We start from the raw sequence: 53,042 nt of genomic DNA, 5'->3' as shown, positions 1-53,042 counted from the left end.
TTGATGATTTTCCAACATAGGGTATCCACTCCCTAGTTGATGATATTTTAGACATAGGGTCTCCACTCCCTAGTCTCTTTTCAAACATACGGTCTCCACTCCCTAGTTGATGATTTTCCAACATAGGGTCCCCACTCCCTAGTTGATGATTTTTAGACATAGGGTCTCCACTCCCCAGTTTCTTTTCTAACATAGGGTCTCCACTCCCTAGTTGATGTTTTTAGACATAGGGTCTCTACTCCCTAGTCGCTTTCGCAACATAGGGTTTCCACTCCCTAGTTGATATTATTGTAGACATAGGGTCTCTACTCCCTAGTCGTCTTTTCCAACATAGGGTCTCCACTCCCTAGTTGATTTTATTTTCGACATAGGGTCTCCACTACCTAATCTCTTTTTCCAATATAGGGTCTCCACTCCCTAGTTGATTTGATCTTAAATGCAGGGTACACCATTTCCCGATATCTTTGCCAATATAGGGTATCCCATTCCCTGGCCATATTTTCCCAACATAAGGTACACCAATCCTTAGTTGAGACATCCTTTTGACAATAAAAGAACACAATCCAAAAAAAAAAAATGACATTTTCAGGGTACACCACTCCCGACCTTTTATTGCTTTCAATAAAGAAGTAGTTTAGAATTTTCTTACAATAACTCACGAAATTTTCCTAGTGCAAACTAGGGCAGAAAAATTTCGTTCGATTGTTTGTTTTGGTGTATGAGTAGGTTTTACCTCGAGGCACAGGGTTCGAGATGACCAAAAGAAGAAGTCTCAATTCAGAATAAAAGAAAAAAAAAGTGAATTCAAAATGGAAAAGCAATTGAAAAGATGTGGAATGCTAAGACATTACTGAAGCCACGGGCATTGGAGTCCCATTTTGATTAGAAGAAGCTATAGAACAATGAACTAGAACCTACAACTAGCGAGCATCAAGGTTTAGATCAGAGTCTGCATGAAGAACCAGTTAAGACTCAAGATCAAGTTTCTGAAGACTCATAGATAGGAATCTTGTAACTCATAATTGATAGGCTTGTTTAGTTTCTTTTTTATTTTATTTTGATATAATAGCAGGACCGCGGACCAGAGCCTCGACTGAACCTCACTCGACTCATCAACTCATTATTCCACCATTCTCCTTGAACTACACGTGACCTGATTCCCCTATAACCCGAGATATGTAGGCTGTCCAAAACCCAGTTCGGTGACTTGGGACACCATAAATTATTCCAAATGGCGACTCTGAATGAATAAATAATTTCAATTCGAATAATGTCACTTAAATTGGAAAAACTCCCTATTCCCTATCCCCTCGGGAAAAAGGAGGTGTGACAAGACTTAATTCCCTAATCAATATTTCTCTGAATCTGCTTGTGCTCGTCACTCGTCACTCGTCAATCTCGTCTCTCTCTTGATGATCTTGGACACCAGTTGCACGGGGGTAACACATGTAAAGGACCAATTAAGAGTAATCTAATCACCAGACCAACTAGTTGAAACAAGAAAACTATGCAGTTTGGCCGTTTGGTATTCACAAGACTAGCGCCCGTTTGGCCATAGATTTTGCCAAGTTTTTTTCAAAAATTATTTGGCCAAACCTGTTTGTTTATAGATTTTATCCATATCTTGGCAGATTTTAAAAACAAAAATTTCAAATCCCAAAACTAGCTTTACACCTGTTTTGTCCCAAAAAATTATCGTGTGATTTTTTTAACAATTTTAAAAGTTACCTCAAACTTTAGTATTTTATAAAAAATTCCATCATCTATTATGACCCAACTAATCCACCAGCTAGTTACTATCATTTTTTTGGACTGATGGATCATATAATATTATTGCAATTTGATGAATTATAGTAGTTAGTAATTATGTTATTGACATTTAATAGTAAAATAATAGGTTATGGTTTTAGGATAGTTGTGAGCACCTAATTTTTTATCATAATTGGATTTTTTTACCACTTTTTAGTATGTAAATATTTTTTGATTTTAATCTACAAATTTTAGCTTTTGTTTCACTTTTTAATAGGTTTTTATTTAAGAAAATTAAAAATCACAAAAGAGTTATTTTTTTAGAGTAGTGGCTTTTATTCTCGCAAGGAAAGAAAAGTTTTTCAAAGGAAAAATATGTCTTTTTTTAGCTTAGTTTCTTAAGTTAGAATTTTTAACAATAAATATCGAGTGATTTGTAAGAAAACAAAAAGAAACGGAAGAATGAGTTAACGAAGAGGAAGAAATGAAGAGGTAAATAATTTTTGTCCTTCACATGCCTTTCTTCTTTTTAAATTTTTGTGGGGACTACTTAATTTGGCATTCTGCATTTTGCATTTTGCATTTTTTGCTCTCCATTCATTCACATGGGCACGTCACTTTCATAGGATTCTTTTGCACAGCTCACACACGATTTTGGAGAGGCACAATCACATATCACACAAACTTGCTCACCAAGAATTGGTTCATTATATATTTACTCCACATAACAGGAGCTAAAAAGAAAAAGAAAACGCAGCAACGAAACAAAAAGAAACCAGTTGCCTTCTTCTTCAACCTTGAGCCAAAGAGTTTCAGCCATAAAAACAGCTCTGTTTCTCACGTCAAAAACAGCTCTTTCCCCCCCTTAAAACAGCCCCAAATTCCATGAAAATGCAGCCACTTAAGAGCTGCTAATCTCCACATTTACCAGCCCAGTTTCCACCATTAAACTCACCAAAAACGCAACTCTAAAGCCACCATAATTGCTGCCAAGAAACAGCCATTAAACCCACCTGCAACGACCCCAAACCAGCCGCAAAAATTAGTCCCAAACCCAGCTGAAAACATAGCATGAAAACAGCTCCAAAACACCTCTAGATCACCAAAAAAACGCAGCTCAAAAACCAATCCAAACAGCCTTGAATAATTTCCAGAAAACGCAGCAAAGTCCCGATTTGTTTTTCCTCATTTTGTGTGAGGTTCGAGAGGTCCTGTTCGAGATTTTAAGTCGAGGTCGCCGGCGAGAGGTTCTATCCGACGTCCTGTTTGAATTTGAGGTTCCTTCTTAACTTCCATCTTACTATCGGTGTGGCTCTGTTAATGCCTATTTTGTACGTTAAATTTGTAACTTACTAGTTTTCCTTCGTCTTTGTTCTAGCTTTATGGTATTCTTACTATTTAAATGAGTTTTGAGGGAAGTTTGTTTGTCGATTCGTGAACATTATTCCCAGATCTTACCTTATTTGTTCTTGAAGTAGAAAGCATGATAACTTTGGTTTTTCTTTCATGACTGTCGCTCCTTTTGATACAATTCTCTTTCCCATTATTTTTTGAGAAAAATACATTACCTAGCATCTTTCAAAAAGTATTTAAGAAAATGATATTAATTCTTGTTTATTCCGTATATAGCATATTATTTCACAATATTAGCATATGATAAAGATTTTGTGCACAATTAATGAGTAACACAAATTATGTGATAAGTTTTATCCTTATTTATCTTTTTACATTCTCTCTCTTACTATTTTCTATTCTATTTTAGTTGCTTGATTTTGCATTCAAATCTCTCTCTTTTTCTATTCTAAATTTCTTTCCTTTAATTTAGCATTCAAATATTCTTTGAATATTTGCAGTACTTTGAATATTTATATATATATATATATATATATATACACACATACTATTATAATACCATGTATATATTTAATTATCTACTATTATTCCATTAAAACACAATATATACATACAATGACTGAAGTATAATGACAACAACATACCCAGTATTATCCCATATCGTGGGGATACTCCGTATATTAATATACTAAAAAAACTATTGTAATTTATAAACTATTTAATACTATCATTATATTGTGTAAAACATTTCTTGACATACAATTAAAAATATAACTTTATACCAATAGGATATATGAGTATAATTTTACCATTTAATTTGATATTGTTTGTCAAAAATTTGTGCGAGCGTATTATTCTCCAACAAGTAAGATACATAAAAAAAAAAAATCGAAAATAAATGTACGATATGTTTTCAAAATGTAATAGAGTCTATTAATCTCATATATGCACATATCAACAGAAAATGCATTAATCTCTTCATTATTGTTCGTCAGTAATTTAATTAGGAAGTGTATTCAAAGGAGAATCGGAACCGCTTTGAAATTTTTTAGTAATTGAATGCTTTGGATTTTTTTAAAACGTGATTCTAGGTTCATATTTATAGCTTGTTGCTAAGAATATAATTATTTAGCTGCATGTTTTGTAAAATATCTATTGTTGCTAGGTATCTGAAATTTTTTCTTAAATATTGCCTACTTGTATTTTCCCCCCTTTTATGTTTTCTCATTTGTTTAGATCCAATTTAATAATGAAATTCAACGAAGACTTGGGCATATAATGGAGAGAATTTTACCTAGAATACAACAATCTAAAGAGTTATTTATAAGAAATACAACCACATTTAAAAAAAAATACTTTATATACAATTTATTACAACTTTTAACTTTTTAATTAAATTAGATAAAACTTTTGATATGCCTAAAATATCTCATTACGGAACTTAAAAATAGGGATTATGCCAATTAACACATAATCCCTTAAATTCAAAATAATCTCACAGTTCTCTCTCATCTAATCCGTGTAGACTATTAATTTTCCAATATTATATTTTATATACCATTATTATATGTAAAGAACTATATTACATATATTTTTAATAAATATAATATATTAGTATATTCAAATCAGTAACCATATATTATACTAGTATGTTAATATTCCATTATATAATCAATGTTATATTAAGTATTACATATTTAGTATACAGTGGATATAGTATGACAAATATATATGTGTGCGCGCACGCTGTTATTCCTTTTCTATTATGTATATCAATATTTGACTTTATATATATATATATATATATTACTTCTTCTATACATTAAATTTATATATACAAGAACTAAATATACCTCGAATAATATAATAAATTAATATACTTAAATATGCATATATTAGTATACAATGAATATACTATATAGTATAACAGATTTCATACTTACATTATAATCTATATTGTATAGATTATACAAATATAATATAATAATATAAGATAAATATGATATTACAGATTTCATACATTTATTATATTTGACTCCCATATTATATAGATTACATCTCTCACTCATTTGAATGGTTGCATTTGAATTGAGGTCGATTTGGTTAGGCTTAGTTTTAGGGATGTACAGATATTTTAGGAAAATTTAATTGTATTTGAATTGTAGTCAATTTGCTTAAGTTTAAATTTAGGGAATGTTAAGAATTCTATTAAATTTTGCTAAAATTTTGGAATCTTCATTTAACATAGGTTGAATAATGTCCGTAGAGAGAACCTTTTAACTTGAATATCTATTAATTATATAAAATAATGATAATGATGTTGTATAATATATATTAGTTGCAAATGATGAAATATACTATCTATAAAGTTGTAGTTATGTAAACTTCCCTGTAATGGACCATGAATGGGTATACCTTCTGTTTGGGCTTACTAGCACAAGAAATGAATTAGTGGCCCAGGTAATTTGATTCTTTAAGCCCGCTTCTCAAACAATTAAGAACTACCTATACATGCTCTCAAAAAATTGGTAAAATTAGCCTCCTCAAAAATACTTTATTCATCAAATAATTTCATATCCATAACTCTTAAACCTTCACATTTCATCCCAAATTAGGGAGATAATAATTCTTTGAATATTCGCAGGATGCTTTAGGCGTGTTCTAATCTATTATAGTGATTGTGTACACGTTCGCGTGACATAATTATGATTTTTAAAATAAATCAAAGTACGCGTTCGCGCGACTTTGGCCAAACCATCTTAATAATAATAAAGTGTTATCAATTGTGTACATGTACGCGTGTCATGATTTTAGCACAATAAACATAACGGATATACACACATGTGATCCGTTTCAAAGATAAATCCATAAAACGCCATAATTAAAAGCGATAAAAAGAAAAATACACATAGGTTTTAACAATACGTAATTAAACAGTTAATTAAGCCATGTATGATTAAAGCGACCGTGCTAAAACTACGGAATCCGGAAGTGTCTCACACCTTCTCTCGGGTTAATAGAATTCCTTACCCGATCTTCTATGTTCGCGGATCATAATTCAGAGTCAATTTCCTCGAATTTGGATTTTAAAATAAACTCGTGACTTGGGACACCATAATAATTATTTCAAGTGGCGACTCTCATTAAATAAATAATCCTATTTCGAATAATGTCACTTTAATTAAAAAAACTCCATATTTCTCGGAAAAAATGAGGTGTGACAGTAGTGTGTTATATAGTTCGTCATAAAAATGATAATTTTGTGCCAAACTTATTTATGTTCAAGACTATGGTTTGTGATAATGATAATGAATAACACCGATGAAGGTTCTGCATATACAAGATTAGCAAGTTTTGTTTGTTTGGTATTGTTGGATATTTTTTTATAGTTTTTAGAATTTATGGGTATAATTTACGTTTCATATTTTTTCAGAAAAATGTGAAATATATATTTTTTATCTTCAAAACAAACTTCACCCAAATCAGATTTCTTAAAACAAATTTGGGAATTTGTGGCCAAACGCTAGCTAGGATTGTTCAAAAATTTTCTATTTGGTTTAGCCGACAAACCGCCCGATAATCGTTAATCCGATACCAATTCATCAATTATCTTATTGGATGACTGGCAGATTATTATATTTATAATCCGATAATCGATAAGCCGAAATATAATTATTCGCCTGATTAGCACCCCTAATACAAAACGGATTTTGGCCGAAAGCAAAAATACACCCCGGAGCTTCAAAATTTGGGTCTTCCTCTGCTTTCTTTAGTTTCTTAGCTTCCGTTGGAAAGATTTTTTTTCTTAACCTCATTTTTCAATGTTGTTTTGGTAAAAGAATGACGTACAAGAATTGAGTCATACGAGAGAATAGTGTTACAAGTGACAAGTAACTGAGTTGCACTAGTTGTTATAACCAAAATACGTGCATATATTTCAATTCAAAAATCATCAAGGATGGTTTTTATAAAGCCCCTTAAATTTAAACCTTAGTTATAACTAATTACAGCCCTAATGACGTAATTAAAGTAAAACTGAGATGTGAATGGACCCATAGGAGGGTGGTAAAATGATTAAAATATAATTACAAGTGTATGGTGGAAATGGCAAAAATAGGTGAAAAAATAAATAAAACTCCTTAAGACCTCTCGAGTTAGGCTTTCCTTACTTTTAAAAAATAAAACACCATTGACGCTCTTTAAATGCACGTGTACCATGAATTTGTTCGGCTCAGCCATATAAATGTCACATAAGGTCAGTCAACCGTTAGAGATGTTCAAATCAATAGTTTTAACCAACATGAGGAATCTGGTTTGAATGACCGGAGTCGAGGGGGGTCGAAAACACAATCTCGTGCAATACGAACGTATGTTTGATTATTCCGCCAATATTTTTCAACAAAATATTTTTTGAAAAATATATATAATATTTATTTTTATATTATATACATCTGGCATCAAAGTCCACTATAAATTATGGTGATTTGTATTGCATAAGCATAAGACCACTAAAAATGAAGGTTTACGTTCATCCCTATAATTATTTTTAGGTAATAGTATAAAGAAATACGAAGAAAGAAAATTACAAGTGATTTTCTATAAACATACCAAACACACTTAAAGAATCTTTTGGTAATTTACCTTGGACACTTTCCGCGTGACTCGAGTCAAATAATTAGCAGAACAACACTTCTCTCTCCATTCTCTTTAACTTCTTCCTCCTTTCAGAAGCAGAGGTTGGGGATGGGGACTACGCACTGAGCAGAGCGTGGGGTGGAGGGAGAGAATCGAGACGTAAGCAACTTCTTTTCTTCCACTCTATCTGAATCATCGACCTTCAAATATTTTGTATGAAACTTTTTCTCTTTCTGCACACTGATTAATCGCGTCAATTTTGTTTTTATTGGATGGAAAATTTAATCATTCTCCATAATTTTAAATGAATCGAGATGCATTGCATTGTGTAGCATTCGTAGAAGCAAGAAACTTTTCGCACAATGAATAAATTCATCGCTTTTGAGCAAAGCGTTGATGTTTAAGATTCCGAAGAATGTTTGTTTGCTTGTTTATCTTCGTTGATTGATTTCTTTTTGGATAATATCTTAGTGCATTGCCTTGTCAATTCCAAAACCTGCCTTTAATTTGTGAGTCGACCGTTTTTTTTTTTTTTTTTTTTTGTGTGTGTGTGAAAGTGTATGTACAGTAGCATTGATCGTCATTTGTTAATGTACAGTATAATTTGATAATATGTGTTCTTTCCTTAATGAATGTTAGTTTATTATTGTTCACTATTATTTTTTTCAGGAATTTCTGTAACTTGAGGATTATTTTTCATTTTCTGAGTAATAGTGTGCTCAGCATCTTTTTCCATGGTAATATTTGTATGCAAATATTCAGTAATTTGAGGAAGAATATCGAATTTCTGGAAAGCTGAAATGTCAGTCTCACAATGTGCTTCTTTGCGATTTTCTTCAAAACTTGGAAGTTCAGACTTGAATGTGCCTTTATGCCAAATCTGAATAGTTCTAAAATTTGGTATTCTTAAAGGGATTTTATTGGGCTGTGGGCGATACGAGAAGTGAATTAGGTTGCAGCAGTTTCATATCATTTTCTCGTACCAAAAGGATTTACCAACATTGTTCTTATGGCAATGTGATGACGTTGCGCAGACAAGCTGGAGAGTAAAAAGTAATTCTTTGATCACTTCCGTTAGATCTAAACAATTAATTAGTAGTATTTCTCCATTTTTCTTATTAAAAATCAGTATTTCTCCATATTTACTTTTATTCCTTAGTTCCTTTTCTCCTATCACAGTTATTGGTTCTATTTAGGTTCTGTTATCCACGAAATGTTGGATTCTCTTGTTGTTATACTATCCAATTCCTGCTACTTCCTTTTCTTTGTGGTTTCTGTTACTTCAATATATGTTACACAGACTTTGATTAATATGGGATGTTCTCAATATAGTTGCTTCTTTACTCTTATCGGAGGTTCTTTATTTCATCTTATGCTGGAAGGATGAAGATGGAAGCACCTCCAACAGTTTTGTTTACTGATGATGATAGAAAGAACCTGGAGCAGTTGCTTGATGTCTTTGGACGTGTTGTCTCTCTTGATGACATTGCTGCAGCTTATTGTAAAGCAGGTCGGGATCCAACTATTGCGGGTGATATACTCGGAGATCTGCAAGCTAGCACCTATATAATTACTACCTCTGCATCAGAAGAAAAAATAGAGGATTCCTTGACACTGACTTCTGAATCTCAATTTGAGGAAGTAGGAGATTCTGTGACATTAACTTCTGAATCTGCATCCGAGATTTATGCCAAGAGAGCTGGTCCCAGTTCATCAAAGCAAAAAAAGTTATCAGTGTCTATGGGGACTGTCTCAAGCATGATCCCAAGAGACTATGTGACAAATAGGCCACTCATTCCAGAAACTTCTACGAGAATCAAGCCACTGAAATTAACTGTGGATGATTTTTTTACCCCAGAGATAAGGGATGAGAAAGCTCCATTAGGTGCTGCAGCTATGAGTGAAACCCTGCCAGGCAGTGTTGAGGAGTTCCTCTTCAAAATGCTCGGAGATGGATTCTCTCTTGACATGAGTGTAATTGAAGATGTTGTGGGTGAGCACTTTGCTTAAGTCTATTCTAAGTATTTGTAAGATTACTTGAGAAGTAGCTTTCATATATGGAGTGACGCTAATGTTTACTTTTAATGCCTGAAATTGTGTCATTTCTTTGATTCTTTCTTCACTTCTTTTTGGTAATCTTCCAATAAAACTTGCAACAGTCGGTTAAATGTTTCTTTAAAGTCTACTTTGGGACTTAATTTTGTGAGCTAGAATGCAACATGTGGATGGTCCACGTATTCCGGTTGTGCTTAATATTACCAAACCCCTTCCTGGAAAAGAGTATCTGCTTTATAGGTTGCACTGAGATATCTTTACTTTCCATTCCTTCTATTTCTTCCTTGTAACTGCATCCTAATTCCTATTGAGCTGTCACAATTTCTGGACAATTTGTTTGCTAATCTGATGTTGTTGGAGTTGCAGGCCAGTGCGGCTATGATCTAAATAAGGTTAGTGTGCTCCAATTCCATCACATCTTATACTTTCTATATCTATTTTGAGGCATCAAATGGTAATGTTATATTTGGCTCAATTTTATATTTACATTCAGCATCCGCATGTTTGCACTTAATTCTGTATGCTCTTACTCAGTAATTGGCAACACGGCATAATCGAAATAAGTCTTGAGCATACATGTGAAGGTTGTTCTTCTAAGCATCTGCATATACCATCTAGCCCGTCTATACTCCCACTCCCACATGTTACCTAGGTACTATTGAAAGCAAGTCTTGTGTTTGGTTTGAGTTGTGTCTAAAGTTTGATTGGCTATATGCTTCTCTAGGTTCTCTTTAAGGTTAATCCTGTTTCTGGTTTGGAAGTTTTATAAGCAGTTTTAAGGATTCAAGTGTGTGGTATGAAGTCATTATTTAATTTAAAAATTAATTATGCTCCATTGGATTTACCTAAGTAGCTATTAAACCTCTTTCATGGTTAAAGTAATAACCTCATGTACTTAATTAGAATTAGGGACTAATGAGTGGATTTCTTGCTGACTCTGGTTTACTTTCATGGTGAGAAACCACAATGCATGTGTGGAATCATGCAAAATTGCAGGAGGAATGAGGCCAGGTTGCTGTTAGACTTGTAGAAGCTTAGTTCTCATGCTAAGCAGACAAGACAATGCTCGGCTAGTGCTGTTTATCTTCTGTTTTTGAATAAATTGGCCTGTATTTTTAGTGTCCTGCTTGGGGTGCTTGTATGTTTGCCTTTTCCTGATTTTCAGAAACTATGCATACATACTACATACAGATTGATTTACTTTTCTAGACAGATTTGCTTGTCGCGTTAACCTGCATGTTTCCTTATATAAGACCTCCTTTCCTTTGAATATGCAGAGTATGGATAAGCTGCTAGATTTGTCAGCATCAACTTTGGGAAAGAGTGATGATATTTTAGACATAGGTGTTCAGAAAGTAAGTTTTCTTGTATGTCACTTGGTGTTGCTCCTGTCTGCTGTAAAACTGGATACAGATAATGTCACTTACAAATGACAATAATTTAGTGGTAATGATCTTGAGGCAGTCTGTTTAGCCTTGCTTTCATTCTTCCTGGCCATGGTCTTGTAGGAAAATGAGATTTCTTTTTCACAATAAAACTTGGGAAGGATGGTGCTTTCTCTTCTATTCTCCTCTTCCTCCCCCTTCCCTCTTTCCATTCACTCCTCACCCCAGTTTGTTCTCTCCCCCTGGCTCTCACTCTCACCTGGCCTGAGAAGGGTCCTAATGTGTGTAGTTATACAGATTGTTTTGCTTTGAGAGATGGGTTCCACGTCTATACAAATCTACATGGTAGGTAATCTCTTGACTGAATACCAAAGACCAGGTCATGCGCTAGAATTGATGTGCAAAAATAGATTCAAGTCAAAATTAACTACCCCTTCAGAAAAAAAAATTAGCAATGTATTCCTTTTGGGAGGTAATTTTATAAGGATTTTATTTGTAGACAATAGATTTCTATGAGGTAACTTCTCTAAAATTGGAAATTGTTTTGGATCTGTAGCTTATGCAGTCCGTCTAAACCAAATTGACGTTGCTTCTAGCTGTAAAAAGAGCTTACACGATTAATAATGTTTGACTCACCATATAATTATCTGTATTCCCTTGAAATCTAGGAATTTTATTATTATTGGGCTGCTTAGATGGTCAGACCTGTTTCCCGTCTCTCAAATTAAAGGGAACATATAACCAACCACTCGTCTCCTATCCTTTATTACCTGAGCTACTCCACCTGTAAGAATTTATTTTAATCTTTAGTGATAATTTTATATCAGTTCCAGATGCAATTGAAATTATCCAAGTATTCAAGTGTCAATCACATGAATTTTTTCTTTACTTACTATGCTTTATCTGATCTGATGTAACAGTCTGGGGAGAGTCCAGATTTTGCATCAGTTGCATCGCAAGAGACACCTTCAATGCAAGATCCAACCAGCCGGTACTTTGCCCTCCAGAAACTATCTTCTAGAATTTTTGTGTTCCTTTTTGTTAAATAGATTTCTTAATTTGCAAGGTTTTGTGACTTGGAGGTCATCCTTCTTCTTTTGCTAATGCAGTTCCAAAGCAAAGAATATGACTAAAAATGGGCTCAACTTATCTAAGAAGGAGAAGGTCAGGTATGAGTTTCAGAAGGAAGTTCTACAGACGTTGTTTAATGTGCCTGCAAGACATGATGATGTGGATGACGTGATTCGTCATGTGAGGGAAGTTGAAAAGTCTAGGCGATTAAGTCAGTTTGTAGTGAAACCATTACAGGAGACTGTAGAACGCCAGATTCTTATCAGGACACCACAGAGTGATGCAAAAAGTAAGCACTTCATTTGTTTATTACTTGTGTTGTGCAGATGAAATAAGTGTATATGGTAACATATGGCTTCTTATCAAGGATTTCATATCTTCTTTTGATTGCCTTTTTCTATTGATTTTGTACTCTTTTTTTTGATAAGGTAAATAATTTTATTAACAATTGGGGAGAAACCTCTGTATATAAGCCGTATACCAAAAAGAGAGAACCTGCAAGAAAATATGGTTCTCAACAAAAGAAGCCCAATCCTCTATACAAATAGGGACCTCATGCATACATCCAAAAAAAAGAACAAGAAACAAAAGACGTTTTTGCAATTTTACAAAGTCTGTGTTGTTGGCAATGATTGAGTAGTGTTGCATGATATTCAACCAATCCATGGTTGCACTTTTAGATGGCTTCAAACTGCTAAGTAACTAAGCTTTGTTCTCTCTCTTTTTTTCTTTTGGGTGGGGGGTGGGGTGGGAGGACTTATTTCTTTAATAGAATATCACTAATGAAAGTGTTTCATTCTCTTAGCTATTTTATTTCACTTTGTTACATAAACACCTCATAATTTTCTATTATTAGATGGTGAGGAGAATGAAGAAAGCTACGAAGTTCTCCGAAAAGCTGTAAAGGAGTATTGGCTTACAATGAAAGAGTACTATAAAGCAGTGAGTCACATAACCTCTCTTTTACTGTTTCATGATCAGAATAACATTAAGATACTTGTTATCCAAAAAAAAAAAATCACATTAAGATACTTCATTCTGTGTTGATTGAGGTGAAAAAAAGTTTAGTATGTTAAGTCATGACTGGTATTATAAACTTAAATTTTGTTCCAGGCTGCTGAAGAATTTCAAAAAGGAGATCATGTCAAGGCACGCAGATTCCTGGAAGAGGTATGATGTTTGTTCCTTTATCTAAAGTGACTTTCCTTCGTGCTTACATTTGAAAATGTTAGTGGAAATAACTGGGCTCTCTATGAGACGCTTTACTTAGTGGTATCGGCTGGGTGGATGGTGTGCAGTTACCACCTTAGCTTATTAAGTGGTCAGACTTAAGAGTTCTGTCATCTTCTGTCAAACTATCCAAATATCTACTTGGTTCTTGCTCTATACCTATCAAGGGAGGTTTTAGCTTTTAGTTAGCCGATACCAAAACACAAAGTAAGTTGAGGAGTATAAAATGCCTTTGAAGATAGTGCTGCCAGGTTCAGTTCTTAATATTCCATGACATCTTTCACTTCTAAAATACTCCAACATCACCTATCACGAAAAAAGGCTCTAAATTCGTGCTGGAGTACATGTCCAATATGTGTGAACTCTTCTCTTCCCAAAAGTTGATCTTGCCTTGGTTGATCCACTTGTTTAAATTTTCATTATGGTGTTGTGCTGGCATTTTACTCATAATCTTCTCATGAGACAGGGAAACTTTTTCATGACAAAGGCCCGAGAGACTGATGAACAATCCGCTCAAACGCTTCTTGAAAACAGGTTCGGCAGAGAACCACCTTCCTATCTCTTGCCTTTCTCTACTCGTATATTTTGCTTACAGAGTTTGTATTTACACCAATACCTTGGGTGCAGTTACAACAAAGAAATTGTGACTGTCGATCTTCACGATTTCGAGCCAAAGGAAGCAGTGCGCTGTCTCAAAATTCAGTTGACATCTCTTTGTGGCATCTCCTGTAGGTTATTGTCATTACATGCCTTCTTCAACTTTTTAATATAAGAAATGACATTGATAACTTTCCGTTCACCAGCTATTCAGTATCTCAAAATCGTAGTTGGGATCACCAATGAAGAAGCCAAAGGTCTTCGGAAGCGTGTGGTATGACCTGCTTCTATGTCTTTTTTTTTTTTGTATGTGTGTGCTGATATTTTTGAATATTTTGGTCCATCTCCTTATCAGAAAAGAATAATTTTATCGATCTGCTGCTGTGTTTCTCATGGACGTACATTATCGATGATTGGAATATTATACTTTACAAAAAAAGAGGGTTTCTTAGGACCTAGAAATTGCTTTGTGAAGAACATTGCTGTTTGTGATTCTTCTGTCACTGCCATGTCATGCATGGTGTGGTCCCTTCTAAAAATCTAGATGGTTCAGAATATTTGACCTTGATGTCTAAACAATTCATACCAGATTGGTAATTCTAGAAGATTATAGACCTAAAATATGAGATGTGGGAAGTTTAAATACAAATAAGATGTATGCCAGTTCATCTTTTCACCTTTAAAAATATGAAAGGGAAAGATCACACTTTCATGAGCACAAGTCTTCCATTTACATCTTTCATAAATGTAAATCCTCAATGTTGAAGCAGCGATATCTTCTTCTTTATACTCGCTTGCTGGTAGCGCAACAATGCTGAAATGGTTACTATTTAACTATACAGTGGAGCACCTTCTGGAACTTTACTGAGGTGTCAGTATAGTTAGGTCTAGTTAGTGTAATCATTCATAGCATCAACATAGGAAATTTAATGGTGATATTTAAGTTGTTATTTCTAGGAAATATATGATATGATTATTTCCAATATATATAAGAAAGCGTGTTGTAGAGATTGTTCTAGTCCTGATCTTCTCATTTCCACTATTTTGATCAAGAGTATTTTTATGCATAGGACTTTGGATAAAATAGGATTGCGAAAGGATGCATTTAAAAGGATTCAACCCATGCTGTGGGATTAGAAGGAAATTTTTTATGAATTTTATTCTATCTGATATCTGTTGTTTCATATCCCATATAGTAAATCTGAAGGAATAAATTTTCTTTGTTCTACTTATGTTACATGTCATTTCTTTACCTACTTGAATCAACCTTGGTTAAATATAAGTATGATACTGAGATATTTGAAGCAGATAATCAAACTTTTGGAGAGGGCCTCGATAGCATGGACGGAAGAAGATAATGGCAAAGCAATTGTGATAAAAGCAGATGAAATAGATCCAAGGAAACTGACTTTTGCTAAAAAATCAACTGTCTGAGCCTGAAATACTTCCGCATTTTTTTGCGCAGACGGGAAACAACCTCGTTGAAATTGGTCTTTTAGCCCCTTTTTGCTGGCAGAAAGACTTCAGAGGGATCCTTAAATTTTCTGTTCCTCTTAATTCTCAACCAATAAAGTTCTGCTTTGGCACCGTTTACTCAGACTAATGTTTTGCTCATTGATATCACGAGTATATATATATATATATATATATCATTTCTTTTTACAAGATGCATATCAAAAAATAGTTAGAAATTGTTAATATGCATATATAGACATTCGAAAAATATTTGAAGCCTCCCTTTTTTTATTTCAATATACAAGTCATGCACAATTTTTTTATTTTCCTCGTATACAACTATTTATTTAAACACTTATAAGTATTAGTGTTCAAATTATTTTTTTGGATATGAATGATTAAATTGCTTATTGAGTCCCTTTTTTTATCTACTGTAAATTATGTAGTCAAGTATCTAAAATTAAAGAAAATGTCCAAATACGCCATGTACTAATAGAAGTTACTCATTTTTATATTTTTCAATAAATTCTTTGAGTTTGATATATCATCGTGGAATATGAAGGGCTGCAATGCATAATGAGTTCTCTTTTATCTACTAACTGAAAATTAGGTAATCAAGTAAGATTAAATTAAAAGAGAAAGTCCAAAAATGGCCTTGTTAATCATAATTGAACCAAATAATTACATTTCAAAAAGTAGTAGCAAAAAGTGATAATAAAACATAAGAAATGAAATGCAAAAAAACAGTTAAATTATAAAGATGGAACCTCTATTACATGATCTCACTATACACCCAAAATACCTGGACTAAATACTCTAATGTTGCTTTGCGAAAAATGGGCATATAAATTAGGGACAGCTCAAGCACATATGTGGCCTAAAGCCAAAATTTAATGTGAGACCTAACTTTTTAAAAGAATATTATGATATATATTTTTATTTGAAGTCTATTATTTTTCTATCTTTTGAGATGCAAAGTTGTTAATAATTTTTTTTATAATCGATTTCTCTAATAATTCCTTTTCAATTGATAGTATAGCCAACATATTTAATCTTTCTTGAGACATTGTTGATCTTAGGTAAGATTTTATCAATTATAATTTTGAAAAACTTATTTTCTTTGAGGCAACTATTATAGAAAAATTCTACTTTTGTATTAAAAGTACTAATTATTTTTTTTAAAATACCTATAAACCTATTATTTTTTAGAAAATGGGACCTCCCAAATTTGGGGGGCCTAAGGTACAAGCCTTACTTGTGATAACCTTAGAGCCGATCCTGATACAAATGAAGTCCAATCTTCATACAATCTATACTATGATTTTTCAAACGAGGTTACAAAATTTATTCACCTCTACAGAGTGCAGAAAGTTAATTCCTTGGCCCAATCTCCCAACAGGCTTTTAGAAATGTATGCGCATATGTATTTATTGCTTTTCCTTTGTAAAAGAAAGAAATGATATTTTGATTAGATAATCTATTGATGAATGTATCAAAAAGCAGAGATAGTTGGAAATATTACAAATTATTATGATACAATAAGTCCTCAGTTTTGTGGCTTTAATAGAATCTGTTTGCCAAGAGATTGGAACTTAAGGAAGAGATGCCTTATCTTCAAGGAATATTTTTTATGTATGTGAATATATATATATTGTTGGACTAGGCCCATTTGATAGTGGCTGATTCCTTTTTTAATTTTTACTTTGGGCCAGTAATAGGACCCGACCCAATTTTGTATTTAACTAGGCCTTATTGTTTGTATACACATTATTCATTTTCTTACAATAGATAATAAAAATATCCAAAAGTTTATTTTCTCTCTCTAATGGAAACACTCGACTTCCATTCTTTTGTGCTTTCAATCTGAGAGATGTATCAAATCTAACATGGTATCAGAGCATAGATCCTTCTATGGCACGTTCTTCACTTCCGATCGATCATGTTTTAAATTTCAGAGCTATATTTCGTTCCAGATGATGTTTGACTCGTCTAGGGTTTTCTACTGATTTTTGTTTGATTTCTTAGTCGGATTCTCATATATTCAACATTTGTGATCTCAAATTGTTCGGTTGGTGATGGGATTTGAGGATTTTGTAGTTTTTATCCCGAGCTAGGGTTTCGAAGTCGTCTACTGTCAAGCCGAAGATTCTTCTTTCTCGTTTGTGTTTGAAGGCCGTTTCCTCTTTACCGGTCGCGAAAAGAGCTGGGTAACCTCGTATCATTTCATTCTTCATTGTTGTGAATCGCATGCGTATTTGATCCATAGATGTGTATGTACTGTGTTGGCTAATAGACAATCTGCTTAAAAATGACAAACGATAATAACACCAGTGCTGATGTGACTTCTTCCACTCCCTCACGCCTAATTTTCCATGAAGATGACTACACCCATCCTTGTCACCCTCTATATGTTCATCCATCAGACGTGCTATGAACTTCCTTAGTTTCCAGTCCTTTTGATGGAAATTTCTATGGGAGTTGGAAACGTAATGTCCTAGTTGCTTTGTCTATTCGTAACAAGCTAGATTTTATTATTGGTACTTCTCAGAGACCTCCTGAAGGCTCTCCTCTAGCCAGATAGTGGCAACACTGTAATGACCTTGTGGTCTCTTGGCTGACTAATTTTATGTCCAAAGAAATATCTAGGAGTGTTGAATACTCTGAGTTTGCTAAGGATATTTGGACTGAGTTAGAAGAGAGGCATGGGAAAGCTGATGGTGCTAGTATGTTTGAGCTAAAGAAGGAGCTGACTCATATTTCCCAAGGGTCCATGGACATAACATCATATTTCAACAAATTAAGCAACTATGGGATGAGATTGCATCTTTGTCTACTGGGAGAGTTCGAATGTGTACTTGTGGGGGTAAGGCTGCTGAAGATGAAGAAAAAAAGGTCTACCAGTTCCTTATGAGATTGAATGACACTTATGTCCAAACAAGAAGCAACATCATCATGATGAATCCCTTACCTTCCATTGGTAATGTATATGGGATTTTGCTATCTGATGAGAAGCAGAGACAAGTCTCTACTGGAACTCAATTTGCTTCCAACTTTGCTTCTTTCAGTTCTGGTGTATCCAAGCTTCCTCCCTCTCCCAAAATAAATTTTGAACCTCAAAGGTCTGGTGCCACTTTTAAGGGATCTTTTGAGCCTCACAGGTTTGCTATTGTCTGTAAGTATTGTAAGAAATCTGGACATAGCATTGATAAGTGCTACAAGCTCCATGGCTTTCCTCCAAATTTCAAATCAAATAGATCTCCTCCTCCCAGAAGGTCTGCTGCCTATGCTGAAGTGGATACTTATGGTGCTCCTGCTATGTCAGCTGGTTCTGAAGGTGCATCTGCTCCTGAACACTCCTATCCAGTTCCTGGTCTTACCAAGGATCAATATTCCCAGCTAATGTTACTTATTCAACAATCTCAACTGTCTCCATCAGTATCATCTACTTCCTCAACCAACTACCTTGCTTCTGCCAACTTTGCTGGTCAGTTGTTACCTCCCAAGGGTATGTCTTATGGTGCATGTATGATGACTAAGATATATAGTATAATTTGGGTGATAGACTATGGGGCATCTGACCACATGACCTCCCTTAAATATTTGCTTTTTAATGTTCAAACACTTCCTATACCCTACCTTATTTCTCTCCCTAATGGGTATAAGGTTAAGGTCACTAATATTGGATCCTTAGCCTTGTTCCCTGACTTGGTTCTTTATAATGTGCTCTATGTTCCTAGTTTTCAATATAATCTCATCTTTGTGTACAAATTACTTTCCCATGATGATGATATTGTACAATTTACCACGGCTGCTTGTACCCTATAGGACCCTTCAGTGAGGAAGCCAGTGGTTCTTGGTAGAGTAGATAATGGACTCTACAAACTGTTTCAGAATGCCAAGCCTCCAACATCATCTACTTTACCTCCTTCTAATTCCCTTAATTCTTGTTTGCTTAATTCAGTTTCTGCTCCTATTTATGTACCTGATGATACTGCCATTGTAAATACCAATATTGTTTTGCATAATATGAATAAAGATGATGTTGTTTGGCATTACAGACTTGGCCACATTCCTTTCTCTAAAATGAAGTGCATTTCTGGTCTTAATTGCAAATTGTCTTCCAAACAGTCATTCAATTGTCCAGTTTGTCCTTTAGCTAGGCAGACAAGGTTATCCTTGCCTGATAGTTCTATTCACTCCACCCAGCCCCCTGGCAAGAAACCTATTAAATGTAAATGGGTATACAAGGTTAAACATAGGGCTGATAGAAGTATTAAAAGATATAAAGCTAGGTTGGTAGTTAGGGGGATACTCAAGTTGAGGGTATTGAATTTAATGAAACCTTTTCTCCTATGGTCAAGATGTCTACTGTCAAAACTCTAATTAATGTAGCTGTTAAGCAACACTGGCCTCTCTTTCAACTAGATGTGAATAATGCCTTCTTACATGGGGACCTTGATGAAGAGGTTTTCATGAAGCTGCCACCTGGTCTCATTGTTCCTCATCCTTCCTCTTCTTCTGCTCCTTGGTCTGCAAACTCCAGAAATCTCTTTATGGTTAAAGACAGGTTTCCTGATAATGGTATGCTAAATTGTCTCAAGCCTTATGCTCTAAGGGCTTTTCTCATTCCTTAAATGATTACTCTATCTTTACCAAGGGTTCTGGAGATTCTTTGGTCATCTTGGCTATGTATGTAGATGACATCATCTTGATTGGGTGTGATCTAGCTGAATTGGCTGATTTGAAGTCCTTTCTCATTGGCCAGTTCAAGATTAAGGACTTGGGCTCTCTTAACTACTTCCTTGGCGTTGAGGTTTTATACACTGATTCTGGGGTTATTTTTCATCAAAAAAAGTTCATTCATTCATGATTTGCTGGCTGATTTTCATTCCTCTGATTGCTCTCCTGTCACTTGCCCTCTTGAGTTGAATGTGAAGTTGAAAGATAAGGTTGGAACTCCCTTGCCCAAACCTGAAGAGTACAGGAGTCTAGTGGGCAAGCTGAACTTTTTGACACACACTAGGCCTGACCTTAGTTTTGCTGTCCAGCATTTGAGTCAGTTTATGCAGTCTCCTTGTGTTCTACACATGCAGGCTGCCCTGCACTTGCTGAGATATCTCAAGGGCATATCTGACTTTGGAATCTTTCTCAATAACTCTCCTGACTTGTCCTTGTAGATTTATTATGACAGTGATTGGGCTTCTTGCCCAGACAACCGCATGTCAGCCACTGGTTTTTGTATCTTTTTTGGGGGCAGCTTGGTGGGCTGAAAATCAAAGAAGCAACCTGTTGTCTCCCTCTCCTCCGCTGAAGTTGAGTATCGGTCCATGAGTAAGGCTGTGGCAGAGTTGTCTTGGCTTACCATATTGTTGTCTGATTTTGGAGTTTTTCCTTCTTTACCTGTTCCTTTGTTTTGTGATAAGATACCCAGTTTTCTATGAACACACTAAACATATTGAGTTGGACTGTCATTTTATTTGTGGTAAGCTTGGGGATGGCCTGATTAGTCTTCTTCACACTTTTAGTGCTTCTCAAGTGGCTGATGTTCTTACCAAAGTGTTACCTGGGCATGCTCATCATTTTCATATTCGCAAGCTGAGGGTTGTGTCACCCTCCAGCTTGAAGGGGGCTGTTGGACTAGGCCCATTTGATGGTGGCTGATTCCTTTTTTTATTTTTACTTTGGGCCAGTAATAGGACCCGACCCAATCTTGTATTTAACTAGGCCTTATTGTTTTGTACAGATACATTATTCATTTTCTTACAACAGATAATAAAAATATCCAGAAGTTTCTTTTCTCTCTCTAATGGAAACACTCGACTTCCATTCTTTTGTGCTCTCAATCTGAGAGAAGTATCAAATCTAACTATATATATATATATATATATATATATATATATATATATATATATATATATATATACTACTCTAAGGAACCTATTCATAATGGTTAATTTGATAAATAAATATGTGGCAGCAACACGGTTTGATAAATCAATTTGAAATATCATACTCCAGAATTCTTAAATCAAGAACAAAAGTATTTCATGAAAATCTTCAAGTGTGTAAACAGTTATTCTACTCACATGCCATAATATCCTTCTCCTCCGTATATAGTAAAAGAGGGCAGAGTGCAAGGAGTTTGGACATAAGAATTGTAAAATATCGGGAAAAAGTGAAAAATAAAAAAATCAAGTAAAAATGGTATTTGAAAATTAGAGCTGTGTTTGAACATGAATATAATTTTGGGTTGTTTTTGAATTTTTGTGAGTGATCTGAATTAAAAATTTTGAAAAATAGATTTTTGAAGTTTTTCATATTTTCGAAAAATTTCGAAATTCATCTTCAAGTGAAAATCGAAAATTTCATGGCCAAACACTAATTTCGAAAAAAATAAAAAAAAATCGAAAAAGGAATCTTTTTTACGGCCAAACAGGCCCTTAGTTTTTATTCAATTGTAAAGATAATTATTTCAATTTAAAAACTAAATCAGTAGCACCTGTCTAGCTATCAAATTTCCGAGGAAAGATGTTTACTAAATCAATGTAAACTAACTGAACAAAATCTCCTTTTGACTCTCTGAATAGTTAATTGAGTAAACAAACAACGAAAAAGAGACATCCAACTTGAAACAGAACAGAGAAATTTACTTAAACTTTCTTTTAAAAAGAAGGGAAAAAAGTGCAAGCAATAGAAAATAGAAGACGTAAAGTTTACCTGTTTGCAACACCACAAACAATAGTGACGCCGGCAGCCACCTTCTTAACCGAAATTGAACTGAACACTGACACTTCAAAAAGAAGCAAAAACTGGAAATTCACTACCAATATATTCGTTGCTGGAATGAAAATTCTCTTTTTGAAATAAATTTTAAGGGTAAATTGGAAGCTTAAATTACATTAACTACTAATAAAGATTAAAAAAAGTCGAAAAGGGGATCATAGTAGTTGTGAACACTGTCTCTAATCCATATTGCAGATATTTATTCCAAATAGAATATTTCGTCCCTTTCTTGTATTTTTATTTTGGGTGGGGGATTAATTTTTTCCTAATGATTTGGTAAATATGTGAAAACTTGCTTTTAGATCAATTAGTAGACGCTATCCCCTTTTGCATGAGATGGTTCTTAGAAGTAACTTTTCTGAAGGAACACATCCCTTTATATGGATGGGTTTGGGTAAATTAGATTCTAGTGACGCTTCAAATAGGAGATACTTATAGGGGTTTTCTTATTAAAAAAAATAAATTTATTAAGACAAGGGTAGTTTTGTAATTTGACTTTCAACTAAAGAGCTTTCTGGTTTTAATATATTACTAGTCTTATAGGGCGTGTACCTACGACTTTTTAGAAAATCGTAAGTACTACTGTGAGCACCTAATTTTTGACTATATTTGAATTTTTATCATCTTCTACTATGTAAATATTTTTAGAAATTTAATATATAATTTTTAGCTTTGTTACATTTTTTTAATATAGAGTAAAAATTTAAAATAATTTAAAAGGTCAATTGTTACTATTAGTATTATTTTTATTTTTTTAAAATAAAATAAATTTAAAAAAACCGAAAAAATTAAATATTTTTTAAAATTTTCGGATGAGAATAAAATAATAGGAAAATTAAAAGTATGGAATAAAAAAGTAAAAGTAAAAGTAGGTGAAATTTTTTTTTTAAAAAAAAAAGTAAAAGTAAGTGAAAAATTAAAAAAATAAAAGTAAAAGAATGTGAAAATTTTAAAAATGAAAAGTAAAAGAAAGTTGTAATTAAAAAATAAAATAAAAGGTAGCTGAAGTTTTCTTTTAAAAAGTAAAAGAAAGTAAAAATAATAAATAAATAAAAAAGTAAGGAAAAAGTAAAAATTTAAATATAATAAAAGTAAAAAAGTGAGAAATTTAAAAATAGAAGTAAAGGAAAGTGGGGATTGTTTTTTAAAATAAGAAAAATGGGAAGCGAAATTTTTTTTAAATTAAAAAATAATAAAATAAAATAAAAAATCCAAAAATCTTTTCTATAAATAGAAGAGAAATATGAGGAGAAAAAAAGAGGGAAGGAAGGAGAAAAAAATAGAGAGGAGGGATTTGAGAGAAATGGTTTTGTTTCTTGTACGGTAAAAAAAATTTTATTCGTGTCATTTTTTTTTCGTATTTCTTTCGAAAAAGTCTCTGTTTCTCAACCCAAAGACACCTAAATAGCCCAAAAATAGCCACAAAACAATCCGTTTGAGGTTAAGTTCGAGACTCTCTTGCCCAAGCTTGATCGTTCGAGGTTGTTGTCGTCAAAGTTTCCGGTCAGTTGAGTTTTCCGTTGGTTCCGAGGCGAGGTTCTTTTTTGGCTTCGAGTCGAGTTTTCCTCTTATCTTCTTTTGGATAATCGACTGATTTTCTGTACGCTTGGCTTGGAGTTTTCTGCTAATACAAGGTCTCCTTTTCTTCTTTAACATGCTTCTTAGTTCCATGATATTTGCTATAATTTTATTTGCCTAATGAAAGCTAGATATATTCTTGTTAAAACGTGATTACTAGTATGTCTAAGGCATGTATCTGTTTAAGAATTTCCATGGGTTAGATGTATATTTTTAGTTTTATGAGTTAGGAGTCATGTGTAGAAGTAGGAAGGGTTGTTTCCTTTGTTAAAATTGAGATTAAGCAATTTGAAATTTGTTATAGAGAAATGGAATTGTGTGTGCTAACATAGGCTGAAAATAAAGTGTGGGTTTAGTGAAAATGACTTGGACGTGGGGATTATTTTGAATTTAGAAGGATCTGGGCCAAAATAAGTGGAATCCACGAGTCCAAAACGTTCTTCTCCATTTTTGTGATGCATATTTCTAAATAACAGAATCATACTATTTCTTTCCACAATAATTTTCATAATTCTTAGATCTGTCACTAATAGTCTCAAACTTAGGAAAATAAATAATTGATGAACATCATAGCTTAATTTAGGTGCGATTAATAATTCATCGTGGCATAGTCATGATACGTAACCCCAATTCAAGTGCGTGTTTCACGTGACTTGACCGTAACTTCAAATAATAATAATAATAATAATAAGCATGTTGTAAATTACGGGTGCATTTCACGCAGCGCAGTTTGCAATGTGTACCAAAACGACAAGTGTACGACATCGTAACTTGTTCAAGAAATAACTTCATAAATACTAAAAAGCGGTATAGAAGCGGTAACGCATAAAAGGTTTTAAACATGTAATAATTCAGATAATTAATCCATGTATAATTGTAAAGCGACTGTGCTAAAACCACGGAATCAGGGAGTGCCTCACACTTTCTCCCGGGTTAACAAAATTCCTTACCTGATCTTTTGTGTTCGCACACCATAAATATAGTCAATTTCCTCGATTTAGGATTTTAAAATAAACCGGTGACTTGGGACACCATAACAATTATTCCAAGTGGCGACTCTGATTAATAAATAATCTCATTTCAAACAATGTCACTTTAATTGAAAAAACTCTCATATCCCTCGGAAAAAAGGAGGTGTGACAACTACTCCTATATAATATGTTTGTATTATAAAATCAAAATTATTTTATACTACTTAATATATATAAGATAATATTATTTTATAGATAAAAGGCTTATCTATAAAACCTTCCATGTTAATTTTACTATTTTTTTTTATTTTCTTTCACCGCCAATACTATTCTTATGAAAACCAATTTAGGCATCCTAAGAGTTTTGTCAACTTGAAAAATAATTTTAGTTATATGATAAATTTGATAAATAATTGAATTGGATTTTTAGACTTAATTATTTGGTTTTAACATTAACTAATTTATTTTTTGTTGATTCCAAGTTTTAAATATTTAATTATAACTTTAAAAAGAGATTATAATTATGTTACATCGTTAAAATATGAAAATAATTATATAAGGCAATTAAAATTTAATTTATTTAAAGTACTGAATAATATTTTCTACATAGTTCAAATAAAAAAATCTTAGTTAATTAGATCCTAAATATTAAAATAATTAATATGAAATATATTATAATTATGTTAAATAATTCTAATATAGAAGGATTAAGAAGCTATTGGCTAAGATAGAACACCTAAATATTGGTAAGCAATTCCCATATAATTACTACGTTTGACCCAAAAAATATATAATGATAGGACATTTTATTATAGCATCCATAAGATTTTGTTAATTGCATCCTTCCTTTGGTATCTAGTATTTCATAAAGTTTTCACTAATAAGCATTAAAGTAGTTACCGTAACAATGGTTGCATATGTATAATTTTTAATTTTTACAGCAATTGTAGAATAAGATTGTACTTGTTCCAACGCGTAATGCTTTTTCTCTTTTTCATCCTAGCTTTCGTTAGTAGTCTATAAAAGTAAACTTTGATTTGAGTTTAAATTTCTAACTATTAGAATTTTTATATAATTTAAATAAGGAAGGATTTTGATTACCAAAAATTTAGTTAACTTTAAAATTTAAAATATTAGGAAAATAACTTAAATTACTATTTTGTCCAGTGTAAAATCTGTTTTTAAAGGGTAAAAAAGACGAACGATATTTCGCTAAGGGCCTTCGTACTTTTAATATAGTACTAGTTTCTCTACACGTGCGTTGCACGTGTATGTTCGAGTCATATAATACACGATTTTGTAAAATAATATCGATATTATTAAAGAAAATATTTGAGTAAATAATTATACATGACATAATAAAGTATATGTGAATGATTAATGTTAATATCATATAGTACTTTGTTTGTCTAGGTTAAAATGATTGGATCGTTTGAACTTACGAAGATAACCAATTAATATTTAATTAGATAAATGTGATTTTCAACAAAATCTCCCTATAAAGTAATAATTATATGATATAGTTATATTTTTAAAATTAATAATTACATTATCTTATTTATATAGTATAAAAACTAATATTTTTTATGAAAAATTATATAATTTTAACTTACCTTTTATTTGTAACTATTATCTCTCTTCTCCTACTTCATCCTTCTCCAATAAGTAATTTCTTTGTTACTAATATGAAAATTACATATGAAAACTATGAGAGTAATATAATGATAAGTATAAAGTAATTGTGGTAAAAAATAATTCATAAATTTCTATAAAGAATTACCACAAAATAGTGTCGTCACTAAATTTTTCGCCTCCTCCAAGGATAAGCCATTTGAATTTTTTTAATTCGGAATGTCATTGTCAAATTTCTTTATAAAGGTATTGTTAGTAAAAGTCATTTCGATGTCTCTATGCACTATGTGGTTAGGATTAACACGACTTAATTGACCAATAATAATATTATAGCTCTTATTTGATTCAAAAAAGTTGTTATGTTATTCTCGACAACTTAGCGGAGAATATAAAACAATGGAAAACTCCATTCAGTTGGCAGGATAATTAGTCTTATGAAAAGACGTATATAGAAGGTCATTTTTTTGTTCATATTGAATATGTCGTTATCAAATCATATGTCAATCTTGACGTGCTTTGTAGATGACAATTTTTTAATGAGAGTCATTATATTTTTGGTTACTTTAGTCTAGGATAGCTAAAAAAGGCAAAACGTAGAAGTTTTTTAAGACCTCGAAGTTCTCTATTCCTTTGTTTCAAAGACAGACAATTGGTTATAGTCACAAAAGTAACTTAAGCTAGCCTGGCCTTGAGGATGGTTGTTGGCTTGTCCATTATTAGGTGAAGTAATGTTGTTAGATCCTTCTTTTATTTTATGCATATGCGCGTATTGAAATCCCGTAGTTTTTAGTTCTCTCTTTCTCACACACACATGTATATATGTTCGTTGACTCGATCTTCTATTGGACTACTTTTTGATCATGAGTTGATTCATTTCAAATGTTGAGATCGATCTATTTTTATATATGAATGAAGACTTTCGCTCTGATTCGTCTCTCCCCCTCCAATCCAATCAATTTCTAACTTTTTCGAAAAGAGGTTTATTCCTTCCTTGATGCTATATTATATGCCAAATGTTGGAAAATCGAACAAGTCCTCAATACCATGGAACGTATTCTATTTGTGTATTAAGCGAAAAATGTGACTTGTCACTTAGTCGTGTTGTGGGAAAGGCTTGCCTATGACGCTAAACCCAATTTAACTTCTAGAGGTTTTTCGGGGTGTCGCGTGCGATGCCAAGGCACAAGCCAAGACTGATGTGCCAATGCAATGTTTTCGGGGTGTCGCGTGCGAGGACGCAGCCATGGCACGGCGTCGGATGCTGCGGGACATGGCACGGCGTCGGACGCTGCGGGACATGGCACAGTGTCGGACGTGGCCATGGCACGGCGTCGGACGTGGCCATGGCACGGCGTCGGACGCTGCAGGATAAGGCACGGCGTGGTCGGATGCGACCATGGCACGACGTCGGACGTGGCAGGACGTGGCCATAGCACGGCGTCGGACGTGACAGGACATGGTCACGGCACGACGCAGGACATGGAAGGGAGTGGTCGGACGTGGAGTCACACATTTATGCATATCTTCAATTATTTTCTTCTACTTTTGATGCACATGCAAAACAATTATGCCTTAAGTTTTTAATACGTGGACCTTATTATACACACAAAAATGTATATGTTTGTAATGTTATAATAGAAGTAGGTTAAAACAAATGGTCTTTTTAGTATTAATCATATAAGCTAAGGTATTTTCTTGATTAATATAATGAAACTTTTACGAAATTACTAATAAGGTATTGCCAACGTAATGTTTTCTATGGAAGTCAGTATGTTATTAAAGATATTATTTTTTGTTATATTTCATTCATGGAGTCACATGTTATGGAAAATAAAGCATTGAAATAAAATAAATTTAGTAAAACTTGCAAAGAATCATGAAATATGTGAAAATGATATAATCTCGGAATAAACTAAAATGATACTCACAAGATAAAAGCAAGTCCGCAAAAATAAATATAATATAGAGTGGTGTTCAATAGATTCTCTATGAAATCAACTCACTTTAACATCAGAAGTTAGACCAAATTGGGGAAATATAGTAGAAGATAAATACCATAAACTTTAACTTTCATGAGATAAATTAGTTAAATTTATACCAGAATAATCATTTCTATGAGAAGTTGGCAAAAAGAAGATTTCTTTGATTTCTCTGTTTGTCGATGATGCCCATCCGTTGGCTACTCTATTAAAGCATTAACTCTAAAGGTTGCTAACGATTAAAGAATATTATTGAATGTAACGGTTAGTTATAATACAGTTGAAAGGACACAACTATTCTAAGAAAGAACACTTCAAATTAGTTTTATTCTTTTTATTTGAATATAATTATTAACTAATATTTAAAATGGGTAAAAGATTCCATCATTTTTTTGGATATTTTTATAATTTAACTTAAGGCTTAGGGACTTCCCACTTTTAATATAGTATAAAAGATAGATAGATAAATATAAATAATATATATTAGAAACTATAATTTGCATTCCATGATTGATTGCAAGTACGTTGATCCAGTATTTTATCATACTGAACTAAAAAACGGATAACATCAGTGATAGTTTTAACAATCTTTTGATTCGTTGTAACTTTTTGAATTACGGTATGTTTTGTTGAGGTTTTGTTTTTAAGATGAAATATTCTTAAAATGGGGGTGAATGGGAAATGGAGGGAAAATGAAATTTTGAGTAAAATTTTAAGTTTCCCCCTCTTGACAATGAGACATTGTCCCATATTGGAAGAGGAAGACATTTTTGGTGGGTATATATATAATTGCTCTTCTTGTAGCTCTTAAAGAGTTAAGAAGAAAGCAAGCCTTGCGCCGTCGTCGTCGTCCGGCTTCGGATTTGGTCAAATGATTGATTGATTAATTTTTTGGACCAAATTTATTTGTTAATAGTAAATATTAACGTAAGATTATCCGCATTTGTAACGAATATTTTCCAATCCGTGTATTGACTATTTGGCAACCGCCTAATGCTCTTCCCACCATGAAGTGCTTGCTCCACAAACATGAAGTGCTTGCTCCACAAACATGTAATGCTTGCTCCACCATGGAGGGTGGACGTTTGGTCTTCTTCAACATTTTGCTGCTATATATATGTGCAGCAGATGTTGAAGAAAGACACTCAACACACAACATACAATTCGCTCAAAAAATTGGCTATACATTGCACTCCTTCCTCTCAGCATTTCCATACAATTTTCTGAGTTTCTACTCCTTCGTTCTGCATTGTTTTAACTTCAAACAAAGCAACTTTGTGTTCGCTGAAACACTGGGGTTTGAAGTACCGCTACACCAGTGTGTTATTCGTTCTATCCTGGGAGGAAATAATCCATTACCTTAGGTACTAGGAGGGGATTAAATTCCTTAAGGAAACACTGTGAATTCAGTGGGCTCGAATTTATTATTGTTCATAACGTTAACTTATATTTTGCAAAATTATTATTTACAAATACAACAATATTGGCGGGAATAACATGTTTGAGTCTGACATGAACTCCATCTTGTTGAGCTTAATTTTTGTAATGGGACTTTACCATGTATGCTCGATTCAAGTTTCCAATTTTTAAGACACAAATGATTACAAACTAGTACATATCTCCCTGAAGGTAGTACACATCTTTTCCCCCAAAATTCTCACCAACAAGCTTTGAAAAATATTCTTCAATATCTTACTTTTCATTGTCCCTAACTTTCTATTGTAATCCAATATTGCATGTTACTGCCAAAGCAAACTCTTATCGTTGGGCATTGAAGAAATTGCAGAGTTTGCTTGATCTAATTTGGACTAAAAATTATTTACAACTATAAGATACAAAATCTATCAAAAAGGCTAAAGAGCAAGTTAGAGAAGGAACTAACAAAAACACTCAATTAATTTAGATGACAAGCGATTACACCTGAAATGATAACATTCAAGCTAATGCAGGAGATATCATTCGTTGATCATTGTGTTAGTCTTTGCATCTCATTTTGGTCATTCAAAGTCTCAATAAGAAGAGGAGGGGCGTATTGGGCAGTTCCTTGGTGCTCCTCTGAGTCTTGGCAAAATGAAAGTATTATGGTATCGATTGACATCTCCACAACGGCAAAGAAAAGAGTTGCCACAACGTAGCCAAGACTCCAGCAGACCTGCATTAGAAACACGGATCAAGCTAGATATACTATACTTATTATCTAGGCATTTACAGATTCGCTGCAGCAACATACGTTATGTATCAGTTAGTCTTGCATCAATATCATAAGCAATCATCAAGTGAAATCTTCTAACCACACCTTCCCTGAATTGTATTCTGTACGTTTATAAATATAGATCGTCTTTCTCTCTGTATAGTTCTACACCTTGCATAATTTGAAGTGGTAATTAAATTGCTCAAAGGATCTGAGCACTTTGTTAATTTTTAGTTTTGTAAAATAGATAGTTGCATCTGCTTAAATGGATAATCCATCCAACAGAATTAGACTTACCAGCACCGGGAATATTGGAGATGAGATCTTGTTATGTCCAGACTTGTACTTGTGAGTATCCAACATGAGAAAAGCAAAAAGTGCACTTGCAAGACTGACACACAGCTTCCCAAGAAAGAGAATAACATCGCCAATGACATTCACCTTTCCAATCCGAAGGATGTTGCTGATAATGAGATCAGTTGCAATCTCAGAAGACTTGAAAAAGCTCTTTCCTGTTATAGCTATCTGCAAGGTAACAAGCACTATCATAACTGATGCTGTTACTACAAGTCTAGATCATGTGTACAATGATGTCATGCAGAGGTAGAGCCAGGCTTTGAAGTTACTGGGCTCGGGACTCTAGCCTTTTTATGTTACTGGGTTCTAGAGTAAGAATTTGTACCTATTCAATTCTTAAGACAAATATTCAGTTTGCACTAAAGCTATTCGGTTCGGCCGAAACCGTTACCGAAGCTCTAGCTCCGCCCCTGATGTCATGTTCTCATTAAAAAAAAAGTATGAGTTGGGACTATAAAAGATCAAGGGCTAGCTGGTGGCAGCTAGTCGCCAGAAAAAACAGCCCACAGTAACAATGACGGACATACCATAGAGCAAGAGACCTAATTAAAATTTGAAATCTCATCATAGATTTGAGAGAAACAACAGGCGTTACCCCTTTCTAAAAACAAGCAGTTTAATATCATTCAGGACCTTAGGAATTTAGCACCAAGAATTGTGAAAACAAACAAAGTGTCATGTTTTTTTCAAGCATGCCACACTAGACTTGAGGAACATCCAATGGGATTACAACATTTTTTACTTACCAAGATGTAAGCATTACGATTCACAGATTTAATGATCCAACTAATACACCGCAGGCAACCTTGTGAGGAATTATATACCATTCTTCCAACCCAACTTTCTGGTGCTGAATTAGCAACTTTAAGTTTACGCCGGAGTGCTTCAAGTAGAAACCTGATAGACTCTATAAATGAAACAATCAGTGAACCAAGAGCAACAGATCCAATGCTGTAACGTATAAGCCGCTTCATAGAGGAGAACACTGGGAGAAATGAAATTTCTGGCTGCACTTGCAAAAATAGTAGCTGATCAGTCACAAGAACATACACAAAAAAAATACTCTTGTATTAAATCAGGAACTTTTTTATCTCAACAATATATGAAACAGGCTACTAAAGCTGATTGCATGCGAGTATCAAACGATAAACATGATTAAGAGAGGAAATAGCAGAAATTCAGAATGATTTGGAAAAGATCATCTAATGATAATTGAAAGAAAGTAATATGGACTAGTAAGAGTAAGTTAAACTAAGCAAAAGATGAAATAGTTCTGGAATGTAGAGATGAAATTATTCATGTATATATGTTCAAAAGCATTGCTGGAAAAATAAGAGATCAGGATTTATGACCTACCGATGTTCCGCCTCGAGCCCAATAGTATGTAGCAACAGAGCCTGCAATGACCGTTGCAGAGCTTGCCACAAAAAACTGTGTGGCCCAGTAGCAGCCAAACAAGTGGAAAAGAATTGCAACACCAATATGAGAAGTATACTGGATGCTATATCCGCAGCAACGATCACAGCTCACCCTTTTTGATTTAAGATCATAAGCACAGCAGTTGGTGTTGCAATCATTCTGGACAATCCGTCCAGAACTAAAAAGATGAAGTGCAGCTGAAAACCAAAACATGTAAAAGATTGCTAGGATAGCATATGGAATGATGGGGAAAATTATTAGTGCTTGCACTTCTCCAATGACCTTAGCAGCTACCTGCAATTTAAATGCTCAATCATCATTTTAAGTAAATTTATCTAGAGATAAGAAACTTATACTCAATCCATGAACAGGAAAATAGCAATATGCTATGAAGTCTATCCTTCATTATCTAGGGAATATAAATTAAGATGAACTACTCTTCTAGGTTAACGTCTTGCCTCAGAGAACAGAAGACGTGTTTTCTTAATGTAAATCTTTATTCTTATAGTTATTCTGGTGTTAAGAGAATAAATTTGACTTCATGAAGATACAACTGAAATAAATGCATAGACATACAAAACATGTAATACCAAGAAATAGTCACAAATGCTCCTTACTCTTTTTCTGCAAATAGGAAAATTCTCTCTGCATGAGCATAAACTAAGTAATTATCTATAATATCTAGAATCTACCACATGCTTCTCGTGTTTTTGATAGTCTTTATTTTCCTTTTTTTTTAAAGAAAATTAGATGACGTTTATCTAGGAAAAGGGATTTACAACATTCATTTTGTGTATGTGGGGGTCATCATTTCCATGTAAAAGGGCAGAATAAAATCAGGTCATAAAGGGATAAAATATAGAGAGGAAAAAGAAGAAGAAGATGAAGAAGAAGTTTTAGAAGGTGTTACACTCTGAACACATATAGCACAGTTCTATAAGGCTCAGAAAGGGAGAGAGATGGACTTACCTTCAGGACAGAAGTAGCCATAAGGATACGCCGCACTATAGCGATGGATGACAAGACCGAAATTATCATCACAGCAGTCATGAGAACAGCAGCAGCATGGAGGTGACTTATTTCCTACCAAGTAGATAATCTGATTAAATGCTACACCAAACGAAAAGCAAACTATTACATAGAGAATAATGGTACAATTGAAAAATCAAGTATACCCTTGCAGACACATGATAATACGGATCATGTTCACCAATAATGGGGGAGATAGAGTCGTTCCCAATCCATCCAGCTTGACAGGAAAGAAGGATAATTTTATCAGTTTACTCAATGGAAAAGATATGATGTTAAATTACACAACAAACAATAAAAAGATTGTAGGACTATGACCAAATCTTCACGGATTGGAGGAAAAAAGTAGGACCTATATAAGAAAGAAAGATTATGCTTTATCAAAAAGAAAGAAAGTATTGCATCAGGAAACTGATATATCCTAGATGAATGTGCACAAGAGAAAGCAGCAGCTCTTATACATAAATAGGCATCATGTAGGTCTTTCTACTAGTATTTCTTTTTTGATCAGGGCCTTTTACAATTTCTATTATCTATCAAACACTTAACTTGCAAAACTTCCAGTTTGGACTCATTTGGCTCCTTCAATTAGCTTTAGCTTTTAAGGTCTGTTTTTGGTGCTGTTTTAAGAAAATAAAATTGGAGGGGAATAGAAAAGGGAAGGAAGAAAAAGAAGTTATTCTTCCCATGAACCACTCTTAGTAGTTAGTACAAAGGTGACTTTTCTTTAACCCTGGGGAAAAGAGGGAAGGGATGAAGCGATGGGGTTATGGTGAAGAACAAAAGGCCAGAATGACAAGTCGTAGCTGTCCCAGGAGCCTATTGGACATAGAACTACAAATAGGGGGTATAAAGTTCGTCAGAGAGTACACCATCTCAATTACAAATTGGACGTAGAACTGAAAGTTGACATGAATTACAATTACACTACATAACAACAGAGGACAAGCATTAGGAAAGAGGGCCTAACCTTTCAGGTAGTAGAACATTGTGACTGAAATAATAAGGGCATTAAAGAGGAAGACAGTTATCCAAGGCATTGCAGCCACAAAGTGACGAATCATCAAAAGCCATATCACTGATAGAAACACTGGCAAAATTCCTCCACAAACAATCAACACTCCCCATGACTTGCCAACATCAGCTACATATCTCTGCAAATCAAACTCAAATATGAAATTTGAAATCTTAAATATCAGAATGTGATACGATAGAGACTATAAGATACCACGTTTGATATACTATGTATAACTCGAACATTTTAGCCTTCCATTCTTTTAGTCACCGTTTGACCACTGACCACACATGCGAAAGGAAACACATTTGTTGTCTATGAAAATGAGTTACACTTTTACTGATTGGAAAAAAAAATCCTCAGTTTTTGTGAACCTTTTTACATGCGCTAATGCATCCTGATGCAGTGCAAAGTGAAAACGTCATCTACAGCCAATGAAACGGGCAATTTTACCACTATCACTCCTGAGTGTCCCATTTTTCAAAGGAAAATTTCTAAGAAAATATATTAGCTGAGTACTTTAAAAGCAAAACAAGAGAACAGTAAGTCACTCAACCCTTAATACCAACGACCGAGAGTTAATTACGCCATGGATGGATTTATCAACTGCAATGTCCTCAACAATGTTAACACCGCCCATTTCCTTCCAATGCCGCAAAGACACATTTGATGCACGGGCAATAAGCTGACAGCTCCAATAAACTGGCACAAAAGGTTTGAAGATTGAAAAGTAAATTAAATATCTCAAGACACTCGAAACTTCAACAGGAAATTAAACATCTCAAGTACTTAAATCAATCACAAATACTTAAACAAACAATATGCTTGACATTTCAGGCCACAAATGTCTTCCCCAATTAATTTGGCTCATCTGTCTTCACTTACCATTAACACTTGGAAATATGACAGGGTAACAAGGACCTTGAAGTTGAAGAGAAGTATTTCTTAGGTCCGGAGTAAGGTCTGCAAAATAATCATAATTCCTATCGATCCAGTCATCTACTGACAGGCGAACCTCGCCCTCCGGATAGTCACACACCCAATTTAGAGAATCTTCTGATGGGATAGGACAGTCCATTAAGCAAATGGTCCTGGCATTAGAAATCTTGGCCTGGTTATCTTTTGAACCACTTTCGTAAACTTGATTAGGGTTCAACCAGTATCTGAGTTCCAATTCACGAAGATCTGGATCAGCATGTGTATCACCACAAACATTGCCTTTATAGTCCAGCCCATATGTTAGCCTGCTAAGCAAGATCAGATGCAAGAGAAATACGACAAATGAGTGAATTAGTATATCCGTAGACAAGCCTAAGATATTAGTTTTGCATGGACAGGCTGAAAACACCTCCTCTGGTAGAATGCTATTTGGAGAAAAGAACAGTTCATAGTTGAGCAAGCAGAACACTAAAAGATGATGACATAATTAAGTAGATATAAGTGTGCTTTCTCTAAAAGCTTAATCTTTTAGATGAAATGGTTACACAATTCAATATAGTATCAGAAAACAGTTTAAGATTCGAGTCTCAGCGCCTATTATCAAAAAAAAAATCCACATTTTTGGCCATGAATAAATGAATCAAGCCAACTGTAAGGGGGCATGTTGAAGACACAATTGAGTAAATATAAGTGCGCGTTCTCTAAAAGTTTAAGCATTTAGCTGAAAAGGACACACAATTCACAATTCTGCAATTCCTATTTTCCCCTCTAGGAAGTACATTATCTTGTTTCCAAAAAAGGAGTTTATGTATACCATCTTTAACTGAAAACTTTGGACATAAACCCAGGTTCCTTTAATGACAATCTCAATCACAAAGAGCCAAAAAAGAACAAATCTTGGGCAAGAAAAAGGACATTCTTTTTTCGACTTGTGTCAAAACTTGTTGCATTCTTTTCACCCTTCAAAAACATAACAAAGGTAACATCTGAAACTTGCAGTCAGCACAAAACAACTACAAAGGAGTAACCTTTTCAAAGAAGAGGTGGATTAAAAGGCATATATGAAGCTCATAAAACCCCAGATTAAAGTAACTCAAGATGCAACAAAAAGAAGGGGAAAAAAACATCTTACACTAAACACATTAAACTAACAGATCAAAATGTAAAAGACTTCACAGACACATTTGGGCTATGAAAAAACAGTAAAAAGCAAGCAACTTTATCATTTCTTTTTTATTTTCTTTGTGTTTTACCTCAATGGGTTTCCTTGGTTAAATCCAAAGCTGGAATTGACAATCATAGCAACCCAGAAAGCAATGAAGATAACAAGAAACACAACATCTCTACATTTCCTGTTGTGTTTGATTATACCATCCCCTGTTTGTGTTGTACCATCACTTGAAGGGTACCTCCCTATTACTGCCCCTAAAGGTCCTCTCATTTTCATATATATTTTGCAAATCTAAAGAATGAAGTAGAGAAAAAAAAAAGGGTTTTACAGAAATGGGGTTTTGGATTTGCACACAGATAAAAAGAAGCAAGATGAAAAAGAGTTTGTGGGGGAAGAACAGAAGAAAGAAGCAGAAAAGAAGAGTGTGAAAAGGGACAGGGGTTTATGGGAATATTTTCTGCTAATTAGTCCCACTAAGTTCTGATTAAAAATGTTACTACTTTTTGTGTGATGAAAACTTTTTTAATTAATAGCAAGTGTTAAGACAAAGATTGTATTGGATAATTTTTAAAGGGTAAGAGGACAGAATCTAATGCCACCAGGACCAGGTGAAAGGGGACTGGTTTGGTTTGAGCTTCATTTATTTTTAGACCCTTGTAAGTTAGTATAATACTAGAATTGCCCAAATAAATACTCTATCTATTTAGGAAATACGGAGTTAGATTGCTCAATATTCTTATAATTAGATTGCTTAGCTATCGTTAAAAGTAAATTTTAACTTTAAAAGAAAAAAAGGCTTCATTTCTGGAAACAATATTTCTTTTTTCAGTAAAACAGTCACAATGGTGTAAACAGCATTTTAAATGAAAGAATAATAACATAAAGGGATAAAATGAAGCTATCACGAAACAAGCGAAAGATATAGTAAAAGCTTTCACTTTATCCAAGAATAGATCATTCCAATGTCTTTACACACACGTCGGGAAAAAAGAAAAAAAATAGAAAAGAACATTGACTACAAAATCTCTGACTGGAAATATATATATTGGCGCTAGGTAATAAAAACTGTTAACCTTAGAATGCAATTTTAGAGAACACATTTTATCTTCAGTATTGCCAAGGATATTAAAATAAAACAAGTGTAAGAAGAGCAACCGAAGAGAAGAAACATTCCCCAGTCGCCGTAAAATATGGAGTTTGCAATAGTAGCACAAAAATTAAGTAACAAAGAAACAAAATACTACTGGGGTAATAAAAGCCAATAGGCTCCCCCTCGGCCCTCCTATATATTGTCAAATGGAAAATGACACTATCCAACGTCGGCGCCAGACCCACAAGCCCGACATATCTACGACTTGAGATGTTTGCGAAAAAAGTGTGAGGTATTATGTTACATCAATATTCAAATGGATGGTATAGTTATTTAAAAAGTTAATAAAAAGAATAACTTACTCCGATGCAAGTTCAAGTGTTTCTCTACTTGCAATAAGGAGTCATGTGAATTTGCATTTAGAATACAAAGTAACTCAACATTTTAATTGAAGTACGTATCAAGAAAGTAAAAAGTAATTACATATATTTAAAATTGCAGAATTTCTGGAGTTAAGTTATCAAAGTTATGTTATAAAGTTATTTATCCTTAAAATTGGATAACAATTAAACTTATAATGTAGTTTTAAGGACACGTGATTTCACCTAAGTAAAGCGAATCAGTGTTGAAACGGAATTCAACCCTCGAGCTAGGGTACCCCGAAATGATTGATACCAAAATAATTAAAAATAAAGCAAGTTGATGAACAAGAGAGTGTAAGCTAAAGAGAGAGCATTATATTGGCTTTTTATGCGAGGACGATGCCTCTTACAAATGGTTAATACTCCCCTTTATATAGTTGAGGAATTCTACTTATGGTATAACTCTAATTATATAAGGAAATCTCATGATTAGCTAATTAACCGTTCCGAAATTTCCGCCATGATCTTCGACCAGTCACGGATATTTCGTCTTTCCGTTATTATGTTATCTTCGATCTTGCTCGATGTGTGTCTCATTCAGTCTCGATCGCTGTTGTCCTCGATCTCGACAGGTACCTCGAATCCCGAACTTGGTACCTTGTCCTCGTACCTTGGTCTGATCCGCTACGGGGCCGACCTTCGATGCAACTCCCTGGTCCCGGTCAGATAAAAAAATTGGGTGGACTTGGTTTTAACCGTATACAGATAGTCCCCTCGTTTTTTGGAGTGTAATGACAAGAAACGAATTGAGCCTTCGATTTTTACCTCGGCCTGCCATGACGTCATCGTCGTGACATAAGCGACGGAAGTGACTAAAACGTCCCGTCGGTACAGTTCCCCAAGTCATTAATGAGTGTCAGTTGGTGGTCGGCCACTAGTGCCTTTGAACCGTCGCCGTGAATCCCATAAATAGGCCTCTTTTTACACTCTTTCAAACTTTACCTTCAACCTTTTCTAATCTCCAAAGCTTTTTACATCTTCTAAGTTCTTCATGTGCAAATCTACGATTTTCACTGCTAACCTCTTCTTATAACACCAAATCTTATCATCTCCATATATTTTTAACTTCAAATCCAAATAGAGAAAACGTCAAAAACTGTTCCTCAAAAGGAAAACGCTTCTTCATCGCGGTCGGCCGGCGACAAAATATCGGTGGAGTCGCGCCCTGAGGAGTGTGTTCCCGGGGGGTGCGTCCTCACTTCCGACTTTAAGACCGACAAAACTTCGTCGGTCCCAGGTCGATGCGAGCCAATGTCGAGGTATATATGCTCAATAAGTAAGAGCCTTAAATAGGTGAAGAAAGACTGCAACTAGGAAGGCAAAGAGGTAGTTATACCGACCCCCGGGGAAGACATCACTACCCACGTGAAAGGGTTTCTGAGTGTTTAAACTTACCTTTTCACGTCCGGCCCCCTCGATCCCATTATAGTCGATTTTTGTCGCAAATATCAAATAACCCTAAATCCATCCCTCATTTTGGAGAATTGTTATTCTGTTTCGATTTTTCGTGAGCAAAGTTGAGGGGATGTCTTTCACCCTCGACCACCTCATCAGGTTGTACATCCCCCGCCTTTATCGAGGCGAGTTAATAAAACTTCAGCGTCGGGCTACCAAGGTGTTGTTTTTGAGCATGGATGATGACAAGGACCGAGGCTGGATGGGCCGATTCGTTTGAGTGAGGACTTCCGACCTAATCCCGGCCGAAAAGATGCAATTTCCCGAGAACAATCCCACTGTTAGCTCCTATTTATTATTTTGCTCATTTGCTCCTTCTCATCGATATCCTTTTCCGTGATGTAGCGGTCACTTGGATGCCCGGTGCAATTCCTAACATCGAGAGCTGCGTTCGGGACCTGGCCTCGACCTCTACGTATGCCGAGCGCTCATAGCGCGATTTATCAAAGGGCTGATGGGAGTCCAAGACTCATGGTAATCCCACTTTTTGTGTATTTGATGATTCGATTAAGATGCCATTCTTATACTTATTAATTTTTCTTGTGTACATGCATGGGCAAGGATGCGGTCATGAGGCCCCTATCTGGTGAAGAGAAGACTTCGATCCTGGCACCGAAACCGGCGAAGGACAAAAAGAGGAAAAGACCTCACCCTTCGCGGATCCATAACCTAAGAAGAAGGCGGTTCGTAAGCAAAGAAGAGCATCATCCTTCTGATCGAAGACTATGTTCGGTGTCTAAGGGAGAAAGACGAAGAAGAAGAAGAAGACTCCGGGCTGGTGGCCCAAGTGGGAATGAGCATCGAGGCCCCAAAGGCTACTGAATCGGTGAAGGTTGCAGAGACTCCATCTCGAGATGAGGGGGTCTCGGGGAGGGACTTGGGCGAAGTCCCCGAGTCATCGAGGATTGAAGATGCCTACCACCATAATGAGCTAACGGTAGGTACAGCTGTAGGGGATGGTCTCAAGGCCCCTCGAGATGGAGAGAACACCCCAAGTGATCCACTTGGGGCAATAGAAATTGGAGGTTCCCCGTTGCTCCCCTCATTTTCTGAGGAGATGATTCAAGAGGATCGGGCCTTGAAGACCCCCTCCATCGAAGGAGCCCACGGAAGGAAGGACCCCTTCCGTGATTATCTTACTGGGGTTGAAGATGCTACCGGCCTAAGCGACTTGGAGGTCTCAAGGAAGGACTCGGGCGAAGCATCGAGCCCTTTCAACGAAGTGCAGCAAGCTCTGAATCGGGTAAGCCTTAACTCCCTTTGTTGGTATTACCCTTGTGTTCATTTTTCTCATCCTGTCTAACTTCTTTTCTTTTTTCTACGTAGGCCTCAATGCTTCATCGGGAAGCATTTTCTCAGTCTTGAGCTAAGCTGAGTCGGTACGAGGCCAACATTCAAAGGCTTACCGATGATAGGAATGCCCTCAACCTTCTCGGTGGGCAAAAAGAAGAAAATATCAAGGACCCGCGAGCCGAGTTGGCCACGACTCACAAAGATCAGACCGACCTGATCGAGCAGGTAATAAAAATCTTAGAAGCTCATGGGATCAATTCGGGAACGGTGGCTAACATTTCAATCTCACAGCTATAGGAGAAGATCGAGAGGATCGAGAAATTCTGCGACATGATGAAGGCGGAGACCTTGGGGTGGAAAGAAAGTATTGACCTATTTGCTGCAGAAAAAAGGCTGCTCGAGCCCAATTTTCATCGGTCGAAAGTCAACTTCGAGGCATAAAAGAGAATAGCTCAGCTCAGGCAAAGAAAATAGAGAAGTTCGAGGCTCGGTTGGCTTCTGAACTTGCAAAGGCCAAATCTGAAGCCGAAAAGGCAAAGGCCGAGGCAGAGGCGATTGTGGCCGTCTACCGGGATGATGCTAAAGCCACTCAGGTCCAAGCGAGAGAGGCAGCCGAGATCGCTCAAACTCGAGCACATTGGATTGCTGAACTCACCAAATGCCAATCTCGGAGGGAAACCCTATAGGAGATCCACGCTCGAGGTTTCGATCTTACCGACGAGATAATAAAGGATAGAGAGCATGAAGCCGATGCTGAAGCGTTGGCCTCTTTCGATGATGATGATGATGATGGCAGTAAGAGCGGGTCCGAGAATGGGGAGGACCTCGATAGAGAAGAAGCTGCCTCTGAGGAAAATTAGAAATCTTGGGCTTTTTCTTTTTTGATTTTTTTTGCGGGACCCTGATCGGTCCTTGTAAATATCTTCGTATATATATATATATATATATATATATATATATATATATATATATATATATATATATATATATATATATATATATAAGATTTTTTTTCTTTTCTTTTTGACTTGTCTTTATTCTATTTTTTGTCTTGTAAAAATTCTATTTCATTCATGCCTTCATGCCTTAAGGAGATTTCGCTCATAAGTTTGGGATTAGGCAACTAGACCGAAGTCGGACTAGTGTAGTCTTAATAGAGTGAGTACTTGCTCAAACTCAGAGTAGGGAGACCCTTAGGTTTTAATTGAGTGAGGATGATTTCTCGAACTCATAAATAAAATGGCCCTTTAGGCTCTTGAATTAGGTCGATACAGCCATAGTAAAAAGAATGGTTTTCTCCCCATTTTCGGCTTGAAAAGTTTATTGTTTAATCATATAAAATATGTTGTACCTTAGCATGAAATAAGGGATTTTCTCGAGAGTTCGAACGATTCTGTACCCATTTAGGGTTTTCAAGGGTCGATATTATCGAGACCCTTTGTTTCGTAATGCCTTAGCATAAAATAAAGATTTTGTTCGAGAGTTCGAATGACTTTGTACCCATTAGGGTTTTCGAGGGTCGAAATTGAGACCCTTAGTAATTCAGCCGAAGGTAGCCTTTTTAACCGGTTTATAAAAATATTCGAAGGCCTGTTTTATAATGAAAATCGGACGTCTCCGACCCGTGTTAATTTGGCCATAGCCTTTAGCTTGGGATTCACCTTTTGGGCTTGTTCCCCTGTTATACTTCGAACTTGTTCGAAGTATCAGTCCCCAAGTGGGTTGGCCATGGCTTATAAAATTGAGGGTTGCCTTTTTAAGGTCTTACGATCTCGAGATTTTAGTAATTCGATCATGTCGATTGTTTGGATGGCAGTCCCCGAGTGCGGGGTCAATTGTTCGAACTTTTGTTGTGACCGTCCCTTAAGCCGGTTTCCACAATAGATCACAAGCACGACATTATAAAGTAAAAAATTCTCTAAGGCATGAAATATCTGGCAGGGAAAAATACTTTTTTCAATAGATTAACATGCGTACATATTTTCCATTAGGGATCGAGTAATCTACATGGGCATGGTTCGTTCGACCGTTTGACCCTTACAAAATTTACCTATCGAGACCTTGTCGGCACAAAGTATTTTCCTTGTAACTATCCGAGGGTGATGCCCCCCAGTATTCGAGGTTGATTGTAAATGAGCCTCAGATACTGTTGAATTGCTCTAAGTTAGCACGAACAATGGTTGCCTCGTTAAAAACCTTACCGGAAAAATCCATTTGGGATAAAAATCGGTCTAAGGGAAAAAGAGTGCAATGCGTGCTTTCAGACCTAAAGACTTTGTGTTTGGAGAATCCTTTGATGTCTTCGATTAAACACCTGCAAATGGTTAGTATAAAATATAAATGAAAGTAGAGAAGGTCGTACCTTAGCAGTAATATCGTTTGATGAGTGATATGTTCCAACTGTTTGGTAATTGTTCGTCGTTCATCGTGCCAAGTTTGTAGGATCCCTTTACGATGATGTCAAGGACCTAATATGATTCCTCCCAGTTCGGGCCAAGTTTTCCTTCGTTTGGGTATCGAGTATTGAGGGTGACCTTCCTTAGAACCAAGTCCCCGATTTTAAAGTGTCGAAGATTGGCTCTTCGATTGTAGTACCTTAGATCTATTATTTCTGTGCGGCCATTCGAACGAGGACAGCTTCTCATTTTTCATCTAGCAATTCGAGGCTTGAATTCATAGCCTTGTGATTTGACTCTTCCGTTGCATATCGAAACCTGACGTTGGGTTCCCCGGCTTCAACTGGGATCAGAGCTTCGGTGCTATACACTAAAGAGAACAGTGTTGCCCCCGTACTGGATTTTGGTGCTGTTCGATACGCCCAAAGGACTTCGGGCAAGATTTCTCTCCATTTTCCCTTAGCGTCGTTCAATCTTTTCTTTAGATTTTAAATGATGGTCTTGTTCGTCGATTCGGCATGTCCGTTCCCACTAGGATGATGTGGCGTTGGCAGGATCCTTTTTATTTTGTGATCTTCGAGAAACTTTATCACTTTGCTGCCGACGAATTGCTTTTCATTGTCCTATACGATCTCGGTAAGCATCCCGAATCGGCATATAATGTGGTCCCAGATGAAGTCTATGACTTCTTTCTCTATAATTTTCTCGAAAGTTTGTTCTTCAACCCACTTAGAGAAATAGTCAGTCATAAACAAAATAAATTTAGCTTTACCTAGGGCCGATGGTAGAGGCCGACGATATCGATTCCCATTTCATGAATGGCCATGGGGATAATACTGAGTGGAGTTGCTCTCTGGGTTGGTGAATCATCGGCGCATACCTTTGACATTTGTCGCACTTTCGAACAAACTCTTTTGTATCCTTTTCCATATCGGCCCAATAGTATCCTGCTCTGATGACTTTGTGAACCAATGATTCGGCACCAGAATGATTTCCGCAGGTGTCCTCATGAATTTCTCGTAGGACATAGTCGGTATCTCCTGGCCTCAAACATATTGCCAATGGTCCATCAAACATCCTTCTATATATTGTTCCATCTTTGGCCAATGTGAATCGTGCGGCCTTCATACGTAGAGTCCTCGATTCCTTAGGATCCGATGGAAGCTTCCCGTTATTTAGGTACTCGATATATTTGTTCCTCCAATCCCAGGTCAGACTTGTGGATTTGATTTCGGCGTGGCCTTCTTCGATTGCTGACCTTGAAAGTTGTACGACAGTCCCGAGATAATCGCGTCGTCTTCGACTGATGACCCTAAATTTGCAAGGGCATCAGACTCATTGTTTTGTTCTCAAGGTACATGTTGTAGGGTCCATTCTTTAAACCGATGTAGAGTCACCTGTAATTTGTCCAAGTACCTATGCATTCGATCTTCTCGAACCTCGAAGGTTCTGTTGACTTGGTTTACCACAAGCAGGGAGTCACATTAGGCCTCGATGACCTCTGCTCCCAAACCTTTAGCTATCTCGAGACCTGCAATCATGGTCTCATACTCGGCCTCATTGTTAGTTAACTTGAAAGTTTTGATAGCTTGTCTAATTGTATTACCCGTGGGCGGCTTCAAAATGATGCCTAGCCCGGACCCCTTCACGTTCGAAGCGTCGTCTATAACGAGGGTCCACACCCCCGATGATGTACCCGACTCTAATAATAGTTTCTTTTCAGGGTCGATACTTTCGGGCCGTTCGGGGTCGATACTCGATATCGTACCCATTAATCTCGACAACCCATTTGGCCAATCGACCCGAAAGTTAGGGCTTATGCAAAATATTGTGAAGGGTATAAGTAGTCACCACACAGATTGGGTGACACTGAAAATATGGTTTTAATTTCCTAGAGGCGCTTATTAGGGTAAGCGCTAATTTTTCCAAGTGTGGGTACTGGGTCTCGGCCTCACCTAAAGTTCGACTAACATAGTAAACAGGAAATTGCGTACCTTGCTCTTCTCGAACTAGGACCTCACTTACCGCTATTTCTGAGACTGCTAAGTACAAGTAGAGTTGCTCGTCCGTTTTCAGAGTATGAAGCAGTGGCGGGCTCGAGAGGTACCGCTTTAATTCTTCCAATGCTTGTTGGCATTCCGGGGTCCATGTAAAATTGTTCTTCTTTTTTAGCAGTGAGAAGAACGTGTGACTTCTATCTGAAGACCTCGAGATGAATCAGCCTAGAGTGGCTATGCGCCCTGTTAATCTTTGTACGACCTTAACATTGTCCACGACTGTGATGTCTTTGATTGACTTGATCTTATCGGGGTTGATTTTGATTCCCCTATTTGATACCATAAAGCCGAGGAACTTGCCCGAGCCGACCCCGAATGCACATTTCTCCGGGTTGAGTTTCATGTAGTGCTTCCTTAGTATATCGAAAGTCTCCTGCAAATGTGTCAAATTGTCCTCTGCTCGCATGGACTTAGCTAGCATATCGTCAATATAAACCTCCATGGATTTACCTATTTGTTCTTCGAACATTCGATTTACTAAGCGTTGGTAAGTGGCACCAGCATTTTCTAGTCCAAACGGCATTACATTATAACAATAGGTGTCATACTTAGTGATGAACAAAGTCTTTTCTTGATCCTCCGGGTTCATTTGTATTTGATTGTACCCGGAGTAAGCATCGAAAAAACTAAGGATCTCATGACCGGCTATGGCATCGATCATATGATCGATATTCGACAGAGGAAAAGATTATTTAGGACATGCTTGTTTTAAATCTTTATAGTCTACGCACATTCTAAGTTTATTTCCCTTTTTAGGGACTACGACTACGTTTTCAAACCATTCAGGATATTTTTACTTCCCGAATGGATCCTATTTTGAGAAGTTTGGCTACCTCATCCTTGATGAATGCATGTTTTACCTCGGACTAGGGCCTTCTCTTTTGTTTTATCGGGCGAATATTCGGGTCCAAGCTCAGTCGATGTGTAGTGATCTCTGGTGGGATCCCTGTCATATCTAGGTGGGACCAAGAAAAACAATCCATATTATTGATAAGATATTTAATGAGTTTTTTCCTGAGCTCGGGGGTTAACCCCGTACCCAGGTATACCTTTCGATCGGGTTGATGCTCGATTAGTATGACTTGCTCGAGCTCTTCGACTGTCGATTTGGTGGCGTCAGAATCCTGGGGGATTATGAAGGATCGAGGGATCCAATAGTCACCATCCTCGTCCGTTCCCTGCTTCTACGACTGAGTCGAGGTTGGTGGTTGTGGTTGCTATTTAGCTTCATGTTTTCCTTTAGACTCTGATCCCTTTATTGACGAAAGTGTCGATACCGATATTACTTCGTCGACCGCAGACATCTCTTTGGCAGCATGTTGTTTCCCATACACCGTTTTTACTCCATCCGGTGTTGGGAACTTCAGTATTTGGTGAAGGGTTGAGGGTACCACCCTCATATTGTGAATCCAGGGTCTTCTGAGCAGTGCATTATATCTCATATCACCCTCGATCACATGGAACTTTGTTTCTTGAATAGTTCCGGCTACATTTACTGGTAGGATGATTTCGCCTTTAGTTGTTTCACTCGCCATGTTGAAGCCATTGAGAATTCGAGCTGCGGGTACGATCTGATCTTATAGGCCGAGCTACGGGTACGATCTGATCTTGTAGGCCGAGCTGCTCCACGACCCTCGATTGAATAATATTGGCCGAGCTACCTGGATCAATTAAAACACGTTTTACCTGAATTTTATTCATAAGGATAGATATTACCAAAGCATCATTGTGGGGTTGTGAGATCCCTTCTGCTTCCTCATCATTGAATGATAAAGTGACTTTTGGCACATAGTCTCGAGTTCGTTTTTCCTTGGTGATCGATACTTTAGTGCGTTTGAACACGGGGCCTTGTGGAATATCGATCCCACCAATGATCATGTGAATCACGTGATGTGGTTCTTCTTGCTCATTTTTCATGTTCGCACCCGTGTCTTTGAAATGGTTCTTAGCTCGGTCACTCAAGAATTCTCGAAGGCGACCCTCGTTGAATAGACATGCCATCTCCTCCCTTAGTTGTCTGCAGTCTTCGGTTCTATGACTATGTGTACCATGGTATTTGCATATTTGATGGGGGGTTTTTTGGGATGGATCAGTTTTTAGGGGTCTGGGCCATCTAGTATCTTTGATTCTCCTAATAGCTGACACAACACTTAATGCATCGATGCTGAAGTTGTATTCTGATAACCGTGGTGCTTCTGTGGGATCGGCATGCTTATCGAAGCCACTTTTGCTCATGAGCCCTCGAGAGCTCTGTCCTCGATCGTTCCTTTGATCATTTCGGATGGGATTGTGTCCTAGGCCGTTATTTCTACGATCTGCCTTATATGGTTGATACCGATCTCTATTCGACCGAGGTTCTCTATCGATATCCCTTTGAGTTCTGCCGATGGACATGTTTGGATAAACGGAACCGGAAGGGGTCACCAATTGGTCATCCTCGACCCTGATCTTTGACTGGTACCGATTATGTACATCGGTCCAGGTTACCACTCGATATTCAATTAAATTCTGCTTTAGCTGTCATGATGCCATCGAACTTCGTTCATTCAAACCCTGAGTAAAGGCTTGAACAACCCAATCATCTGTGACCGGTGGTAGTTCCATGCGTTCCATCTGGAACCGAGATACGAATTCCCTCAACATTTTGTTATCTTTTTGTTTCACCTTGAAGATGTCTGACTTCCTAGTTGCAACCTTTATTGCTCCGACATGTGCCTTTACGAAGGAGTCTGCAAGCATGGCGAAGGAATTGATAGAATTAGGCAGCAAATTGTGGTACCATATCATTGCTCCTTTCGACAAGGTTTCTCCAAATTTCTTCAGTAAAACAGATTCAATCTCATCGTCTTCCAAGTCATTCCCTTTTATTGCGCATATATAAGGAGTGAAATGCTCATTTGGGTCGGTGGTCCCATTATACTTAGGAATTTCTAGCATTCGAAATTTTTTCGGAATGGGTATCGGAGCCGCACTTAGAGGGAAAGGCTTCTGTACGAATTTCTTTGAATCCATACCCTTTAGAATCGGCGGTGCCCCCGGTATTTGGTCAAACCGGGAGTTGTATATCTCTACTTTCTTGTCATTTGCCTCGATTTTCTTTTCTCCCGATTCAATCAGCTTAGTGAGCTCTTTGAGCATTTTTATAATGGCCGAGTCAGTCCCCGATTCGTAGGCGTTCGTCCTTTCCGGCACATGCTCGGTCCTATGGACGACTTCTGTTTCGATCCTACTTGGTGTTCGGTGCTGATTTTGTAGTTGTGCTATAACGTCTTGTTGAGCCTATAACATTTCGAATATCAATTGGAGGCTAACTCCACTATCTTCTCCGCTCAGCGTACCTCGACCACCTGATCGAACTTCAATGCGTATGCTACCTTCGGGATCAACGCCCAAATTTTCATTTAGGGTGACATGTGAACTGACATCGACGAGATTTGCAATTGGTGCTCCCTCGAGGTCAGCCTGAGGCGCCTCAATCCCTGGGGCGGCTATATTATCATTTTCCCTGTGAAATTTGAGGCCGTTGTCACCGTGTGTAGGCACTACTTGTGAGTTTGACATATTTATCCTGAAAACAAAGATTCTTACGAGAACAAGTGTAAAGCGGTGTGCGTTATCGGAATCAGTATTAAGCAATCACTATTATCCTTAGCCCCACGGTGGGCGCCAAAATGTTTACCCTTAAAATTGGATAACAATTAAACTTATAATGTGGTTTTAAGGACACGTGATTTCACCTAATACCAATTGATAAATATGAAGATTAATAACAGAAATGGGCTATAAAGTAAAGCAACCAGTGTTGAAACGGAATTCAACCCTCGATCTAGGGTACCCCCGAACTGATTGATACCAAAACAATTAAAAATAAAGCAAGCTGATGAACAAGAGAGTGTAAGCTAAAGAGAAAGTGTTATATTGGCTTTTTTATGCGAGAACGATGCCTCTTACAAATGGTTAATACTCCCCTTTATATAGTAGAGGAATTCTACTTATGATATAACTCTAATTATAGAAGAAAATCCCATGATTAGCTAATTAACCGTTCCTAATTTGATCTGTTCTGATATTTCCGCCATGATCTTCGACCAGTCACGGATATTTTGCCTTTCCGTTATATGTTATCTTCGATCTTGCTCGATGCCTGTCTCATTCGGTCTCGATCGCTGCTGTCCTCGATCTCGACAGGTACCTCGAATCCCAAACTTGGTACCTTGTCCTCGTATCTTATTCTAATCTACTACGGGACCGACTTTCGATGCAACTCCCTAGTCCTGGTAAGATAGAAAAATTTGGTGGGCTCAGTTTTAACCGTATACAAAAGTAACAAGTCATGTATGTTTATAACTGATATATGTCTTGAATTCAACTATTAGAAAATAAATAGATTATTTACTACATTATCCGACAAAATTTTAATATATGTAGTTAATGGAGTAATAGTCTTAATTTCAACGGAAAGGGTCCAAATATTCCCTTCTACTATATGAAATTGAGCACATTTTCCTTTTGTTAATACTTTAACTCAAATATGCCCTTACCGTCATATAGTTAGTCCATATATGCCCTTAGAGTTACACAGTTGGCCCATATATGCCCTTTTCGAAACGGAATCCACCCAAATTAATTAGCTCTTTCGTTAATTGTATTAAAGTGTATTACAAACACTATTTCCTTTTTATTAGTATTTTTTTTCTTTACCTTTCTCTTTTCTTTCTTCTTTTTTCTTTTCTTTTCTTCTCTTTTTTTTTCTTTTTCTTTCTCCCTTATCTGATTTCCTCCATTACTGATGTCTTCTCCATTTTCGTCACCAATTTCACTTGACAAAACTCATGAATTTCAATTACTAAGAAAATTCTCCCATAAGAATTTTTTTATAGATCATATGTTTGCCAATTTTTTAATTTTTACTGAACATATATTTAGTTCTAAAACATTTAACAAAGTAAGATTGAAATAATATTTATGTAACAAAAAACCCGAAAAATCTAACAAAACTGTATAATCCAAACCGATATAATTGGTTTGGTTTGGTTTTGATAAAAACCGAACCAACTCGTTCCATGTACACCCTTAATTTACATAGTTAATAAAAAAATAGAAAATATCGTGAAAAAGATGAAAAAAGACTAACAACTCAAATTTATAAAACTACAAGAACTCTAGGCTTTTAATCATTAAATTATCTTTCTGAAAATAATTTAAATATTTTGGTCTTTTGAGTATTGTTAAAGGTTGAGATATTTTTATTATTTTAAAGTTTAAACCATAATTTTTGAAACAATTTAATTTCGTTTATTTAGAGAGCCAGTGAAATTGGAACTTGATTACCTTATGGGAGAATTTTCGTAGTAATTGGAATTCATGAGTTTTGTCAAGTGAAATTGGTGACGAAAATGGAGAAGACATCAGTAATGGAGGAAACAGATAAGGGAGAAAGAAAAAGGAAAAAAAAAGAGAAGAAAAGAAGAAAAGAAAAAAGAAGAAAGAAAAGAGAAAGGTAAAGAAAAAAGTACTAATAAAAAGAAAATAGTGTTTGCAATACACTTTAATACAATTAACGAAAGAGCTAATTAGTTTGGGTGAATTCCGTTTCGAAAAGGGCATATATGGGTCAACTGTGTAACTCTAAGAGCATATATGGACCAACTATGTGACGGTAAGGGCATATTTGAGCTAAAGTATTAACGAAAGACAAATATGCTCAATTTCTTTTAATACAAGGGCATATTTAGACCTTTGCCCTACTTTCAAATAAAAATTATGAATATAATCATTCAGATATAACATGATCTAAATTTAAACGAATCTACATGGCACGCATGACGCAACCAAAATTTCAACTTGTGGGTAAAAAAAGAAAGAAGCAAAGTATACTCATAAACCTCATTGTTTAGAATATCAAATACTCCTGCCGTTCACTTTTAGTTGTTAAATATTCTAAAAATAAATTTTCATTTTTACTTGTCACTTTTCGCATATCAAAAGAAAAATAATTTATTTTTCATATTTTGCTCTTAGCATTAATTACTCATTCAAAATTATTTTTTAAATTTACTAAGACTATACACCAATTAATATGGATATCATGGTAAATTATGCACTCTATTCATTATTTCGTAAGGGGTGTGCAAAGTCAATAGTTGACAAGTAAAAGTGAACGGATGTAGTATATTTTTGTTCGTTTACAGAGCTAATTTAAGTAGCAGCATATCTATGTAAGAAAAAGAAACTTAAACTTTTGTCATTAATACAACATTATTAATATTAGAGCATGCTTTGTCTGCGCCATAGCGTTGGCATTCACACAGTGAAAACAAGAGGTTCATTTTAAAATTTGAATGGCCTAATAGAGATCTTAAAGCTAGTGTTATTCCTTCACTCAAACAACATGTCCACAAATTTAATTTCGGTCTTAGGATGTCCAGTCAGCAACATTCAACCTTATGTATATTTGCCTTGTTGCAAATAATATGATCTGACATTGGAAAACCACGCAAGTATTATTCATATCAACAAGACCTAAACTCTTCACTTGTAAATAGTCGGGCATCAATATTTTCATTTCTTTCTTAACAAAAACAATTTTACTGTTATAAGAAAAACTAAAATATGGTGAATGTCTACTCTTCTCCATTATCTATATAACTCACACTATTCTAATACTGATGGAGTTATGATTGTAACTTCACGATCTTTCTCTCAAATGCTTAATGACATATTTCTTCATTTTTCATGCCTATATAAATGCCGGGTTAATTTCATTGTTAGTCATTGAACTATCTTTCAATTTCAGTAAAGTCATTTAACTATTTTTTGTCACTTAAAAAGTAACTAAACTTTATCATTGTCACTTAAAAATTATTTTGCCTCAAACCCCTACCATAAATATGACATGGCATTAAATTTTTGATAAAAATCTAAAAATAAATGCCACATAAGCTAATATGGGTCATACCCATTTTAGATCCATTTATCCTTTAATGTGATTTGACCCTTAATCCAAATAAGTTTCGATAAAAAATAAAATAAATTCCACATTAGTTTAAAATGATTATCCTATATTACAAAGTTTTGCCTTTTCTGTAAATAATACATATTCATAATTATTCTATACTAAAATAATCTTATGTAACAGAAAAGGCAAAACTTTGTAGTATAGGATAATCATTTTAAACTAATGTGGAACTTAATATTTTTTTTTATCAAAACCCATTTGGATTATGGATCTAAAATGGGTATGACCCATATTAGCTTATGTAGCATTTATTTTTGGATTTTTATCATAAAACTTAATGCCATGTCATATTTATGGTAGGAGTTTGAGGCAAAATGATTTTTAAGTGACAATGATAAATTTTAGTTACTTTTAAGTGACAAAAAATAGTTAAACGACTTTACTGAAATTGAAAGATAGTTCAATGACCATAAGTGAAATTAACCATATAAAGGTCTTGTAATAGATAGTAAAAGATACACAATTGAAGAAGAAATAAGAATCTCTCCTCTCTTTCTCTCTATATCTCTTAGCTTGTTTTTTCTTGTTCCATATTGTTACTTTGAGCTATCTTTCATAACAAAACAATTTTCATTTCTTTCACAACAAAAACAATTTTACCTAAAAGTCAATTATTGTTTAAGGGAATTCATAGATATAGGTTCACCTTATAATAGTATAGATATGACCTCACCTATAATAGTACGTATAACCTTTAATTTTAACTTGGATCTTGGA

General features: G+C 35.5%; 3 protein-coding genes across 10 annotated transcripts; 2 read left to right on the top strand and 1 right to left on the bottom strand.

The window, feature by feature from the left end:
- The first annotated feature begins 2,486 nt into the window (after positions 1-2,486).
- Positions 2,487-15,672, top strand: LOC104107441 (putative nuclear RNA export factor SDE5). 8 transcript variants are annotated; one of them, XM_009616254.4, is made up of 13 exons: positions 2,487-3,026; positions 7,831-7,896; positions 9,127-9,730; positions 10,159-10,184; positions 11,070-11,147; positions 12,098-12,168; positions 12,287-12,537; positions 13,105-13,190; positions 13,362-13,418; positions 13,945-14,012; positions 14,106-14,206; positions 14,282-14,349; positions 15,384-15,672. In XM_009616254.4, the coding sequence occupies exons 3-13, from the start codon at positions 9,127-9,129 to the stop codon at positions 15,507-15,509; spliced, it is 1,536 nt and encodes a 511-aa protein (XP_009614549.1). In that variant the 5' UTR covers positions 2,487-3,026; positions 7,831-7,896; the 3' UTR covers positions 15,510-15,672. The 8 variants fall into 8 exon arrangements, with proteins under 8 accessions (XP_009614549.1, XP_009614543.1, XP_070037575.1 ...); XM_009616248.4 differs by having other exon boundaries at positions 9,120-9,730; XM_070181474.1 differs by having other exon boundaries at positions 9,070-9,730.
- Positions 15,673-18,061: 2,389 nt separating this feature from the next.
- On the top strand, positions 18,062-19,728 carry LOC138895135 (uncharacterized). Its single transcript, XM_070179836.1, has 2 exons — positions 18,062-19,014; positions 19,356-19,728. The coding sequence occupies exons 1-2, from the start codon at positions 18,378-18,380 to the stop codon at positions 19,388-19,390; spliced, it is 672 nt and encodes a 223-aa protein (XP_070035937.1). The 5' UTR covers positions 18,062-18,377; the 3' UTR covers positions 19,391-19,728.
- Positions 19,729-30,237: 10,509 nt separating this feature from the next.
- LOC104091841 (choline transporter protein 1) lies at positions 30,238-37,016 on the bottom strand. Its single transcript, XM_009597272.4, has 10 exons — positions 36,677-37,016; positions 35,370-35,728; positions 35,041-35,186; positions 34,440-34,623; positions 33,616-33,689; positions 33,410-33,523; positions 32,378-32,734; positions 31,768-32,028; positions 30,962-31,189; positions 30,238-30,625 (listed from the first exon to the last, which is right to left on the bottom strand). Exons 1-10 carry the CDS (start codon positions 36,868-36,870, stop codon positions 30,440-30,442), a joined length of 2,103 nt encoding a protein of 700 aa, XP_009595567.1. The 5' UTR covers positions 36,871-37,016; the 3' UTR covers positions 30,238-30,439.
- Positions 37,017-53,042: the final 16,026 nt, after the last annotated feature.

Source organism: Nicotiana tomentosiformis, chromosome 7, assembly GCF_000390325.3.
Source record: "Nicotiana tomentosiformis chromosome 7, ASM39032v3, whole genome shotgun sequence".
NCBI lineage: Eukaryota > Viridiplantae > Streptophyta > Magnoliopsida > Solanales > Solanaceae > Nicotiana > Nicotiana tomentosiformis.
This window is presented reverse-complemented; position numbering and strand designations above follow the sequence as displayed.

Excerpts from the sequence above, each read along its gene's own strand:
- LOC104091841 (XM_009597272.4), bottom strand. The coding sequence starts at position 36,870 with ATGAAAATGAGAGGACCTTTAGGGGCAGTAATAGGGAGGTACCCTTCA. Across the intron at positions 35,187-35,369 it reads CATATTTCCAAGTGTTAATG|TTTATTGGAGCTGTCAGCTT; the intron begins GTAAGTGAAGAC and ends CTTTTGTGCCAG. Across the intron at positions 30,626-30,961 it reads CTCCAATATTCCCGGTGCTG|GTCTGCTGGAGTCTTGGCTA; the intron begins GTAAGTCTAATT and ends TTTCTAATGCAG.
- LOC104107441 (XM_009616252.4), top strand. The coding sequence starts at position 9,121 with ATGAAGATGGAAGCACCTCCAACAGTTTTGTTTACTGATGATGATAGA. Across the intron at positions 9,731-10,158 it reads TGTAATTGAAGATGTTGTGG|GCCAGTGCGGCTATGATCTA; the intron begins GTGAGCACTTTG and ends TTGGAGTTGCAG. Across the intron at positions 14,207-14,281 it reads ATCTCTTTGTGGCATCTCCT|CTATTCAGTATCTCAAAATC; the intron begins GTAGGTTATTGT and ends TCCGTTCACCAG.
- LOC138895135 (XM_070179836.1), top strand. The coding sequence starts at position 18,378 with ATGTGTACTTGTGGGGGTAAGGCTGCTGAAGATGAAGAAAAAAAGGTC. Across the intron at positions 19,015-19,355 it reads TGCTTCTGCCAACTTTGCTG|GACCCTTCAGTGAGGAAGCC; the intron begins GTCAGTTGTTAC and ends TGTACCCTATAG.